General features: G+C 37.7%; 5 protein-coding genes and 1 long non-coding RNA gene across 8 annotated transcripts; 4 read left to right on the forward strand and 2 right to left on the reverse strand.

Moving 5' to 3' along the window:
• Positions 1 to 627: 627 nt before the first annotated feature.
• LOC145778710 (uncharacterized) lies at positions 628 to 6034 on the forward strand. The gene is made up of 6 exons (XM_082590264.1): positions 628 to 646; positions 1724 to 1902; positions 3771 to 3851; positions 4385 to 4557; positions 5027 to 5130; positions 5695 to 6034. Exons 2-6 carry the CDS (start codon positions 1777 to 1779, stop codon positions 5865 to 5867), a joined length of 657 nt encoding a protein of 218 aa, XP_082446390.1. The 5' UTR covers positions 628 to 646; positions 1724 to 1776; the 3' UTR covers positions 5868 to 6034.
• An 8543-nt stretch (positions 6035 to 14577) lies between these two features.
• On the reverse strand, positions 14578 to 23570 carry LOC145778159 (G-protein coupled receptor-associated protein LMBRD2-like). Of its 3 annotated transcripts, none has more exons than XM_082589587.1 (15): positions 23242 to 23570; positions 22283 to 22418; positions 21859 to 21985; positions 21522 to 21689; positions 21007 to 21217; positions 20240 to 20314; positions 19733 to 19842; positions 18737 to 18850; positions 18378 to 18451; positions 17715 to 17896; positions 17476 to 17609; positions 16810 to 16909; positions 16489 to 16681; positions 16220 to 16327; positions 14578 to 15978 (listed from the first exon to the last, which is right to left on the reverse strand). In XM_082589587.1, exons 1-15 carry the CDS (start codon positions 23413 to 23415, stop codon positions 15764 to 15766), a joined length of 2121 nt encoding a protein of 706 aa, XP_082445713.1. In that variant the 5' UTR covers positions 23416 to 23570; the 3' UTR covers positions 14578 to 15763. The 3 variants fall into 3 exon arrangements, with proteins under 3 accessions (XP_082445713.1, XP_082445715.1, XP_082445714.1); XM_082589589.1 differs by having other exon boundaries at positions 21859 to 21970; positions 23242 to 23569; XM_082589588.1 differs by having other exon boundaries at positions 21859 to 21973; positions 23242 to 23569.
• A 9888-nt stretch (positions 23571 to 33458) lies between these two features.
• Positions 33459 to 36652, reverse strand: LOC145778857 (uncharacterized). Its single transcript, XR_014290479.1, has 2 exons — positions 36489 to 36652; positions 33459 to 34167 (listed from the first exon to the last, which is right to left on the reverse strand). It is a non-coding gene; the product is annotated as an uncharacterized LOC145778857 (long non-coding RNA).
• Positions 36653 to 37684: 1032 nt separating this feature from the next.
• LOC145778612 (uncharacterized) lies at positions 37685 to 55065 on the forward strand. The gene is made up of 5 exons (XM_082590137.1): positions 37685 to 37965; positions 49836 to 50140; positions 52313 to 52429; positions 53028 to 53286; positions 53573 to 55065. Exons 1-5 carry the CDS (start codon positions 37710 to 37712, stop codon positions 54139 to 54141), a joined length of 1506 nt encoding a protein of 501 aa, XP_082446263.1. The 5' UTR covers positions 37685 to 37709; the 3' UTR covers positions 54142 to 55065.
• A 6107-nt stretch (positions 55066 to 61172) lies between these two features.
• On the forward strand, positions 61173 to 61736 carry LOC145778956 (zinc finger BED domain-containing protein 5-like). The gene has a single exon (XM_082590542.1). It carries the CDS (start codon positions 61173 to 61175, stop codon positions 61734 to 61736), a length of 564 nt encoding a protein of 187 aa, XP_082446668.1.
• A 4-nt stretch (positions 61737 to 61740) lies between these two features.
• LOC145778957 (protein FAM200A-like) lies at positions 61741 to 62583 on the forward strand. Its single transcript, XM_082590543.1, has one exon. The coding sequence runs from the start codon at positions 61741 to 61743 to the stop codon at positions 62581 to 62583; it is 843 nt and encodes a 280-aa protein (XP_082446669.1).
• The last annotated feature ends 9506 nt before the right edge of the window (positions 62584 to 72089 follow it).

Below are 72089 nucleotides of genomic sequence, written 5' to 3' on the forward strand. Positions count from 1 at the left end.
CTTGCAACCTTTCTTCTTTTCTAAATAAAATTCAATCGTAAAGCCATTGAATCCTTTCGAAAATACACTGCTGAGCAGATAAAATGCATTACAGCTTCCTCTAGTGACAAACGGGATAATAGCATAGAGACCAGTCACAACAACTGTACGTCAAGAGACTCAAGACATCAAGTGTAGTAAATACATTATCTTACCGTACTCTACTCTTTTTTCCATTAGCATGTGGGACAAAAATGATAGTATTAGCTACAATAAGCCTTATATCATCACACTAATGGAAAAAAAAGGTAAAAAAACGTTTATGCATTAGTTACGGTAGGTACCCAGACGGCAAAAACCGTCATTTTTACATAAATACGGTAAAAATGACGAATTTTGTTGTCTGGGTAATAGGTGGGTATACAGTACGGTAGGCTACATGTTAGTTTGTTTTTTTGTAGCAGAGGTTGCAAAAAAGGTAAAAGCGTGTATGAAACCGAAATAATTAATCAATCAAGTTCACTTTTCCATCCAGTACTGTAGATTCAGCGAAATTACTAGCCATGAATAAATTAATAACCAACAACTCCTACTGAAGGAAAAAGAGACCTAGCGAAAAGGCAACAGCACAAAGAGTCATCAAGTCGGCCACACCTTAATTGAGATAGTAAGTAATGAAATTTGGCGGAGTTGCAGTAAAAAGCAGAAAAAAAATTATCAACAAATAGGCCAGGTTATACCGTACTACGGTAGTTGGTCTATCGGTAGGTCTTATAGAAAATATTTTGATTGTAATATCAAAATTATTTTTACCAGTTCTAATGTAAATGTATTTTCTTTTTATTTTGTAGAACTAATAAAAGTCAGAAGTACCTACGTCTACGACGTCATAGATACATGTATTCCATGCTCTCTTTTTTATTATTACAACGCTTTTACTGCATATACCGTATACGTGATGGTTACTGTGCTTGCCTGACACCATAGATTAGTGAAACTGTCATGTCACACACAGCTCAGTGAAGGCTGGCACAGCAGTGAAGGCTGGCACAGCAGTTTGATTCACAGTCTAGTCCAGTGGTTGTTAAATTTTTTTCTTTCATTGCCCATTTACGCCAAGAAAAGATTTCTATGGCCCACTATTCCTTTTATGCAAACGTAGTTTTTCTTATCACCTGTACAACAACAACTGAACCTCACAGTACATGCACCTTGTGGTTACAGTTGTTCTCAATATTTATGCTGTATTTCTCCTTTGAAAGCCTCATGTATTTTCACTCCTCCCCATAATAATTCACAAAAATAAATAGTATATAATTTAATGGATCTGCAGAAGTTCAAGTAGGCTGCCACTTTGAGTTATGGCTTGATTATAATTACAAAGGAGTCTATCACATCATAAAGTGTTATAAAAATTCCTCTTGTTTATGAACTGCACTGTTGTAGTAGCTTAAAATCAACGTTCGTCGTCCGTATATGATGCAATAGAGGGCATTGATGTCATCACGTCACCAAACCAATTACTGTATTTCAATAATTAGAATAAAAATCACCACTCTGTAGCAAAAAGCAGGTGCAACCTATTCTGTCCCTTGAACACTTCATCTCCCAATTTCGTCCTTTGAAGAGCTGAAGATGCCGCAAACATTTTAGACATTTTTACATCAAAAGCTAAATTTATTTGATCAGTTTTGACAAGTATTATACAATAAAGCAGAGTTATAATAAAGATTTTATATTATAGGTTTTTTGATTGATTTTCATTTAGCATTTTGTGTTTATTGCTCTTTTTACAAAATGCCAAAAAAGAAAAGAAAATCTATATCTGAAGAAAGTAAATCTGCCAGTAAATTAACTGGGTTTCAGTTTCCTCAAGAAGCCATTCCTGATGATATACCAGCTCCCCCAACTCCTGGTCAAGCTGTAAGTTGTTCTGCTACCAAGGCTTTATGGTAATTACATATTACAGCAGTCATATTTATAAATGTTATTTTAACAAGAATGATAATATACGTCAATAATATGTTATATACAATAGTATGAATATATACTTTCAATTCTTCAAACGCTTATTGTATTTGAATTTGTAAGAAGTACATACTGTCAGCTCTTAAAACTGTCACACTAAGTTGTTTTTCATAATGTTTGTGCATTATTTTGTTGTTTTAGATATGAACATTGAACAGCTTTGTTTGATGCAAATAAATTATAATAGTAATAGTTTTCAAATTTTCTAAAATTTAAATGACATGTTTTTGGTCTTATTGAGATACTGCTGGTACATTCGCTTAGACCAGGGTTGGGGAACCTACAACCCGGGCTGGCTGGACCTGGCCCGTGTGCAGCTTTTGTGCGACCTGCAACAACATTCCAAAATGTTCCATGTATCTGGCTGGTAACCGCATTCAATATTGTTGTTTTTTCCTGGTCGGCCAGGTGCAACTTATGCTGTACCGGTATATCTCTTACAATTATCAACATGATTTGTTGGCTACAAAGAGAAATTAAACCAATCATCGATACTGATAGGCCTACAGACGTAGTGGTTAGTTCTATCAATGTGTTGTTGAAGGCAGTATTAAAATTCATATTGTTAATTTAGTGTGTGTGTGCGTTAGAACTGTGTGATAGAGTTGTTCTGAGTGGGCAGAAGATTAGAAAAATAAATTTGTAGACTCGCAAAATCTTTGCAGCAATAGTCTTTATAAAGATGGGCACAGAAGGTGAAAGAAATATTCAGGTTATGCAGTGTCAAAGCTGCAGCAGAAAACAAGTGTGTGAGGAGAGTTTATAAAGGAATGCTTGATGGCAGTTACAGAGCTCGTTTGTCTGAAGAAAAAGTTGTTATTATTGACTATCAGTTTTCCAAGAGCAGTTACAAGACAAATTGAAGATTTCTCTGTGAATGTGAGGGAGCTTAAAGACTGCTGAAAGGATATACTCAAGGAGCTAAAAAGACTATATGAAAATAGGTTTCATATTAAACAAACGAATTAAAATGCGTGATGTTAAGTTTGCCTATTCTTTTGTTTGATGAGTAGCCTATCATTGTGGCCCTCCTCCGCGTGATCACTACTTCATTTGGCCTGCACATGCAAAAAGGTTGCCCACCCCTGACTTGGACAATATTGGTGTTGTTTAGTTATATATTATTTATCATTTGTTGTACCATATAAGAAGTAGTTAGTTTTCTTGTTTCTTGGTCTCTACATTTATTCTCTCTTTAATCTACTGCAAAGGGTTCCACGATATTTCCAGAGTGATAATACATGAGGCAGTCATTTTGACATTAGCTGAAAGCATGTTGCATGAAAAAGTGTTTGTTGTAATTGGCCAGACTTGTCACATTTAAGAAATTTTATAGCTAACATATATATGACACATATTCTTGAAACACATATACTGTATATTCTTGAAAAGTAAAAATGGTAACATTATAGCATTGTTTAAATGTTGCTGGGAGCCTTGTTTTGCTGTCTGACTTCACCAATTGTCATTTTATTGAACACGTTTTTTATATTCATGTTGTCAAAGTGACTTTCATATTTTCAAAAATAGTTACAAACACCATCATCTAGTAGACCTACTTTGAGTAGTTAAAAGCGTGTGCTTCTGTGCTTGCATATTATTTTTTGTATTTGATTCATTGGAAACCATTGTATGGGCACATGTGATACAAATAGATAAAAATGCAGAATTGTAGATAGCTACCACAATTAGTTGTCTTTATATAATTTCATGCTTTTGCTAATACACTATTTTCTGGTTTATTGTTATTTTCCATTTTTTAGTTGCTGACTGTGTTACAAACCAACAAGGTCGATGAAAAGCAATTTCTCGGAATGAAGCTTCCCAGTAAAATATTTGAACAGGTAGGCTACATAGCTTCAAAGTTTGTTAAATGCTTGGAGTGGAATTTATTTGCTAGAAGATTTTACAGTACCTTGTAGGCCAGTGGTCGGGAACCCATGGCTAACGAGCCATATATGGCCCTTTTCATGACGGCATCTGGCTCGCAAAAAGTTTTATCTTAACTTTTCATTACAATTTAAAGCTGAAAATACTCTCAGAATGCACCAAATTAAATGTAATTTTCAAAATTTCCTAGGGGTGGCCACAAGCTGTTTTTCTCATTTTCAGTAAACACGAGACTCCCTTTTACTACTCACCAGCTACCACTTCATGTTAATTATATTATGTGTTGTATGGCTCTCACCCTCACGGAAATACCTTTCCAGAAATGTCGCTTTTATGGCTCTCTTACCTAAAAAGATTCCCATCCCCTGCTGTAGGCCTATTCGTTTCTGGACATAATGATCACGAGATGTGATCAACTTTCAGTTTGCACATGTGAGGTGTGTATTTTTATTTTTAAACTTGATTTTAATTTGTGTTTTCTTCTTAGCTGACACTGCAAGAAATCCGAGATCTTAAAGTTGTCTTTGATGCGTTTGATCTAGACAACTCCAACACAATTGATGTAAAAGAGCTGCACAGAGCAATGAAAATTTTGGGGTTTCGTGTTACAAGGAATGATGTGCGACAAATGATAGCTGATGTGGATACACACAACAGGGGGTGGGTAAATTTTGTTTATGAAAGCTACGTGCTTATTCTGTGTGCATTGTTTTTGTAGGATAAAAAGCAGAATATCCATTTTTTGTTAAACTGAGCTGCTATAAACCAAAGATGAAGTTGCAGGTTCAAGTGAATTTGGGTTTGAATTTTTTCGAACTTAAATGATGCCCGACCTGCAATTTTATGCTACGGGATCGCTTATCAACCATTGTCGGTTATATTTCATCTTGACGACTGTCCTGTTTTCCTCACTACTCTCTGCGGAAACGAAATTCAATAATGATATACAAACAATTCTCAAAAAAATAGTTTTATAATTTTGATAGCCTACCTGAAAGGTTAATTGAGATCTATTTTCTTTTGATTGCTGAGGCCGAAACCCGATCGGCAAGTGGAAGTCTACAACATTTCTGTTTTCTATACCGGAAACAAGGTGTATGCTAAAGCAGGAATCAACTTTCTTTTGCAGAGAAATTAGTTTCCCAGATTTCCTGGTGTTTATCATTGAAAAGCAAACTGACTCACGAGACATTTATGAAGAAATGCGTCATGGATTTAAAATGTTTGACATTGGTTAGTTAGTTATGAATAACTTTGCTGTTATCTCTTAGTCTCAGGTGACAATGTTTTTACCATTTGCAATATAGTTAACTTGTAACCAGGGTGTCCTAATAATTCGACAAATGTTGAGCGTAATTTTATCGCTTATGCTGTGTCCGACGGCTAGCAAATTATTCGCACATATCTTAGAGCCAATGTTTGATTTCCAGTGCAGTACGGTACCATAAATAAAACATATTTTAATAGTTGTCCTAAAATGTTCGAATTTCAGACTAATACTTTCCGAAATCTTTCAAGGTTACCTGACAGTCTATGGCTTCTAAATATTAAGGTCTTTCACATCACGCTTACTAATTGTAATACGTCTGTTACAAATAAACGCCATCTTCTCCAACCTTACCAGATGACGTTTGTCGTAAGAAGATACGGCGTGACTCCTTCGCTGCTGATCACTAGTGAGTAAGCAACCCTATGTAGAGCGTGATATTGGATTCCTTAGGGTAGCTGACTAGTGACCAACAGCAAAGGAGTCACACCATGTTTTCCAAGCTCCTCGTTAAAGGGAATATATTTCAGAGGATCAAGGTAAAATAACCGCTGCTGCCCTACGAAAGGTGTGCGGTGAATCTGGTGTCAAGTTCAGCGAGAAAGAAGTCAATGATATGATCGAGATTGCTGATCAAAATGGCGATGGAGCTATAGATGAGGAAGAGTTCTTAGCGATCATGTTGAAAACCAACTTATTTTGAACACTGTTAAACTACTTTTTCACAGTCTCAGCATGTGTGCAGTTTTGCAATCCGACACGTTTCATTCCTTACATTTTGTTTGTACTTTGTATGTTATATTTTTACCTCCATGATGATGCGTTATGTTTTGCTTAACCAAAAATACACAATAAAGGTGCTTTCTGGTAGCCTATGTCACTTTGCATGTCACGATGGTTGAACCCAACCGCACACGTCAACCGCAGCATAAGACAGCACAATTTTGCTATAAACGAAATTAGACCTCGAGAGTGTCTCAACTACAGCAGTTGCATCCGTTTAACCTGTAAAGAAAGAACTTATTTTTCATTAGAAAAACACTTTTCACTTATATTCCGTCCATGTGCAGTTGTGCACTCCTGTTAAAACAGGAAACTTAAAATTTCTCCGTGTGACATTTAACTTTGTTGTACTAGGCATCATATAGAGGCTATATTATAGCCTACAATTTTGGTAAAGAGGTCACTTTCTTCAACCACAGACATATACAACCAAGCAACCTGTTCCAGACGGTTGTTCGCCTGGTCAAACGTCATGTAGAAACCGTTCGGGTCTACTGAATATTACGTCATGGAAATTCCTAATACATGAGCCAAAATTGCACCATCGTCCGTAAGACTCGTGTCAAACCTGTTTAAACCTGTTTCAGTTGAAACTTGTTTGGACATGAAAAATTGCGTCACACGAACTGCTCTCGTGCCTTTGAGTTATCACAAATTTTTTCTGATTCATTCTCGAAGTTGTTTGTTGGAAGTCGGTCGCACATTTAACTGGTTTATTTGGTGCTTGCTAGCTGGACAAATTCTCCGTCTTTTATCCAAGTAATCTGTATCGTAGTGACAGTTTTTAGAGGTGCAAGGCGTTGCATTTCGATTTCGATAGCCGCGGGCTAATTTTACAGGAATACACTTTTGAAAAGACGTTTCGAAAGAGTGTTTATTTTTCGGTCACCTACATGCAGACGAACGGATTTGGGAATCTTATGTTACAATTTTCCCACGAAGAGATTATGGTTTACCGCTGTGACCATAAAAAATAAAAGACGAGTTCTTGTCAGTTGGTAGGTCAAGAAGAAATTAAAGCAAAAAATAAAAGAAGATTTTTGTTAGCTGGTAGGCCAAGAAGCACTTGAAGGCATAAAAATAAACGACGTGTTTGTTGTCAGCTAGTGCAGAAGAACTACTTAGAAGTACAAGAAATAATAAAAGAAGATTTGTTGGTTGGTAGTCTACACTCTTACAGAAGCAAAGAAAAGTAAAGACAATTCTTCTCAGTTTGGTACAGAAGAAAAATAACTTTGACATTCATTGGCAAGAAAGAAGATTAAAAGACAATCCATCTGTGCTTGTAGATTCAAGTGGAAGAACCCAAGCAAGTTTTGTGGACTTTAGGACTTCATACTCGTACAGCTACGGTATCGTGCATTTAAATTCTTTTTTGTATTTTTACGGTCTTGGCAGTTAAGTTTTTTATAACTACTGTAGCCTAATAATTTTGTTTGTTTGTGTAACTTAATTTTTTTAATTGTTAATTTAGCCCCAACATTTAATATGTCTACACTCGGTGGCGACAAGGACTCGACCGCCGTAGACTCGACTGAGTTTAAGCCTGATGATGTTCTTTGCGGTCGGGCAGGCCATTCTGGGGAGGGACCCAATAACGATGAGGCTAAGTCAGTTCGAGAGGTCCGGCATCTTAGACGGGATATTTTGACTCAAATTGGGAAACTTTCTGTAGCCCTAGGTTCTTTGAGTGATAAGCAGGAACTGTTAATTTTTAGATCTAAGTTATCTACTTTAGAAGAGGAATTACGGCATTTCCATGCTCTTTTGACTAAAATCTTTAACTCTGCAATCTTGGCAGAACTTCGTGATAGGGTAGATCCCGAATTTAACTCGTTAAAAAATAACTTTGAACAAAAAGAAAGTGAGTTCTCAGATATGTTGGATGCTGACATACATCCTGAGGATAGCGCCTCAAATGTAAGCACTAGGATGTCTAGGACTTCGTCTCGGATAGTGGCACAAGTTAACCTGCAGCTAAGACGAGAGGAGCTCCAGATCCAAGCTGAGGCCGAAGCAAGAGCTGCTGAGGCCATCGCGAGAGCTGAGGCCATTCGAGCTGAGGCTGCCGCGAGAGCTGAGGCCGAAGCGAGAGCTGCTGAGGCTGCCGCAAGAGCTGCTGAGGCCATTCGAGCTGAGGCTGCTGCGAGAGCTGAGGCCGAAGCGAGAGCAGCTGAGGCCGCCGCGAGAGCTGCTGAGTTCGCACTCAAAGACGCTCAGTTGAGGGCTGAACAACGTAAAGAGGTAGTTTTAGCTGAATATCGATCAGAGGTGGGCTCTCGGCGTAGCTCTAAGAAGGGCTCTTCTAGGCATTCCAGAAATGAACATCAATCGCAGTTTAATTTACATAACCTTTTCCAAACGCCCGTTCAACCTGTGAGTGGACCAGGGCAATCCACACGTTTTCCAGCTGTTTCAGGAGGTCTTGGGGCCGCGGCTAAGGGTCTTCCGAATGCTGTAGAGCCAAGGTCTGTGAATTACAACCGAACTCCTCCCCCAGAGCGTACATGTCACGGGGCCGCCATTAGCAGTAATGCTTTGCCCCCTTCAAAGTTTTCTGCGCCGCTAGTTGTGGATCGCCCAGCTACACGTAATTTGGGTGGTTGTGAGAGGCGTATCGCGTCTCCTGATTTTAACGTGTGTGAGGATCGTGATCGGGCTGTGCACGTGACTGAGCCTACTCAGCCCCTTAAGGGATATAGCTTGTCTTCTCCCGCTAAATCGAGTTCTCAACAGCAGGATTGCTTTTTTGAATACCAAAATAGTAGGACGTTTTTCGATAAGGCGGCCTTGATTGGTTACGATGGTAATAATATGCCATTTATCTTCTTTAAAAATCGTGTTACGGCCTTAATGGCAGCTTCGCCCTTTAAGGGGACTCGTTTGACTTTGTTACAAGCAGCTTGTGTTAGGACAGCTGCGCAAACGATTGCTAATTTGGTTTCTGACACCCCTGGCTTGTCAGAGGAAGACAGGATAGAAATGTCATTAGCTCGCTTGTCCCAGCGTTTTGGGGTTCGTGGAGGTCTTTTTGCAGAACCGGAAATTAGAAAGTATCGCTATGGTAGCAAATTGACTTCGACCTCTTCCAGTGATCTGAAAGAGTTTAAAGATGAATTGTCGCAGTGTTTGCTTTATGCGCAAGCTTATGGTCAGCGTGACAAATTGGAAGGACGTTTTGTTTTGGATTTGGCTAAGCGACTCCCGTTTGACGCTAAGCAGCGTTATCTTGACTTTTTAGGTGATCAGTATGGTGGCACTGATGAGCCTACTTTTCAGAGTTTGTTTGAATTTGTAGTACGGGAGGAAACGCGTAAGTCGACTGATTTTAGCATTATGCTAATGGGCGATTCTGGTGAGTCGCAGCAATTTAAAAAGTTTGGCAAAGGAAAATTGCCTTCATGTCCGGTTAGGCAGACGTCCGTAAAACCCCATGATGATGTGATGTCAGGGAGTTCGCAGTACTCGACTGTTGTTGGCGCACCGCGCGGTGGTGAAGCCAGACGTAAAAACCTACCGGCATGCATTTGTTGTTCGTCACGTGGTCAAGTTGAATATCATTTTTTGTCTAATTGTAAAGAATTTTTGCGCTTGACACCTAAAGATCGGAGAGATGTCATTGTGAAAGCTGGCAAATGCTTGAATTGTTTGCGCCAGCATATGGTTAGGGATTGCGTTCATGCAAATAACTGTCGTAAGTGTGGGCCTAACAACGATAGGAAACACTATTTTCTTCTGCATGATTTTTATGTGACGTCACGTGATTCTCTGGATTCGGTTGGGAAAGATGATGCTCGTGCCAGAGTTCCTGTGCGTAATGTTAAGATTGGAAATGTTAAAGCAGCCTTTAACCGCGTTACTGCTGCTCGTGTTTTGAATCCAATGACTGGCAAATCGAAGTTGGTGTATTGTCAGCATGATCCTGGTTCGCAGTTGACGTTTGTTTCGAGTGATTTGGTGTGTGAACTTGATCTTAAACCGTACGATAAAGCGTCGTTTAAAATGGATACCCTGGCTGGTCAGAAAGCTACTTGTGCTGACCTTGTCAAACTCAACATCCAGTCGTTAGAGACAGATGAACTGTTTTGTGATATAACCTCGGTGGTTAACCCAGCTTGGGCTGATGATGTTAACACTTTACCGCATAAACAAGATTTAAATGGTTTCCGTCATTTTCATGACGTGAATATGTTTCATTTGAATGATTGTAGTACTGTAGATGTACTGATTGGCAACGACAACGCTTATTTGATGTGTGCAACAAAAGAGCGTGTTGGTGAAAATCGTAGTGAACCACATGCTTTGCTCACTCCTCTCGGCTGGTTGGCTTGTGGTGGTAAGTCACCCTTAGATGAAAGCGTTGCTAAAGTGTGCAGAGTGCAGACGTCTTCAGAGTCGGATGTCATCTCTGGCTTTCAGCGTAAAATTGAGTCTCGTGATATGGAAATAGCAGACCTGAATAAAGTCATTCAGGATTTGACGTTGCAAAATGAAACCTGTGAATTGTCTCGCAATGATAATTTGGCTAGAGAACTTGTCGAACCGAATATTGAGTTGAAAGATGGTCGATTTGAGATACCTGTTCCGTTGAAGGAAGATATTGATCTACCTAACAATTTTGTGTTGGCGTCAGATAGAGCTGCTGCTTTAAGAAAGAAAGCTTTAAAACAACCTGAACTTCGTGATTTCCTTACTGACACCATGAAAGATCTTAAATCAAATGGCTATATTGAGCGTACTGGTGAAGCAGGAAATGTCAAGGGATTTGAATGGTATTTACCATACTTTGTTACGTCACAATTAAAAAAGCGCATTGTTTACGATGGCAAGTCTGAATTTCGAGGAACTTGTGTTAATGATGTAATGTTTTCGGGTCCTGACTTGTTAAACCCTCTGGTAGATGTCTTGGCTAGATTTCGGCTTGGTAGATTTGGTCTCATGGCTGATGTGACTAAATGCTTCTTTCAAATAAAGTTACCTGAGTCGCAAAGGGATTTGTTTCGTATATTGTGGTTTGAAGATGATGACCTTGAAAATGGTAGGATGGTACCATTTCGTTTTTGTGTACACCCTTGGGGAATAAAGAGTAGCCCGTATATCGCTTGCTTGGCTATAAAGAAAATGATCGAGCAGAATCCCAGCAGTGCTGGTGAATTGACTCTCTGCAATATTGCAAATAATATGTACATGGATGATTTTATATTTTCGGCTGATAGCTTAGAGGAAGCTCAGCAAATCACTCATGAATCAATTGCTTTGTTTGATAGCCGTGGGTTTAAACTTGGTAAGTGGAGTGCTAACAAGGAGGCTATGATTGTCTTGTCAAATTTGGATAATGAGATGCTTTCACCTTTGATTCGTGACATTGACTTTCAGACTGAAAATATGACTTTGCCATCAGCGAAGACATTGGGTTGTGTGTGGCAAACCGAGTCTGACGAGATGCGTATCGCATGTTCCTTAAAGCCCTTAGCTAAACACACGCGCCGAAGTATGCTCAGTCAGCTTGGACAAAATTTTGATCCGCTAGGCTTTGGAGCGCCATTTTTTCTAAAAGCACGCCTTATACTTCAGCAATTGGCGATAGACAAGTTTGATTGGGACACCGAGGTCCCTGATAGCTTTGTTAAAGAGTGGGAGTCGTGGCTTCGCTCTTTGGACCTGCTTAAGGATTTTTCGTTACCGAGATGGTATTTTGCAAACTCTGGTGTGTGTAGTCCGAATGATGTTGTGTCATATCAATTGCATGGGTTTAGTGATGCTTCGAATCAAGCTTTCTCTTCTGTTGTTTACTTACGTAGACTGGTTAACGGAGTTCCGAGTGTGTCTTTCGTTCTGGGTAAATCTACCATTGTTGTAAAAAATCAGTTTTCTTGGCCGATAGCTAGGAAAGAGCTTGTTGCCGCTTTGAATACAGCAAGACTCGTGAAGCAGGCCTACGAGGCATTGAAGATGCCCGACTGCCTTAAGTATTTTTGGTGTGATTCTCGTACTGTGTTGCAGTGGGTTAAAAACCCTGATTTACGTTTGAATAAGTTTATTACGCGTCGAGTTGAGCATATTTTATTGTTGTCTGGAGCCCAGGATTGGCGTTTTTGCCCTACCAATATGAACCCAGCTGATGTTGGCACAAGGCCAAATCTTATTACAAAGAAAGAATTTCGAGAGTTGTGGTTAAATGGTTCTAGTCTTCTCTACCAGTGTGAGGAAATTCCATCTGTAGAAAATGCCACTCCAGTACCTGTCCATAGCCTATATCTTCGTGACGAAGAGGAGTCGCTTGACGTTGGACAGGGTGGTCTTCACAGATTGATCGAGGCCGCACCTTCTTTGTATGTTATGAAAAAGAGAATCGCTTATTTGGTTGCTTTTGTTGAATTTTTGTGCTGTAAAACGAGAAAGCGTAGCTTTGTGAAGCCAAAACTGGATGCATCTTATCTTAACAGTGCTTCAGAGTTGGCTGTGAAGTTTGTTCAGAAGAGCGTGTATGGCGATGTGGTACATTTAATGACCAAACGATCGCCGGATGCCCTTGAGGAAGTGATAAAGCGAGGTAGTGTTGGCGCTTCGCAACGTGAGAAGGAACTCTTGAAAGAATTGCGTTCACTTAAAAAGTACAGACCTTGTGTAGATGACGCTGGTGTAATCCGCATTGAAGGGCGCTTAAGTAATTCTCCCCAGATCTCTCTTGAAGCAAAGCATCCGATTGTTTTGCCTTCGAAGCACCCCTTCACTAGGCTTGTTGTACTGTCGCATCATAATGGAAATGCGCACTGTGGAGTACAGCACACTTTGTTGTCTACGCGACAGAAGTTTTGGATCGCAAATGGTAATGCCTCCGTCAAGAGGTATCTTAATGACTGTGGTGTATGCGCGATTGAGAAAGCTCGACCTATAAGGCAGCTCATGTCTGATTTACCTTTGTCTCGCACAGCTGCGCATAGGAAACCCTTTTTTGATTGCGGCTTAGACTATCTTGGACCTTTAACCTTTGTTGAAGGTAGAAGTCACAAAAAAGCTTGGGGACTCTTGTTCACATGTATGGCATCTCGCGCTATTCATGTTGAGCTGGTTACGTCATTGTCGCTGGTTACGTCATTGTCGCTGAGTGATTTTTTACTTGCCTTTACACGGTTTACAGATTTACGTGGGCAGGTTAATGCTATCTATTCCGACAATGGAAGCACCTTTCAGGCAGCATCTAAGAAGTTACCCGAGTTAATAGAATCAGCTGAATTTCACAATGCCCTGAGACAGAGAGAGATAAACTGGGAATTTATACCTCCGTATGCTCCGGCGCAAGGTGGCGCCTGGGAGGCAATGGTTAAACAATTTAAAATCGCATTTTTTCACATTTTGGACTTTCAAGTCGTAAGCCCAATTTTATTGAACTGCTTACGTACACAGGCAGTGCCGTTCGGATCGTGAACGAACGCCCTTTGGTACCTTTGAGTGACGACCCTAGGGATTTTACTGTCATCACCCCGGCCTCACTTTTGACCCCATACTTAGACCCATACTGTGCTGTTGGGCAACCACATGATCGTGACCAATTAAGAAGGGATTATCGGTTCAATTTGTCACTTTCTCAGCAGTTTTGGAGTAAATGGATCAATTTTTACTTGCCAGGTCTTCAGGGCCGGAAAAAATGGCTAAAAATGGCCGAGAATTTGGAGCCTGGTCAACTTGTAGTGGTAGGTTCTCTCCAGGACATTGGTAAACGTGGGAAGTATCAACTTGGGAGGGTGCATGAGGTAGTTCCACAAATTAGGAAAGGGAAGCCTGTGGTTCGTAGAGCTAAAGTTGCCGTCTGCAACTATGATGAGAGTACGGGGAAAGTGAAAGTAGACTGTGTGTTGAGGGATATTTCGTGCCTCGCCCCCGTAAAGAACACCTAAGTGTTAGGGTTTGAGCCTGGTTTTGTCTGCGGTGGCCGACACTTGTCTGAGCCCAGAACAGTCGGTTATTATCGCAACCATGGTATATAGCGTCATTTTTTGCGTGTACCTAATACCTATGGTACCAATTTCATGTATCGTCGTGTTTATTCTTATTGCTGTTCATTCTTTGCATGCCCTTTGTATTTGCGTATTAACTTAAACGTGAGTGATTCAAACAATTTGTGTATCATGTGTTTTTATTCATTGGCTCACAATTGTCGTCAATTCTTTTTTAGTTATGCCATGTCAGACTGTCATAACTAGGGTTCGCTATGTTCCAGACGGTTGTTCGCCTGGTCAAACGTCATGTAGAAACCGTTCGGGTCTACTGAATATTACGTCATGGAAATTCCTAATACATGAGCCAAAATTGCACCATCGTCCGTAAGACTCGTGTCAAACCTGTTTAAACCTGTTTCAGTTGAAACTTGTTTGGACATGAAAAATTGCGTCACACGAACTGCTCTCGTGCCTTTGAGTTATCACAAATTTTTTCTGATTCATTCTCGAAGTTGTTTGTTGGAAGTCGGTCGCACATTTAACTGGTTTATTTGGTGCTTGCTAGCTGGACAAATTCTCCGTCTTTTATCCAAGTAATCTGTATCGCAGTGACAGTTTTTAGAGGTGCAAGGCGTTGCATTTCGATAGCCGCGGGCTAATTTTACAGGAATACACTTTTGAAAAGACGTTTCGAAAGAGTGTTTATTTTTCGGTCACCTACATGCAGACAAACGGATTTGGGAATCTTATGTTACAATTTTCCCACGAAGAGATTATGGTTTACCGCTGTGACCACAACCACACGGCATTTAACATAATCCATTAAAAAGCGGTAATCCATTAATTGATAAGCAGTTATTTTTGTTACTTGATAAGGGCTAACGTGTGTATGGCCGAAAACGTTTGTAGCTTATAGTTTATGTTTAATTTTAATGGATTATGTTAAATGCCGTGTGGTTGCTTGGTTGTACAATGTACATATTATAGCCTATTACCAAATAACACTGCGTGTAACAATATTTTATATCAGCAAACTATAAATCGTTTTCATGCAGCCCCAATCGTGAAGCTACACATATCGTGCAGCAGAAGTTGTACATGAAAAAAAGTTCAGCTTCAGAAGTGATTCAAAGCAATAGGATTTGCTTCTGAAACTGACCAGCACAGCACACTGTACAATATAAATCAATATGCACATTTCCATTGCTTTTAATAAAACACGGAGCTAGATACTGAATAATCTTTAATTTCAAACATTCACTACGGGTACTATATTTCATAAGTCGCATGCAACAACTAAACAAGACGCAGAACCCAGACAACAAAATCCGTCATTCTAACATAGATTCAATGTCTGCAGACGAACCGATTTTGTTGTCTTGGTATAGTCTTCACGGCAAACCAAGGTCAGCTACGGTTGAAACTTTTACAGCAAAGCAACACTCGGCTTTCGATGGAGCAGCTAGGTAGAAAGGAATCGCGTCGACTGTATTACAGAAACTGGCGTTAACAATTACGACACTTAACAACATTCTTCGGAAAACGTAATAAAACTCAATCTCAATGCGCTAGAGAATATTTCAAAAAATCCATTGTCGGAGTAGGCTCCGGATACTTTTTCTTGAAGGACTATACTTTTTTCTGAAAAATTATAAAATCCCGGCGATGTTTTTTCCGACATTCGGTCTAGTCGGGATTTGTAAGTTAACCATATGTACAGTAACTTATTGCTGCATCCAAACATTGGATTGCAGTCAGGTGTGCTGACGCCTGACAGCGCAGATTTTGTTTCAGAATGGTCGAGACGGGCATGCTATCTTTAGTGGACGATATGTACTATTTTGCAAATAACAGACATTGGCATGAAATCAAAAGCCTATACATCATTGAATATGTTCTTTGGGGGACGAGTAGACTTGTTGGAGTATGGTGTGTCGTGTAACGGCGTCTTCCACGGAGAAGATTTTTCCCAAAGAGTATCCGTTTCATCATCATCATCCGCAACGGAGCTGTAGTCAGTTGAGCCAACATCAGCAAGAAGCTTAACCTTGTCTGATTTCAACTTGTCATACCGAGCCAAGGAACCAGAAGCTGCGGAGAAATAGTTTTGACCAAAAGTCAATGAACTGTTCTCGCATTTTCACTGTTATAATAATTTTGCAAACGGCACATGACCTCGTGGAATGGCAAAAGACTTACTTTTAAAACAGGAGACAGAACCGTGTAACAACCATTTATTCATTACAAAAACTACAAATACTGAAATGGTTCACAAACTAATAACGCTGACATGCAGTAGTTTTAAGAGCATGAGCCTACACGAAGCTCTCACCTCTTCCCGCCTTTTTCGTTTTACCTCTCACGCTTTCATTTTGTCCAAACTCGTTTCGCCATTCTGCTCGCTGAGTAGCTTTTTGTTCTCGCAGCAAGCGACGCTTTTCTGAAACAAGAATCGAAACATTAGGCTATTATTACAACTTGTTTCCGTCACTGAAGATTTCAAGTGAATGGCAAACTACAGTAGAGGGAATCAGATGTGAATTACAGTTGCTAAAAGAACGGATTACATCAATTTGTCAATTGCGATGACATCAAACTCACCTCTGTTAACCAATTGTCGTCCTTCGTCAACCAAGTCACTCGTCAAATCATCGGCTGCGTCAACAAACCTTTGGAACCCAATGGCACTCAGACAGCGCTGACCCAAGCTGAAGTATGTCGCTGTGCACAACACACAGACGAGAATAGGAAAATAACCATTGAAACTGTCAGAAATAACAAGATGGCCCATGATCTGAAACAAATGAAATTATCTATCGGTTAAGCTTGAATTGGTTGTACCCCAGACAGCAAATCAACCGTTTTTTACATTGACTCAACGTTTGCAGATGTGTACTAATGATTCTAATCAGCAAAAATTACCTTCGTATATGAAGTTTCCACACCGGCCGTTTCAGTGCTATCGAGATGAATCATTCCAAGAAAATTCAAACACAATGGAGTGGTGAGACGACATAGCATGCTGAAATAATATGAGATTATTCTTCTACCAGACTCTACGTTTTGCTAACTAAAGTCCAGACACCACAAAGACGGATGGATCAAGCAGGTCAGGCTACTAACGAAAAAATATATCAAGCTCAGCTTTGCTTTAAAATTTACACGAATACAAATCATATGATATCGAACTCATTAAATCCACAATAACGTGTGTATAACGCAATACGCTCAATAAAAATATGCAAGAAACTTAATACATGGGTCTGGTAGCTTCTTACTAGAGAAAATGCAGCATACTGTACTAATAAACTATACTAAACTTAGTTTGGCGTCACTATTAGCAATCAAACGTTTTTAACCGTTCTTGCTGATTGATCTATTAAAACAATAGCAGTAGTATAAACGTCCATCCTTATGAAAGGAAGTGTGTTAACAGTATTATCTTCGATCAGAGGCCACGCTCTGGCCCAGAAGCCTTCAAATCATGATTTAAAACAAATCTTCCACCCTCAGTGACGAGATAGAGAGAACATTTGATTGCGCAAAAGTATTCGTTGAAGCAATCACTTCACACCTGCTGCTACTCACATTCCAACAAATAGTAAACTTGATTCGTCCGTTTGATGGTGACCCGCGATGTAGTAGTAGTTAAAGAACTTGATGCGGAATACAGTGTAGTAGGCGCAAACACACATGTAGGTTATGATCAAGCAACTGGCAAGCTGAAACAAATATACAATATGATCGCATTGTCTGCTTAAATTGGAGAAAAATGGAATAAATTTGAATTAGCTTTAAAAATATGAAGCCTGAATAGAGGTACTTACTTCAACATAAAAGTACTCGTGATGGGACACGGCTAAGTTAATAAATATAGCGAACAGAGATAGCACAGGAGATTTGTTGAAGAACGTGCATTCGGACCAAATCACCATGAGAGAAGTCACGGCGAGGCAGACTGCAACCACCTTCCGAAGTTTGGGCTGAATGGTACAAAACCATAACCAAGCTGGAAATGAAGCATCTTGCAATTAAAAGAGTGATGATCATATCAAACAGAAGTTGCTCTGTTTATGTCGCTTCAACTTCTAGCGACGTTGAAACGACAAGCATAAAAACATCATGGTATTCTTGTTATTCCGAACCAAACGAAAGAAGGGTTGTCAAGTCTTTTTTCTAACCGACCTTTCGTTCAAAAAGTTTATAAAACATAACGGATTTTAAACAGAGAAGCTGTACGGACGTACGTGGAATTATTACACCATTTGAGGGCAAGCGCTTCATCCTCTCACTCAGCAACAAATTAAATGCACAAGGTTTACGTTTCAATGCGTAGCTTGCTTTCAATGACATGGTAAAACTTTAGTTAACTTTGTATACGTTGCATTTGAGTCTGACCATGTGAAAACGAAAAAATAAGACGCTGCCAAAAATTTCCACAATCAAAGGAACAAAACATTGCTACACATGACCAAGATAAAAAACCTTACATAATGATGGAGTGCAAATCCACTTTAAACAAGAACGGGAATTTCCCTTCTGTGGATACTCTTCTTTCCATTTCCTGCAAAATGCACACTAATTGGATTGCTTTGCGAATTTCTATTCATCAAACTTGTGCTGAATAATCAGTTTGGATTATTACCGATGCTTGCATCGAGAAAGTACTTCAACCTTACTTCAAAGTACTGTACTTCAACCCTGGTTATAAATAATTGACAGAGCCTTTGAACCAATTTTACATCTGATTCAAGTTTCATCAAAACACTCATGGTACAAAGCATTTAGAGCTGGAGAAAATAGGGTAGTTATCAGAAAGTAGATTCGAGTGCACACAAATATATTGCACCTGTCAATCGCCTGCGAATTTTTTTCAATGTTTTCCAATTGGAGAGACTTTTCCATTAAGATGTCCCATTGAACGCTGGTTCGTTGTTGCGTGTGAACCGCACTGATGACATTTCTGTAACACAACAGACCTTTGCCGCATTGAAGTTAAAATACAATAATCACATGTTGAATCATCATCATCATCATAATCCATCGTCGGTTTGTTCCCCACTAGTGGGGGTGGCCGATTGTTTCCGCGCAGCAATTGTTTTAATCCCTTTTCTCCATTTCACCCTGTCCCTTGTATCTTCCTCCTTCAGTCCGACTTTTTTAAACTCATCCTTCACTTGTTGTTTCCACGTTCTTCTTGGACGACCGCGTTTCCTCTTCCCATCCACCTTTAGATCTAGTGCCTTTCTAAGAAAACTTCCTTCCTCCCTCCTTATTAGAATGACTGACAGAATCAGAATGACTGATCAGAATGAATGACAGAACTATGTCATTCGCACAAAATCTCAGCTGCTAGTGCTCAAGTGTATCAAAGCGTTTTTTTCTAAACATCAGCTTTTCTTTATTCGACATGTAATGTACTCTGTAATGGAGAAAACAAACGTAATCAAATCAATCACAACCAAATTGATCTGGCTAGTTCTTGTTCGCTTGAGATGCAGAGTCAGTTGTGTAGCCCTGTTTCGTTTTATGTACAATAAACTAAGTGCGTAAGATTTTACATCTATGTACACATTGTACAGTGCCAGTGACGTACGCAGGGGGGAGGCATTGGGCCATGGATTTAGTATTTGCTTAATCTATAGCGACGTTGTTAACTGCTTGGACACTTGGACAGTGCTATCCAAAACATGTTAAATAACGTACTCTACTTCGTTAAAAATTACTGAAACATTTCTTTAAAACGAGGGCATAGCCCAATGCTTCCTCCCCCCTGTACAGTGCACACAGCATGATACAAAAAAAATGAAAGAACAATATTACTATAACATCTATGTGTCATCACCTATGCAACCTAACAAGAACGTGGTTGTCAGGGGCAACATTGCTTTGACGATCATATTCTTCATAATCATCCAACCCTGCACCAACGGAACTTCGAAAATCCGGCGGACTCTGCAAACATGGACATTGCGGTTTAACAGCCTAATCCTAACCATCAAAATACGTCTTTCTTGCATTCATTCAATGTTTGCAGTAAGTTTTTGAGAGGTAGGATTAAATCAAAGCTACAACACACTTTTTCAATCCTTTTCTGAAAATTTATAAACAAATCAATAAAAACAAATTTTCTTCTGCCCTACGGGTCCTCTTGTTTCTCTCTTTCGAGTTTCTTTGATACTTCATAAATTATGCAACAAACATTTCAAGGCAACGATAACAATAGTATACCGTAATAATATAACGCACTAAAACAACGTAACATCTAGTAAATTAATTTTAAAATACGTTTTTGTAGATATACACGATTACACGTGACAAGCTGTATTTTAAGAAACGTACATTGGCATACCTTTGAAATAATGGTATCGACATGTTTACGTTGAGGATGGTTGTATCGCACGACACTGGCAACCCGCCTAATTTCCTATTGAAAGGAAGCAATATGTTGAAAATGTTAAAATCAGTTTACAAACACACCAGCTCGCAAAATGAGTCCTTTTTAGATTGTTTCAAAGTTTGCGAACGCACGGCACTTCGATAGCTGGGAAAGCACTTATCTAACCTCGTAATACAAATATCATTGAGTAGCCAAACAAAAAATTTAACTATAACTGAAAATTGTTTGCATCTGCGGATTACACTTGGGTCTCTAAATGACAACTTTGTATCAAAAACCGTCAGGAATTTAACACATACGTTGAAAAAAACGTCCACGCACACATTGCACAACAACTTGATTGATAGGTAGGGGCATATTATGGTTTGACACCAAAAAATTGCAACAAAAGGTTTTTCAACTGATTTGATTAGTATTGGGTGTCAGTATATTAACATATTCAAAATCTTAAGGGATCCAAATTCCGGTAAGTGGTTATTTTCAAGATGGCAGCCAAACCATTAAAATAACGGTAATAGTCACAGTCAGTTATGGTCACTTTGTAACACAGCAAGGAAAACTGTCGTATATTCAAGCATTTCTGATAAATATGACACATCCAATAGCACCTAAATGACCGGTCGCCACAGTGTGCACACCAATTTGGCAGGCCCCTAACTGTCTGCGCCTAAAAGACGTGGACCCTCCAAAATGAATAACAACTGCAAGCATCAGCGTACCTCCAAGACATCTTCCAAGTTCTCACAAGCTTCCTGTTTCTCTGTGCTCAATTTTGCTAGTTTGAAATATGTCTGGGCTAAAGAATGTTTGACATCAGCAGCATGCCACACACCCCGAGGGATTTCCACCAACCCATATCCCAATAAAAGAACGAGTAGAAACAGACCCCAGGTGTTGGCAGCAGTGATCACAATAACTTTTAGTTGAGCCCTATGATTATTAAATTGCTGCTTTAACAAAACATCAAAGATTAAAAAGATAAATAAAAAACCACAAGTATATATACAACTGAAAAATTACATGTTTGTCTTACTAAACCATTTTGTCATCAGAAAGCATGAGATGCGTAAAACTAAATATGTTACTTACTTACTGATAAATTTGATAAAACTCTTTAAATTTACACCTTCAATATAACATACATATATATCAGCTGAATAGCGTATGAGCAATTATGGAAATTGCAAGAAATGAACTCAAAAATGTGAATCTGAAGACAAACAAGTTTACTTACATGTTTACGGTTATCGTTGGAGAAACCACTGCATACACTAAAAGAGCGACAAATATAAATAAATATGATCCATAATAGATTGCATTTTCTACAACAGCTCTCTTGACTTTTCCGAGTGAAGTAAAGTCACCGGCACAAGCGTATGATTGCATGAATGGCAGAATAAGCCTTAAAAGAATCAAGTTGCATTGGTTACCTTTGGATTTATTCCAAGCAAGCCAATATTTAAAATGATCAAAAATCAGACATACAAACCAGAATTGCTTGACTACGTCAATAAAAAGAATTTCACCGCATGCAAGATGACTAGAACAGATTACATTATACACTAACATACCAGGTCAAGAACTGTGAAGTCCAATACACGATTTGCCATAAGACAGGTAACGTACTTCCTGTGATAAAACTCCATGGCTTTTGGCAAGTTTTGTCATCAATGGATGAGTCAGCTACTAAAAATGATACTGTATAATAGAACATCAGTTGACACAATTTCAATGTATTATGTGACATCCATGGTGTGTTTACTCTATTGATTGAAGGTGAGAATTCATTTTTAACCTGGGCAAAATTGATTTTTTAAAACTTGTGTTTTAGTGCATATTATACTTATTATTTAATTTAGTGACTTTGATTTTTTTGTGTGATGCTATCGCCTTCACGAGTGTTGGGGGGTCTTAATAATGATGTTGCAACAAGCACTAGCACAGTAGTGCTTTTCATCTTTTATGATATTAAATACATAATAAATAATATCTTACCATGATTTAATGCACCGTTTCCCTCCAGTAGGCCTACCCAAGATGCATTGGATATTGTAATTGTAGGGTCATGAGAATTATGTTGGGAACTACTTGGAACGTCTGATTCATACAGCAAACATTGGCGATAGAAAGTCTAATAAAAACACAAAAAATGGTAAAGTAATATCACAAAACAAAGCAGCCATTGGAAATGATTTCTGTTTCTTTAGTATCCTAAATACTCAATCATCAATAGCAAAATTAACAAAATAATCCAAATATAAAAGCCAGTAATGATCGCCAGTGGTTAAGAGTTGAAGATTTATAATTAGTTAATATATTCATTTATATAATGGCTAAATTTTTCCTTATTCCAACCTAGTCCCTTAGAAATTCACCCATAATTATTGTGAGCAACCTGTTAAAGCACCGTACCACAATCTCACAATTTAGAAAGAAAATAGAATTATTGACATGCTAAAGTGACGAGAATGGCCCGTTTCGGTGAGTCCGATCCCTTAACGGGGGATTTTTTCAATTTTTTTTTTAAATTATTGGGTACCGCAGCCTAATTATCATTGCCATTTTAGGGTTAAGGGGTTGGGGTTAGAGGTTAGGAACTCACCGAATCAGAGTCACCGAATCGGACTCACCGAATAGGCGAATAGTAGCAGACCCTAAAGTGACAACACAGTTCAGAAGTACAACAAAACATCAATCAAATTTATGTTACAAACTGGCATGACAAATTGTAATGTATATATATAACTGTTTTGATGCAAGCTGAAATTACTAATACAGATACTAAAAAGACAAAAAAAAAGAAATGACACAAATTAACTGTGCTCCAATGCAAATGGTTTACAACTTCTTGATACGTATATTGTTTACAATTATGTGAAGAAATGTTGAAAGAAAATTAAAGTTGTATCGATAGCTTATGGAAAAATTAAAAAAAATATCAATCAGCTACTTACAGAAGAAACATCAAGTGGCAGCACAAAAACAATCAATAAGCTGAAATACCAAGCAGTTAATGTTGCTATAGTAACAATGGGATGCTGCTTCAATGTCTGTCCATAATGATGAAGGAGAAATGTCGCAATGCATAAAACCACAATCAGCTCAAAAACAAGTGGTCCAACACTCATACCATTTCAATCAATTACTCCTGCCTTATTATAACAAAGATTAGCTTAAATACTACCAAGTGAATTAATCTGTTACAATAAGTATAATATATGATAATGTTATTTTTGATATCCCAATCCAAATCTGCAATCCACCAAAATCGTTCTGGGCAGTTGTTGTGTCTATGTAAAAAGTTTTCCACAAGTGTCATTTCAATCTCAAAAACGCTTTAACGTTCGTGTTTTACTGCTTCTACCATTTTCTCAAATCTCAACCCATGCTATGATATGGCAAGTATTATTTTAGCTTTGAAGTAAAGACAAAGAAATAAAACAGAGTAACCTTAGCGGGTTTAACATACTTTTTTACACACAAAAAATATAACATAATTAAAATAAACTCAAACAATTCAATTCAAATTTTCATTGCTGGCTCGAACATGTAGAGAACGATAAAGTAAACACACAGATTTTACACCAACAAAAGGAAAAGATGACAAAACCAAAAGGTTTAAAATATGTATCAATAAAACAGTGTTTGAAATACATAATCTTAAAAATGCACAGCCACCAAACCTAGAAAAGAAAGCGAAAAAATAAAACTTTTATTTTGTCGATTGTAAAATAGACCTACGATAAACACTTGAAAGAGCAACAAGGGCAATTTAACACAAAAAAAAAAAAATTTAAAAAGTGACAAGTTTCCCAAAGTTTTTACTTTGAGAGTCTCCCATTCAAAAACTTGGTTGTGATGTCATAAATCACTCCAAAAAAAAAAAAAGTAAAAACTATATAAAAATAAACATATAATTAAATATATATAAATATATAATATACTGTATACTGCTTCTGTTCAAATAGACTTTGTTCAATCAATTTCACTTTCATTTGAAGGTTTTACAAACGTTACAAGTGAAATAATTTTCTGGTGATTTAAATACAATTATATTTTTACCAAAAAGGTAGTGATAAGAATGCAAAAAAAATTGCAGTCAAAAGCAAATTAAGGAGAAACATTATAGTTGCAACAATTTTTATAAAACATTAAAGCTACAAAAGTAAAGTAGTTTTGATGATACGAATTTTAGTACAAAAAATAAAAAAAGGTCTGGCAGCACTTACTTCTAAAAATATAGTTATGTAGCGATCCATTATTTCATCATGTAAGTTTTTCTGCCTTTTACTATAGTGAACTAGTTTAACCTAAATTCATTTCCTAGTGTTTTGTAATTTTCCATGTAAACTGTTCACATCGTAAATCCCTTGCAAACTTTTGAAGAGGAAATTGTAATTTTTCCTTTATATTTTCTTGAGTTTAGCTTAGCTCCAGGTCCTAAATTTGCTCAAATCCAGTTTTTAAACTTGGACCTAGAGAGCAACAATCTTGCTTCCGACATCCAAAAAGTGCGCAAAAAAAAGGGAAAAACGTTTTCGACAGGTACGTGTGTCCTCATCAGGAATTAAATCTGCAATACACATGAAGTGAAAAATTGTTGTAGTGCAAAGTCAAATTTATCTTACGATTTTGGGTTTATTTTAATTATGTTATATTTGTTGTGTGTAAAAAAGTAGGCAGTGGCTATTTGACCGGCGCCGGTCTTTGAATCTGAAACACTATTTGACCGGTCATGACGTCACAAAACAGTCACTTTTTTCTTTTTCTCTTTCAAAGCAAAAGACGAGAAGCGCATATAAGTTCTAAATCCAACCAATTCATTCAACTCGTTACGTGGCACGTGCGATACGTCGCCGCCTCCGACTCTAGAAGGACTGAGTTCGATACTACCCGGAAGCGTCCTTTTTCTTATTTATTTTTTTTTTAACTAAATTTTGACACGAAGTGCATTTTTGTAGTCAGTTTTTAATTATTTTTTATGTCTTTTCAAATGTGAGAAATAAAGTTAGAGTTTTTTTAATTTGCTGGAATTTGAGAATTTCTCTGGGTAATTTTCCGATTGTGGCCGTGCTAACTACTGATACGGTATATAGCCTACATAATTTTTCAATTCAGACACGTTTTAAACTTTTCAAGGTTTTGCCACCTTTTCCTGTTCATTAACGTGCTGGTAGGTCTATATCGATTTTTGTAGTTAGTATCTTTTTCGTCCCGGACGCGTTAATGACGAAAAATAAAATGATTGATTGATGTGACCGTGTTTGCTGAACGAAGCAATACATTTTTGCTCTCAACAAGTTAGTTATATACAATGCTTCTTTTAAAACAATGGTAATGGTATGTAAATGTAATGCAACTCAAATTAAAAATTGACTACAAAAATGCACTTTGGGTCAAAATTTAGTTAAAAAAAAAGAGCGCTTCTGGGTAGTATCGAACTCAGTCCCTCTAGAGTAGGAAGCGGCGACGTACCACATGCGCCACGTTACGAGTTGAATAAAATGGTTGGATTCAGAACTTATATGCGCGCTTCTCATCTTTTGCTTTGAAAGAGAAAAAGAAAAAAAGTGACTGGACAATGACGTAATGACGGTCAAATAGTGTTTCAGATTCAAAGACCGGCGCCGGTCAAATAGCCACTGCCAAAAAAGTATGTTAAACCCGCTAAAGTTACTCTGTTTTATTTCTCTATGGTTCAACAAAGCAAACTCTCTACCAAAGCTTTATCAAGTAAAGATAAGTCCACAAAAAATTATATTATAAAAATAAATAAACTATTAAAGTAGGCTAGCCTAGGTCAGTGGTTTATGACACCAGTGTGCTGTGACATGCTAAGGTACCTTCTAGAATAATCTGGGGTGCGCAAATTATTTTTCAAATTCATTTTTGATCTGTCTTCAAGTGATTATTGTTGCTGATAAAAAAATTCATGCACAATTGTTTTTGGACCACTGTCATTCTAGCACAGAGGTGACGAACCTGCGGGCCGCATGCGGCCCGTCAAAGAATTTTGTGCGGCCCGCAAACAATTTGACAATCGCTCATGCATTAAAGCCAAAAGACATCTCAAAGCTGTTTTATGCCTTCACTGGTACACCTTTCCTTTGCTATTTTCTTGCCCTAAAGTCCAGTGGTTCCCAAACGGAGGAGAATTCCCCACTAGGGGGGAAATTTTCAGGGGGAATTTGGTTTTAGGATTGTAAACCTTTTAAGCCTAGTAGGTTGGCCTAGATTAGAGCGTTAAAGAGGAAATTATTATTAGATTAACTCCCAATTATTTAAGTGCACTGACAATCTGACATGGATGCAATCCATCACGTAGGCCTACTCCTTTTTCATTTAAATACTGGATGGCTTTCATGAGGAAACGTAACCAAACGAGTGTTTGAGCTCATAGACAACCACCGTCATTCTGGCAGAATAATTTTTCCGCTTTCCGCCTAAAAAAGTTATCCGTGAATAAGTGCGAGGTATAAAATGAGACCAGACATACATTCGAAAAATCTTAAATAAAACTATAATCCGCAACACATGCCACTTAAATTTTACATGCATCGGATTTAGTATTAAATTACCTTTCCAGGGATGTGCACCAATAGGTCGGCATTTGGAAGGAACTCCCAGCAGAACGCTTCAAAGATGGAGCATATATTTACGATAAACATTAAAATAATACAATTTTTGCATAATTGACACCTCTTCAAACATCTTGAAATAAAACTTTAATCCGCAACACGTGCCACTTAAATTTTGCATGCATCGGATTCAGTATTAAATTACCTTTCAAGGGATGTGCACCAATAGGTGGGCATTTAGAAGGAACTCCCAGCAGAACGCTTCAAAGATGGAGGATATATTTACGATAAACATTAAAATAATATGATTTTTGCATAATTGACACCACTTCAAACATCTTGAAATAAAACTATAATCCGCAACACGTGCCACTTAAATTTTGCATGCATCGGATTCAGTATTAAATTACCTTTCAAGGGATGTGAACCAATAGGTGGGCATTTGGAAGGAACTCGCAGCAGAACGCTCCAAATATGGAGCATATATTTACGATAAACATTAAAATAATACGATTTTTGTATAATAGACACTACTCCAAACATCTTCGAATAAAACTATAATCCGCAACACGTGCCACTTAAACTGTACATGCATCGGATTCAGTATTAAATTACCTTTCCAGGGATGTGCACCAATAGGTCGGCATTTGGAAGGAACTCCCAGCAGAACGCTTCAAAGATGGAGGATATATTTGCGATAAACATTAAAATAATACGATTTTTGCATAATAGACACCACTCCAAACATCTTCCAATAAAACTATAATCCGCAACACGTGCCACTTAAATTTTGCATGCATCGGATTCAGTATTAAATTACCTTTCCAGGGATGTGCACCAATAGGTCGGCATTTGGAAGAAACTCCCAGCAGAACGCTTCAAAGATGGAGCATATATTTATGATAAACATTAAAATAATACGATTTTTGTATAATAGACACTACTCCAAACATCTTCAAATAAAACTATAATCCGCAACACGTGCCACTTAAATTGTACATGCATCGGATTCAGTATTAAATTACCTTTCCAGGGATGTGCACCAATAGGTCGGTATTTGGAAGGAACTCCCAGCAGAACGCTTCAAAGATGCAGAAGGATATATTTGCGATTAACATTAAAATAATACGATTTTTGCATAATAGACACTACTCCAAACATCTTCCAATCAAACTATAATCCGCAACACGTGCCACTTAAATTTTACATGCATCGGATTTAGTATTAAATTACCTTTCAAGGGATGTGCACCAATAGGTGGGCATTTGGAAGGAACTCCCAGCAGAACGCTCCAAAATGGAGGATATATTTATGATAAACATTAAAATAATACGATTTTTGCATAATAGACACCTCTTCAAATATCTTCGAATAGAACTATAATCCACAACACGTGCCACTTAAATTTTGCATGCATCGGATTCAGTATTAAATTATTTTTCCAGGGATGTGAACCAATAGGTAGGCATTTGGAAGGAACTCCCAGCAGAACGCTCCAAAGATGCAGGATATATTTACGATAAACATTAAAATAATACGATTTTTGCATAATTGACACCTCTTCAAACATCTTGAAATAAAACTTTAATTCGCAACACGTGCCATTAAAATTTTGCATGCATCGGATTCAGTATTAAATCACCTTTCCAGGGATGTGCACCAATAGGTGGGCATTTGGAAGGAACTCGCAGCAGAACGCTTCAAAAATGGAAGATATATTTACGATAAACATTAAAATAATATGATTTTTGCATAATTGACACCTTTTCAAACATCTTCGAATGGAACTTTAATCCGCAACACGTGCCGCTTAAGGTTTGCATGCATCGGATTCAGTATTAAATTACCTTTCCAGGGATGTGCACCAATAGGTGGGCATTTGGAAGGAACTTGCAGCAGAACGCTTTAAAGATGGAGGATATATTTACGATAAACATTTAAATAATAATATTTTTTTTGCATAATAGACACCACTTCAAACATCTTAAAATAGAACTATAATCCGCAACACGTGCCACGTAAATTTTTACATGCATCGGATTTAGTATTAAATTACCTTTCAAGGGATGTGCACCAATAGGTGGGCATTTGGAAGGAACTTGCAGCAGAACGCTCCAAATATGGAGGATATATTTACGATAAACAATAAAGTAATACGATTTTTGCATAATGGACACCTCTTCAAACATCTTGAAATAAAACTTTAATCCGCAACACGTCCCACTAAAATTTTGCATGCATCGGATTCAGTATTAAATTACCTTTCCAGGGATGTGCACCAATAGGTCGGCATTTGGAAGGAACTCCCAGCAGAACGCTTCAAAAATGGAAGATATATTTACGATAAACATTAAAATAATATGATTTTTGCATAATTGACACCTTTTCAAACATCTTCGAATGGAACTTTAATCCGCAACACGTGCCGCTTAAGGTTTGCATGCATCGGATTCAGTATTAAATTACCTTTCCAGGAATGTGCACCAATAGGTGGGCATTTGGAAGGAACTTGCAGCAGAACGCTTTAAAGATGGAGGATATATTTACGATAAACATTTAAATAATAATATTTTTTTTGCATAATAGACACCACTTCAAACATCTTAAAATAGAACTATAATCCGCAACACGTGCCACGTAAATTTTTACATGCATCGGATTTAGTATTAAATTACCTTTCAAGGGATGTGCACCAATAGGTGGGCATTTGGAAGGAACTCGCAGCAGAACGCTCCAAAGATGGAGGATATATTTACGATAAACATTAAAATAATACGATTTTTGCATAATAGACACCCTTTCAAACATCTTGAAATAAAACTTTAATCCGCAACACGTGCCACTTAAATTTTGCATGCATCGGATTTAGTATTAAATTACCTTTCAAGGGATGTGCACCAATAGGTGGGCATTTGGAAGGAACTTGCAGTAGAACGCTCCAAATATGGAGGATATATTTACGATAAACATTAAAATAATACGATTTTTGCATAATAGACACCACTTCAAACATCTTGAAATGGAACTTTATTCCACAACACGTGCCACGGTAACTTTACATGCATCGGATTCAGTATTAAATTACCTTTCAAGGGATGTGCACCAATAGGTGGGCATTTGGAAGGAACTCCCAGCAGAACGCTCCAAAGATGGAGGATATATTTACGATAAACATTAAAATAATACGATTTTTGCATAATTGACACCTCTTCAAACATCTTGAAATAAAACTTTGATCCGCAACACGTGCCACTTAAATTTTGCATGCATCGGATTCAGTATTAAATTACCTTGCCTCATAATAGGGGACTTTAACAGCCACAACATTGCCTGAGGATACAGCAGCAGCAATAAAGATGGAGAACTGGTCGAACTGTGGGCCTCCAACAATAATCTCTCCTTGCTCTACTCGCCGAAAGACAAACCAACCTTCCACAGTGCTGTTGGAAGAAAGGCTATAATCCCGACCTTGCATTTGTTAGCTCAAAATATATCAACTCCTTTAAAAGAACAATCCTCGAACCCGTACCCAAGTCCCAACACCACCCAGTATGTATCAACATAAACCCAGTAATTCAGCCCCGAATCTCCAAACCACTGCCACGGTTCAATTTCCGCAAAGCTAACTGGGACAACTTTACACAAGTATTTGATGCAGAAATCGACAATATACCCCCCAAACACCAATCATACGCTGTTTTTCAAAAACTGGTTTGGAAGGTCTCAAAACATATCATACCAAGAGGAAGCCGCAAAGAATACATACCTGGTCTCACAACTGAAAGCAAAGAAGTGTATGAAGAATACCTGAACTAATAGGCTACAACCAGGATCCTTTCAGCCAAGAAGCTCTGCGCCTTGGCGAAACAGTCCTCAACAAACTCGATAAAGAAAGAAAAACGCGCTGGAGAGAAATGATAGAGTCAACTGACCTTCGCCACAATAGCAAGAAAGCATGGGCTACCATAAAAAAATTAATTTCTGATAACCAACTGCAAAACAACCTCGCAGCAGTCACACCAAACCAAGTCGCCCACCAACTGCTCCTTAATGGAAAGACCAAAGCCAAGCACCGATACCACAAACCCACCAGGCACAAAAACGATACTTTACTAGACAGGGAAACCAAAACCAACGATCAACTTTTCACACCAGCAGACCTCCAGGTAGCTTTCAAACACTTGAAAAGTGGTAAAGCAACTGGCCTAGATGGAATCACTACTGAACAGATCCTCCATTTTGGTACGAAAGCTAAATTCTGGCTCTTAAAATTCTTCAACGATTGTCTGGCCAGTGCAACAATCCCAAAGATCTGGAGAAAAGCAAAAGTAGTAGCTCTTTTCAAACCCCAAAAAGATCCTTCTTCACCAAAGAATTATCACTTTTATGCATCCTCATGAAAGTATACGAACGCCTCATACTAAGTAGGATCTTAACGCAAGTAGACAACCAACTCATACATGACCACATTGACCAGGCAGGTCTTCGACCAGGGCTCTCTTGCTGCGGTCAAGTTTTAAACCTAACTCAATATAATATAGAGTTTGTTTGTTTGTTATATCTTTACCCTGCATTGCGAGAAAGCGGACTTGAGCGCTATGCATCAGTGTACGCCTTCCGACATACACCTGACCAACGCTGCAGCCGACGACAATGTCTGTTTCCGGTTGTCTACTCTACTTATGACTTAAATTTTGTACCACCCATTACTCGAAATCGATCACTGGGTAGAGGCAATTATCGTAAAGTTTCTTGCCCAGAGAAACAATGCGGGTGGCTGGAGTCGAACATGCAGGCTCTTGACTGTGAGCCCAACGCGCTAACCACTCGGATTCGAACAGAAACTGGCCACTGGAACCGTCTTCGTAGACCTATCTGCCGCTTATGATACCATCAACCATAGGGCCTTGCTTCTTAAACTGGATCAAGTCATCAAGAACCCCACAATCAACCAAGCTATTCAATCACTTCTTACAAATAGACGATTTTTGTTGAGATGACTGGTCGCAAAAGCCGCTGGAGAACGCAACGTAATGGCTTGCCGCAAGGCTCTGTGCTTGCACCTATCTTATTTAACATATACACCAACGATCAACCAAAACCCCCCAACGTACGTCGTTTCATTTATGCCGACGACCTCTGCCTAGCTACCCAATCAAAAAACTTCTCAGTGATAGAAAAGACTTTAACAGGAGCACTCTCCGAGTATTCCACCTACTACAAGTACTGGAGCTTAAATGCAAGCCAGGGATATCTAGAGCAACTGGATATCCAGTTGTTCTAGATATCCCTAATGTAAACCCTTCCAAAACCCAAGTAACATGCTTTCACTTGAACAATCATAAGGCTAGCCAAAAACTTATCATCAATTGGGAAAAGACTGCATTACCATCAGGGATATCAAGGCTCCCAGCGATTGCCTTATTCTCATGACACTACCAGGGCGGTAGTTTGTAGTGCTTTAAACTTGTGGTTCTTTTTAAAATCGTAGAAAGTTTTGTAGTGCAGCTGGTACAATGAGCTACAGAAGACAGTTAGCAAATGTTACGTAGAGTATATTTAAAGAATAGCTTAGCCTACTTGTTTACAAAGACAGTTAAAAAGTTACCAGAAAGCTGTTTTTTATAACAAAGCTTTTGCAGGAGGCTAGATGTAAAGCAAGTATATGGGTAGTTGAATTAACAAGCAACCACGACTCCACGAGCATGCTGTGAATATCCAGGGTTGATGTTAATAGCGCAATGCAAGTTATCATAACAAGATTTATTAAACTACTATCGGTGCCAATTATCATTTTACGATAAACACAGATTATTTACGATAAACAAAAGCCCTTCTATTGTCAGACGTAATAAAAGCCTTCGTATCCCCTTCTTTAGATATCCCTGATGACAATACACCCTCTTTCCTGTATATCTTGGCATAACACTGGACATGATCCTATCCTATAAGACACACCTACTGAAACTCAAGAAAAAATTATCTGCTCGCAAAAACCTTTTGCAAAAGCTGGAAAACTCAAACTGGGGAGCAGATGAGCACACACTGAAGCAAACAGCACTGGCTCTTTGTTATTCGACCGCTGAATACCGCGCTCCAGTATGGGCTAGGTCAAGCCACACTAAAGTAATTGATTCCGAATTAAACCAAGCATGCAGAATCATAACTAGCACACTCCGTCCAACACCAATCTTCGACCTCTATAACTTAGCAACTATAGCTCCACCTCAAATCCGAAGAGAAGTCGCTACAAAAAAGGAAGGAGTAAAACAAATATCCGACCAACGCCACCCTCTCTATGAACACAAACGTATTCCAACAAGACTCAAGTCACGCAAGAGCTTCATCAAAGTCGGCCCATTGGAACACGCAAGCGCGGCAGCTGCACGATTAGAAATGTGGACCTCTGAGCCCGATAGGACACAACATCCTGCCATCCCAAGTCCTTCCGAAAGTCTTCAACAAACTCCCACCCTTGAGAGAAGAGAGTGGTGCTGCCTAAATAGAGCCCGCTGCGGAGTCGGGAGAAACAAAAGCAACCTTTTCCGATGGAAGATGACTCCTGACCCTACGTGTGATTGCGGCCTAGACAATTCAATTCAATTCAATTTTATTTTTCTTTGTCAGAATGCAAAAGAAATGATATTGAGAAAAAGAAATACAGTAACAAAACTAACAAAAGGAAAAGGTGGCAAAACCTTAATGGTTTAAGACGTGCGTGAAAGGATCTAATATTGCGGTATATGCATCAATAAATATAGTCAAGCACGGCCACCAAACCTGATACTTTAAAATAAGTTGATGAATTAGTTAAGAATCAGTCGCCTCCTCGTTCCTGGAACAACTGGAGCGCCAATTCTTAAAGCAACGAGAACACGACTGAACCCAACATCACAAAAACAAACTAATATACACAGTTACACACACATATTGAAATTACATAACGGACTATCAAAACAAGGACTATTTACAGATTTCATACAGAAATAAAGTGTTCGCAGCAACGACATTAAGTAGCCTATATATTGTAGAACAAATACATAATATGGCAGCTCATTATCAAGATAAAATAGTTAAAAAAGCTTTGTTTTTTAAATTAATTTCCTGCGCATGTAAGAGCATAACAAGCATGATGATATAGCAGCGTGTTTTTGGTATTTCTAATAAGAGTTGAATCATCTTTGATAGCGTCAGTGAGGGATGGAGTGTTTTTGGTATCGCTAATGAGAGGTGGAGACTCTTTGGTAGCGCCGATGAAGGATGTAGTGTCTGAGTTGTTTCATGCATCTTTTCCAAACCAACCTAAATAATAATCTTACGAAAAGTCAAGCGATCCTCTGAACGAACATAATAGCTTATAATAATCAGGGGAGTAGTTAGATGCAAGCTGGTAGTAACTTAGTGATATATTCTTATCTGGCAAATATTAAATTATGCAATACGGTATAGTAGCTTATTCATGGAAGAGTAAAGATAGTAATCATCATCCTTATCCGGTCGGGTGTAATATATAAGATATACGTATAGTAAGATATGTTAATGTATAATATAGTAATATATGATATGTAGGATAAATTTACAAAAGTGGCATTTGGAAAGGCATGCTATACCAGGATATGGTGCAACAATCAATAATACAGTCAGATAATTAAAGAGTTACAGCATAGGTTGTTAGAGGTTAATTTTCAAAACGCAAGTGCTTTTTCAGGTTATTGCAAAATATTGAAAAGGTTTCAATTTCAGTGATGGTTTTCGGGAGATGGTTCCACACTTTAACTCCACTAAACTGAATGGATTGTTGAGTCAAGCTTTTGGAGAAGTAGGGGAGGAAAAAGTGATTGTTGCTTCTGGTTGATATTGAGTGCAAATTGTTATTAAGTTGAAATAGAGAATTAAAGCATTGGGGTAAGTGATTGTGTTTGAGTTTGAACATAAATTTTGCAGTTTCTATTGTGTATAGTTCGTCAATTGTGAAGAAATTATGGGATTCAGAGTGATTTGATTCATGTTTTGCAATCATTTTTATAAATTTGTCGCAAATCTTTTGAAGCTTTTTTAAAACAGTTACATGACCATGCTTCCATACACTTATGCAATACCGGAGATTGCTTTCAATTAAGGAATGGTAAAGGCAAATCAAATTGTTGGTGTTTAGGTAGGGCTTAACCTTGCAGATAACTCCAAAGTTTTTGCGAAGTTTTTGCAGTAAAGATAGCATGTGGGGTTTCCATGACAAGTCTTCGCTCAGCAAAATGCCCAGAAAACTAATAGTGTTGACACGTTCAATGGGTTGATTGCATATAGATAGTGTGTAAGAGAGGTTTGAAAGTTTATTTGTATTATTGAATAACATGTATTTTGTTTTTTTTACATTTAGTGATAACTTATTTGCTGCTAACCAATTTGTTACTCCTGTCATTTCCTCATTTGCCATTTCGAAAAGTTTATCATAATTTTTACTGCAAAAGAATAAATTGGTATCGTCAGCAAACATTATAGATTCAGAGTGTACTAAACATCTCGAAAAATCATTAACATAGATTAAAAATAATAGTGGTCCAAGGATCGATCCTTGTGGTACTCCATAACATATTTCTCTTTTTGCAGACATTGAGTGAGATACTTCTACAACTTGAAATCTGTTTTGTAAGTAACTTCTGAACCAGTCATGGGCTATACCCCTAATACCAAAATAGTAAAGTTTGTTTAGCAGAATGTGGTGATCGATAGTATCAAATGCTTTGGACAGGTCCAAAAATATACCTAGTGTTGTTTCTTTTCTTTCAATTGCATTTGAAATTTTATCAACAAGATGTAATGCTGCATGACTTGTTGAGTGATTTTGTCTGAAACCAAACTGCTGACCATAGAAGAAGTTATTGCCTTCTAGAAAATTGTATATTCTATTGTACATTATTTTCTCAAGTACTTTTGAAATTGATGGTAATAAACTGATAGGTCGATAATTACTGCAGTCTTCTGCTTTCCCTTTTTTAAATACAGGTATTACTTTAGATGTTTTGAATGATGATATGAATTTGCCATTGGTTAAGGATAGGTTAAATATATGTGCAAGTGCAGTAAGTATATTGTCTGGGGAAGCTTTTATAATTTTTGTTGGTATTTCATCAATGCCACAACTTAGTTTGGATTGAAAGGAAGAGAGAATTTGCTTAATTTCAAGAGTGGTGGTGGGCTGTAAAAAAATTGATTTACTAATAGGATTGGAAAGGTATTCTGAAAATTGTGAAGTTTTGTTTGGGATTTTATCAACTAGCTTTGAGGCAATTGAAGAAAAATATTCATTAAAGTAGTCAGCTTTATCTTTGTTGTGAGTTAAGATTTTATCTCCAGCAGCCAGACGGGACCATTTGTTGCACTTGCTTCTCCCTAATAGCTGATTTAAAACACTCCAGGTGCTTTTAAGATCATTTTTGTGTTTTAACAGAGCAATTTTGAAATGATTTTTCTTTTTGAGTTTCAGTGATCTAACATAAAAGTTTCTCAGACATTTCTCAGACATAAAAGTTCAATCAGACGATGAAGCGCATCCTCACCAACTGCCACCTTAGCCCTTCATGTGATGACAACGACCTCAAAAACATCACAAACAATGCTCTTACCTGGCTCCAACACTGGCGTGGCAAGCTATGAATGAACCGGTCCGAAAACATGGAACGAATTTCCTTCTTCAATTAGAAAGACTGATACAAAGTAACTTTTTATTCACAAACTAAAACAACATTTAAGCAAAACGGACACGCAATAAAAAGACAACGTCGAAAGGCTTTCCTGCATTCTTGTGAAGATTTTAGTGGAAATCCGAAATTATTTACAAAAGATTAGGCTTACCTAACAATAATATCGATTGCTTGGGCTGTACTTTTATGTTTGTTGATATTAACAACAAACGCAACACTTCATAATCAACACGACACGTCGTAAAAGGAGATGAGAGCTTCATTAACGCCATTAGGACATCATCATCTACCAGCTCATCCATTCCATCATCCACCAGGACAAGAAACAATAACTGGATATCAAACCTCAATCGTCTTAGGCTACTGTGTGATGTGCAGTCTGACCATAGAAAGAACTCAACACCTGCTCTCCTGGGCCACATCGAAACGGGCTTTTGCCTGAGAATGGGTTTCTTGTATGTCCGGTTTTCTTTCTCCATCCTATTATTCTTATTATGACTGCTCATCCACATCAATATTGGAACTGGCAAATTCAATCCACAACACTTTTCATTAGGCTGTCATTCATTACTACATGTGTGCTTCTCTCTATTTTTGTTTAATTTTTTGCTATTTGTTTTTTGGGTTTTGTGGCCGTGCTAACTGCTAACCACTGATATATAGCTTTCTTTGCCCTACTACATAATTTTTCATTCAGGCACGTTTTAAACCTTTCAAGGTTTTGCCACCTTTTCCCGTTCATTAACGTGCTGGTAGGTTTATATCGATTTTTGTAGTTAGTATCTTTTTCGTCCCAGACGCGTTAATGACAAAAAATAAAATGATTGATTGATGAATTACAAAACAGGTTTCACGTTTGGCACTTCATTATTCCCAGAAAATGGCGCTCGTTTATGTATCACATGATCAAAATGTGGTGGTCATGTGATTTTGTTTAGCCAATGAAAAGCTTGAAAAATTCATAAACGTCAGAACTTTTTTCATCTTTATTCAGTTCACGAATTTCGTTTTTACGATCGGTTGGTTACGTTTTTGCATCTGCAGAAATCAAACATTTTAAGCTAAAAAACCTAATCTTTATTGTCGAATAAGTGACCCCAACATTTTCTCTGGTATTTGGGGCTAGCAGTCAGTGAGTTGGAGATGTGCAGTAGAATAATTCCACATTTGAATCGAAGAAAATTTTTGAAATTGAACAAGATCAAACGCACTGCTGTAAAAAGCAAAAGATTAAAAAAGAAAGCCGTTAACAAATTAAGAGTTACTCAACCCAAAGTTTGTGTTTGGGAAGAGCCTAAGCTCATGAGTAAGCTTGAGAAAAATAGCAGAAAAGTGTCTAGAAAAATTAGCACTGACATCGATGATAGCTATACTCAAGATATTAAGCATAGTCTTCATGGTAACTTTGCATTAACATCTTGTTTGTGCTTTCCTAATTACAATCCTAGCTTATCTTATTGTGTCACTAGCTCGGTGGTTCCCAAACTATACAAAACGTTTAAAAAAAGTTGGCTATTTGATCGGCTCTGGTCTTTTAGTCTGAAACATTACTTGACTGGTCATGACGTCTTTTTTTCTTTCAAAGCAAAAGAAGAGAAAAAACAGTGCCTATATAAGTTCTTAGGTGAAACAATTTGTAAAGGCTTCAGATAGTAATAACTATATTTGATTGGATGCAACCCAGTTCGTACCCTGAACAGTTCATACCTTGAAAAGATCGAGAAAAAAAATTAAAAATAGCCGAAGTCGCTGATTGCAGTTTCCACTAACCCTAACCCTCGCTCAACACAGTTTCCGCAAACATTTTTCTGCGTTTTTTGCTAACCCTAACCATAGACTAATCTATGCTCTAACCTAACCTTTGCTGATCGCAGTTTCCGCAAACATTTTTCCGCAGTTACCGCTAACCGCAGTTTCCGCTAACCCTAACTCTCTAACCATAGAGTAATCTATGCTCTAACCCTTGCTGACCGCAGTTTCCGCAAACATTTTTCCGCAGTTTCAGCGGGTGCAACCTAGTTCGTACCTTGAACCATTCGTACAGTCAGTTCGTACCCTGAAAAGATCGAGAGAAAAAATTAAAAAAAGCCGAAGTCGCTGATCGCAGTTTAATAGCACAAAGCCGAAGTCGCTGATCGGAGTTTCCCCAAACAATTGGAAACAAATAACAAACTCGAGGGTTAGGGTTAGCGGAAACTGCAGTTAGCGGAAACTGCAAAACTGCGGGAAAATGTTTGCAGAAACTGTGATCAGCGAGGGGTAAAGCATAGATTACTTTATGGTTAGAGTTAGGGTAAGTGGAAACTGCGGAAAAATGTTTGCGGAACTGCGATCAGCGAGGGTTAGAACATAGATTACTCTATGGTTAGAATAAAGGTTAGCGGAAACTGCGGAAAAATGTTTGCGGAAACTGCTATCAGCGAGGGTTAGAGCATAGAATACTCTATGGTTAGAATTAGGGTAAGGGTAAACGGAAACTGTGGTTAGCGGAAACTGCGGAAAAAATTTTGCGGAAACTGCGTAGGGACTAAAACTGCGATCAGCGAAGGTTAGGGTTAAAACATAGATTACTCTATGGTTAGGGTTAGCAGAAACTGCGGAAAAATGGTTGCGGAAACTGCAATCAGCGGACTTCAGCTTTGAGCTATTTTTTTCTTAATCTTTTCAGGAGGAAAATTTTAAAATGATTGCGGAAACTGCGATCAGCGACTTCGGCTGTTTTTAATTTTTTCTCTCGATCTTTTGAAGGTACGAACTGACGGTCCGAACTGTTCATGGTGCGAACGGGCGTCTTTAAATGTCGCAAACCTAGCAAACCTCGCAAACCTATCAAACCTCGCAAACCTAGCAAACGTAGCAAACCTAGCAAACCTCGCAAACCACAAAGTTGCCAGATGGTATTTTATTAATTGTATTTTTTTTAATTTCTTGGCGTTTTATTTGTCTGGTGCCTGTTTTTTAAAACCCTTTTAAATATGTTATTTGTTTAGTATTGATGTGCTATTATCATCTATAAAATGATATCAAAATCTCTGCTTTGTTGTTTATGGTTAGTTTTGATATAAATACGTTTAAAGCAATGCTTTTGCGATCAACATTTGTGAGATGTTGAAAGTTAATATTAACGCAATATTTGGTAGTCAGACATTCGGGAATCAGTATTCCCTCCCTGAAACCATGGTGAGTTCACTAATCACTGGTTCTCTAAAAACCGAGCTGCAGACGATAAATAAAACTTAACTTTTGCAGGCAACCGTAGTTCCTGCCCTTGGCTACGCCGTGTGACACACAACGAACAACGAAGAAGTTCCTAATGACAAGTTTTTGTGTGTGTTTAGAAAGTAAGGGATATTTTGTGAACGAAACCGGTTTTTCCAAAAGTCTTTGTTATTTCAAGTGTGTTTAAAATACCTATATGCTTTGACTCCTTTTTGGGCTACTTGCAAAAATATTGGTTTGTTTTTGGGATTGGTTTGAAACGTGTTTTTGGCTGGGTAATTTTTTAGAATCTGGCAACTCTGCAAGGCTTGCTTCTTTAAATGTAGCAAACCTCGCAAACCCGACAAGGTTTTACTATCTAGGCTATGACTTTGAGGAAGGTTTGTGCATTTGTCAATTGATAGTAATGAGGTTTTCTCAGCGGGTGTCTTTAAATGTCGCGAACTCCGAATTCCTCGTAAAGCTTGAGAAGGTTTCTGCATTTGAAAGCTTACCCCAGTAGGTTTTCATAGTCTCTCAAAAGAAGATACATTTAGATTAGCAGCAAGTAATGGTAAGGTTGTCTGTAGTCTAGGCCTATCTATTTTATGCAAACTATAAACAGTTGAAAACCTCATCGGCCATCAATTGTAGAAACCTTTCTCAAGATTTGCAAGGTTTGCTAGGTTTGCTACATTTAAAGAAGCAAGCCTTGCAGAGTTGCCAGATACTAAAAATTACCCAGCCAAAAACACGTTTCAAACCAATCCCAAAAACAAGCCAATTTTTTTTTGCAAGTAGCCCAAAAAGGAGCCAAAGCATATAGGTATTTTAAACACACTTGAAATAACAAAGAATTTTGGAAAAACCGGTTTCGTTCACAAAATATCCCTTACTTTCTAAACACACACAAAAACTTGTCATTAGGAACTTCTTCGTTGTTCGTTGTGTGTCACACGGCGTAGCCAAGGGCAGGAACTACGGTTGCCTGCAAAAGTTAAGTTTTATTTATCGTCTGCAGCTCGGTTTTTAGAGAACCAGTGATTAGTGAACTCACCCAACCATGGTTTAAGGGAGGGAATACTGATTCCCGAATGTCTGACTACCAAATATTGCGTTAATATTAACTTTCAACATCTCACAAATGTTGATCGCAAAGGCATTGCTTTAAACGTATTTATATCAAAACTAACCATAAACAACAAAGCAGATATTTTGATATCTTTTTATAGATGATAATAGCACATCAATACTAAACAAATAACATATTTAAAAGGGTTTTAAAAAACAGGCACCAGACAAATAAAACGCCAAGAAATTAAAAAAATACAATTAATAAAATACCATCTGGCAACTTTGTGGTTTGCGAGGTTTGCTGCGTTTGCTAGGTTTGCTACGTTTGTGAGGTTTGCTAGGTTTGCTACGTTTGCTAGGTTTGCGAGGTTTGCGACATTTAAAGACGCCCGTGCGAACTAGGTTGCATCCGTTTCCGCTAACCTTTACCCTAACTCTAACCATAGAGTAATCTATGCTCTAACCCTCGCTGATCGCAGTTTCCGCAAACATTTTTCTGCAGTTTTGTAGTTTCCGTTAACCGCAGTTTTCGCTTACCCTAACGCGGCCCTAACTCTAACAATCGAGTAATCGGATGCAACCTAGTTCGTACCCTGAACAGTTCGTACCCTGAAAAGATCGAGAGAAAACATTGAAAAAAGCGGAAGTCGCTGATCGCAGTTTCCGCAAACATTTCAAAATTTTCCTCCTGAAAAGATCGAAGGAAAGATAGCACAAAGTCGCTGATCGCAGTTTCCGCTAACCGTAACCCTATCCTAACGCTAACCCTCGCTCATCGCAGTTTCCGCAAACATTGTTTCGCAATTTCCGCTAACTGCAGTTTCCGCTAACCTTTACCTTAACCATAGAATAATCTATGCTCTAACCCTCGCTGATCGCAGTTTCTGCAAACATTTTTTCGTAGTTTTGCAGTTTCCGTTAACTGCAGTTCCCGGTAACCTTTACCCTAAACATAGAGTAATCTATGCTCTAACCCTCGCTGATCGCAGTTTCCGCAAATATTTTTCCGCAGTTTCCGCTAACCCTAACCCTCGAGTTTGTTTGCGGAAGCTCCGATCAGCGAGTTCGGCTTTATGCTATTAAACTGCGATCAGCGACTTCGGCTTTTTTTAATTTTTTTCACTGGATCTTTTCAGGGTACGAACTGTTCAGGGTACGAACTAGGTTGCACCCGAGTAATCTATGCTCTTTAACCCTAACCATCGCAGTTTCCGCTAACCTTTACCCTAACCATAGAGTAATCTATGCTCTAACCCTCGCTGATCGCAGTTTCCGCAGTTTCATTTTTCCGCAGTTTCCGCTAACCCTAACCCTTGAGTTTGTTTGCGGAAACTCCAAACAGCAACTTCGGGTTTGTGCTATTAAACTGCGATCAGCGACTTCAGCTTTTTTTAATTTTTTCTCTCGATCTTTTCAGGGTACGAACTGTTCAGGGTACGAACTAGGTTGCACCCTATTTGATTTAATTCGCTCTGCTTTGTCTTTTTGCTTAGTATTGAGCACTTTTTGTAGTTTTAATAGTTTTCATTGTTTTTAAGTTAATTCAATAGTTTTATTCAACTGAATCAGTTGCCCATACGATGTTTATCTGGCTGGTATCCCCAAGGGTATGAGTTTGATACTACGCGGAAGTGTTTTATTTGAAACTAAATTTCTTGTTAATAAACACTGCCTAAAAGTAAAATCATTTTTTTAAAGAAGTATTGTAACTTTTTACAACCACCAAACTAACATGTTGAGAGTAAAAATGTAATGCGTTGTTCGGCAAACACGGTCACAAGTCACAACCTCTTATGACAAACGGAAACTTCCCCAGAGAAATTCTCAAATTCCAGCAAAAATGACCACAAAAATGCAGCAGCCGTGTGCGACCGCGAGGTCAGTCGGGCGACGCCGACGCCAATTCCAACTACGAGCTAACGATCGAGTCATTTCGGGTCAAAATTTAGTTTTAAAAAAAAACGCCTCCGGGTAGTATCAAACTCATTCCCTCAGGGACACCAGCCCGAGAAGTATCACACATGCCACTGATCCAGTTGAATAAAATTGTTGAATTTCGAACTTATATAGGCACTTTTCTTCTCTTGTCTTTTGCTTTGAAAGAGAAAATGAAAGAAAAAATATGACATGACCAGTCAAATAGTGTTTTAGATTAAAAGACCGGAGCCGGTCAAATAGCCACTGCCTTTAAAAAATTAAAAAATAGTAGCCCTGATTTTTATTCAAGAAAATATGGTATGATGAATACAGGCTTTACCTTTATTATGACAAGACAAACATAATCCTGACAATGCATGAATTCTGTAAAGCTATCCTAGCTGTAACTATTGTAAATACATCATATACGTGTATGTTACTACAGCCAATGGCAGACAATTTAAATATTAATCATTTCCTGATAGCAAAGTGTCCGAATTTAAATTTTTGTTTTATATATAATACCAGTACAAACTTTTATATTTATATGCATTAGTGTTATATACAAATTTATATACTGTATATTTATTTAGTTAGAGTTTCGGTAGAGAGTTTGTCTTGTTGAACCATAGGCATATGAAGCCGAGTAACGTGATCAAGTTTAACATCTTCAAGTATATTAACCAGGGATGCGCAATTCAGAATAATTCACTATTCCAGAATTATTCCGGAATACTAAACCGAATCCAGAATCGAATCCAGAATACTGAATCCTATTAGCTTCCAGGCTCCAGCAACACAAAAAGTAAAAAATTTCAGACACAAAAGCTACACAATCAAAGTAAATGTTTTGTTGCAATGCAACACATTAAGGCATTCTAAACGACTCCCAGCCAAATGGGAGCAGTGTTGCCAGATGATGGAAGCCGCTTGGCAACAAAAAGTAACTAAAATTTTACCAGATATTTAAAACACCCTAAACAGGCCCGTAACCAGCCGGGGGCCAGGGGGGCATCACCTCCCGCCCCTGAAAAAAAATTCGCCCCCCCTGGCAAAATCCCAACATTCTCGAGCAACAGCTACAATTATAATGATTTTGCCCAAAAAAATTTTTCGGCCCCCCTTGCTCTGCGGTCTGGCTATGGCCCTGACCCTAAATAAAGCAATTTCGCTTAAATACAAATAGTTTTTAAGACATAAGACACTGCCATCATTCATATGCAAACCTCTTGCAAAACGTTTTCTATACGAGCAGGGATTATAGCCTATTGCTAAAAAGTTAAAAAAAATTGAAAAAACTTTCTTGAAAAAAATTGAGTAGGGAAAATTTCACCAGATTTCACCAAAAAGTTATCTGGTTCCAATGTCAAAAAGCTTGGCAATAAAGACCTGTAAATTTCACCAGAATTTTTTAATTTGATATTCTATTTCCCCATCTGGCAACGCTGAACGGAAGCGCAGCTTAGTTTCCGTCAAGCCGCGGTCGAAAAGAATCGCTCGAAAGATGCTGATGTGGCAGGTATGCTGAGGTGTTTCAGAGCCAACTCCTTTAGCAGGGGGCATCTGCTCAATGTTGTTACGCCCACCGGTCAAACTATCGCAGAGTCGCATACGCACGTGGATTGAAAAAAGCATTGCACGATTGTGCATGTGTACAAAGCGTGAAGAAAATTGCACGCTTAGTTTCTTTGATTGCTCATGCGAGCGAGTGATGTAGAGTTGAATGCGCCGTGCGCGCACAACGCGTGCCCAATGTTTTCGAACGTTTGCGTGGGTAAACCACATTTTTTTCAGTTCACTGTCTCCAGCTGACAGCTTGCACAAGACTTATGCATATCTTTAAAACCGACCGAATCTTATTACCCGGTTTTATTGCCGTTTTGGATTCGGATAGTTTAGGATCCGAATCCTTCTGGATTCGGTATTCTGAATTGCCCATCCCTAATATTAACATATAGAAACACAAAACTACGCAACAAATTAAGTGTCGAACGTTTTCGACATCACAAGATGTCCTCTTCAGGAATAATATACATATAACTTAACTACATCTGAATAAAATACAATGGTTAACTAAATCTATAAACAGGAAAAGACAAAAACTGCACAGTACTTCTGACTAGCTCAAACTCAACGATAGGTTAAGTATTAGTTTTTTTGCACGTTGCCTTTCTACCATATCATGTGATCTGTGGGTCATTCCATGTCAAGCCACCCAAAATAATTTCAAATGTAACCCATGGTGGCTGATTTAGTTGAAATTTGGTATACTGGAAGACCAATTAATTCTGATTTCAATAAAGTTAGTTTGAAGAAAATCGGTCGAGTGGAAGTCGAGTTATGCCAATTTAAAATATATGCGTTTCGTGGTCATTCAAGCATATCAAAATCGATTAAATCACAGTCAAATTTTGTAATAGCTGTCACTTGCACAATTGATTATGTACAATAGTCAAGTTTGAAACACATACTCATTAGGTATCAATAATTCATTTATGGTAAAAAAAAATCAATTGTCATTTCTGTTGAGGTCATGAGGGGTCATCACATACGATATACTATCGAAGTCACTCAAGCATGACGCATACTTGAAATGATAATAACTTTAAAAGGACAAATCGAAAAAAGTTGTGTAATATCTCATTTGAAAGCTCTGAAACAGGTCAATTACTTAGTAAAATATTGTTTTGTATATTACACATTGAGGGTCTCAATTCAGCGCTTTAAAAATCGAAAAAAATATGCCCAAATAAGGGCAAATTCAGTAGAAATAAGACCCTTCGTAATAATTTAATTCGACCATGTCCCTCACAATATGAAAAGTTACAGGAATAAATGTATTTCAATGACTTACTGGCAATACTTTGCTCTCAATTCCATTATACATACTTCTTAACCCTTTATAACATAAACCAGTAGAGTCCGACTAGACCATGGAAATTTTGCGAACTTGAAGAATTTTGATGGAGTATCCTACTGTAAGTAGCACAAATCCTAAATTGTGTAGCCTCCAGCAAGCAGACAAAGCAACAAATGTGAATGAATAAAGCATGAGAAAAGGGAATGTTTTCAAGAGTTCAACAGTGACAAATTTAATTATGATTTGAATGCTTTGCCCATTCTTCTAGAATCTTTGTGAATGAGCCGAGTGACAAGTTGTACTGTACACGTATGGATATCAAGTTTGGTACATCAGTGACACATAAGATGTGATCAAAAGGAACCCAAGAGTTGTATTTCCTTTCTCAACGGAAAGAGGTCGATGGACCATGTGGATGCATGAAATCTATGCTTGCATCCTCATTATCTTGGTCTGTTGTGCTAACCATCCAGATGTACCAATTATGATCGTAAACCACACAAACAAACTTCCCTTCATTCAATTAGTTTGAGATTGTTGCGCTTCTTTACGTGCAGATTAACCACTAGTGAATATTCTCAATCACAGCTCACGCGCTTTATCCCAATCTTTATGACGATCCTTGCAGTGGGTTGAAATAATGGAGCCCCCATGTTCCTTTGATTGTGCTTGCAATTGCAAATCTTTCCTTCAATTGCTCTCTTGTGTCAGCAAGGACATCTGTATATATTATCTAAAAACGAATGCTGGGAATATTTTTTTGGCAATGTTCTAACATTTTATGTGTGTCAGTAATTTAATTTCGAACTCTCCATTTTAAACTCTCCATTGCTGTCGATCTTTTAACAGTTCCGTCAATGACATCGTATGGAGATTTACTGTGACTTATGGCAAAAAATGACCACGAAGCATCAATCCCACAGTCATTCCTGTGGAGGCAAAGATTGTGAAAGGATTTGCAATTTTTATATTGGGCTGCACACCCGTGACCAGTGAAATACTCAACTGTTTGGACATTAGGAATTTTCATTTTTAGGTATTCAATGATTTGCTTTTGGGTTTGGAATACCATTGGAACATCATGCTGCATATCCTCAGATAAAAACGGAGACTGAGATGACATAACCAGGTGCAGTCTATGATTGCATTCCGTACATGAAGCAGTTACTTGCCAAGACGCCGCTTAATAATCTTGTTCTAGCTTGTAAAATTTACCTTGAGAATGATTTCATCATAGCTGGATTCAAAGCTCTTGCAAATTTTACATACCGAGTGACAATGCCCTTTTTTATCTGTGTGGAACGAGCAAACCACGATTTGTTAATTGACATCCTTCCTCAGCCCTGCAGTGACCTTGCTGAAAAAAGACACACACCCTCCAGGACTACCATATGGACTGTGGACACATGTGAAAATGGAAGACAATGCTCCACAAAGCGATCAATCATCTTCTTCCTGGAGATATGTGCACCCAGGCTAGAAAAGGAGTAGAACTGCAGTACAAGCTTGAGTATTGGGATGTTGATCTTAATGCTGCTCTAGCAACTCCTCTCCATACACTGGTATCAGACCAACGGAAAACCTGCCGAAAACAACTTGAATGAAGAGAGGTACTTGGCCAAGTTTGGTTATCTTTCTTCACAATCGGCCAAACACTCAAACAGGATGTTCAAGGTAAAGTTAAGAGGATCAAAGATGACCTTATGCTGTCAGAAAGACAAATCAATGAAGTTGAGCGGTCAATCACTACTATTCTCAAACAACTAGATTAAATGGAGGTGATCTGGAGCAACAAGCAGAAACAGAAGAAAAAGCAAAGGTTGAAAGAGAATTTGCAAAAGAAAGTGAGAGCCAGTGAGTTTATTGACCAACTTCTTGTGAAATGTAAAAAAAAACATGGGGGCCTTTTACATCTGTTCATGAAGTAAAAACTCTTGTTTCTAAAAAGCCACCTGAGCTAAAGACATTCTTAAGGCAAGAAATCCAATGTCAGAGAGTCACCCACCAACATGATGCAGATGTCCCCAGAGATCTTTACCAGGTCAACAAGGTATCCCAAGAGGAGATGATTAAGAATCTCAATGCACTCCCTGGAGATGATTTCCAAGTTGAGGAAGCAGTGGTCTTCCCTTGTGAAGAGGAAATAGTGCAAACACTTACAGGAGCTAAAGAGACAGAGGGTCAGGATAAGGAACTGTTCCAGCCAAACCAGTCATTTGCCGTCATATGGGATGTGGGAGAAAACAAAAGATGGTACGTTGGTCGTTGGGTTTTACCTCGACGATAATGGGGATGCAACATTTCAAGTAGATCATCTGATGCGTGCTGCCACAGAAGATGAAACTTGGCAGCGACCACCTGGCACTGATGACATTCAGGGCACTATAAAGCAACAGATTGTCCCTGTGACAGTTTCAGGAACTTGGATCTTTTCTCGGAGAAAACCATGTTACATTTTTAACAATGCCCTGGGCCTGGAGATTGAAAGTGTGTTTAAAGAAATAACTCAACAAAGGTGAAATAAACAACAAATTTTGTAAAAATTAGTATTAAGTCAACCTCCAATTGTCAGTGAATTTTCTGATATGCACTAACATATTGCCTGACCCCACAAACATAGGGTTGGGCACCAGAACCAGTGAAAACAACCCCAAAATAAGGAAGTTATGGCCAAAAATGTGATTTTTCATAGAAAATAGCGGCCATTTTGGATTTTTGCTCTGCACACTTTTTTCTTGGATACAAGATCAAAACTTTTGTCATTTTATGTTGAGATAGGTTAAATAGAATAGAAAAAAAACTGTCCCTGCAGTGAAAAATAACAAAAAAGTATTTTTGACCCATGTACAGTATAGATCACTTCTAATATAGGAGTGGCTATCAGTTCAATTTATCAGTATTTTAGTATTTTTACCAATCACATTATACACTCCATATCATCAAATATACAAAACAAGTTTTTCACAGCTAAATCTCCTGGTTCAGGGCTTTCCAACAACACCAAATTTAAGTTCATAGGTGCTGTCCCTTTTGAGTTACAACCTTTTGAAAATACCGTTACGCATGAGTGATTTTAGTGCATCCAGCTATAAATTCCCCTATACTTACTGCCACCATGTGGATAAAAACAAATTAGGTGCACATTTGGAGTCACAACAACAAATACATCAATCTTACATAGTTGCAACTTATTTCATTAAGTAGAATGTATATACCAAGCATTTAAAAATACACTAAAATTAAAGAGCGTCTCGTCACGGATGAACGGTCACAAAAACAATCAATTTTGAAATGACTGTAACTTCTGTTCTGCTTGACCAATTTCATTCCAACAAGCGTTTTTGGATTCAGAATAGAACATTCTACCTGCTTGTAAACTTTATATTGAAAAATGAGATGGTGGGTTACATGGCCTGGTGGATTGACGTGTAATGCCCCCTGTGTAACACCGTTTGATGCAGTTACCTTAATTCTCGTGGAGCCTATCGTTGAGTTTGAGCTAGTCAGAAGTACTGTGCAGTTTTTGTCTTTTTCTGTTTAGATTTAGTTAACCATTGTATTTTATTCAGATGTAGTTAAGTTATATGTATATTATTCCTGAATAGGACATCTTGTGATGTCGAAAACGTTCGATACTTACCGTAGTTTGTTGCGTAGTTTTGTGTTTCTATATGTAATAAACTTGAAGATGTTGAACTTGATCACGTTATTTATTTAGTTATATACAAAAACATAAACACATTGGATTGCTTTAATTTGGCACAAAAAATCCGATTAACAAATTACTGTAAGTGGACTTTCAAAGTGTTTGATAACTTTTGCAAAAAGCATCTGTAGGGTACCGGACTGGTATTACTGTACTGTTTTTGATATTTTACATGATTGCATAAGCAAAATGTCAACTTTCTTCTACTCTTAATTTATCAAGTACCGTAAGCAAGTTGGCATATATTCCTTCAATTTTCTTGGCTCTGCCACTTCAACTGTTTTCTGAACATTGAAGTCTCCATAGTATCGCATTACAAACATTTTGTAGTTTATCCATTTGCCTGCTCAAGTGGCTTTGGTTCATGGTAGTTATAACCATTACCCTGACTGCAAAACAGCATAGCATTAACGTACAAAATTCAAAATTACTTTCAATGCCAAATTAAACAATACCAACGGTGTTTTTAATTCTGGCAAATGATTAATCCTCCATTTTGTTCTTGTTGTTGCAGAAGCAAGAGAACGGATTGAATCAATACTTTTGACTCGTCTGCATGATTTGCTATCTCCAAGTTTGTCAAAAAATGCAACCCGCCGACTGCTTAAGAATACTGCTTTGGAAATTGCTGCCAATTTTGGTGTACCAAGAAAGAAGTTTAAGGGGACAAATAAGTGGCTAGATACCTTTTTAAAACACAATGAACTGCTAGGGTATTCTGTTAGTGATAATTTTGTACATGCTGATGTCAAAGAAAAACAAAGAAATGTTGCTTCAACGAATGCAAAGTTGGATGATTCAGTGGAATTAGATGTCTTGGTAAGTTTAGACTACTGCTGAGATATCATTCGTGCTAAAAGGGATTATCGTCCAAGAATTGATTAGCCAAAGTATGTTTGACTTTAGACAAGTTGCTTTGTACGTACAGTAGTCTAATGCATGAAATGTAATTAAAATATTCTTTTTGGTTTAGTTATTTTGAAGCAAGCGTTGCTATGATTATGGATTTAATTTACAGTGAACATGGTTTTATGACAGTTTGTGACATATTGCGATTAACTGTATCCATTGATTGACACAATCCTGGTATCCTACACAGCAAAACAGAACATTCATCTTACACAAAAATCGTAAAAGCAGACTGCTAGACATTTTAATCATTTATGTAATGTTCTACAATCTACAGTTTGTAGGTATTGGAGGCGTTTATGGTGATGTTACAGTTGGTTGGTTTTAAATCTTTATCCTCAGACTGACAAAGCCTTGATGGGTTATTTCTGGTAGCTTCGCGTACTTGTAGAGGCTTTTAATGCAGGGCTGGTTACCAGGCCTCGAAATTCGTTTTTGTTGACGGCGGACAAACGTGTCCAGTCTGAGCAGCTATCTCGGCGGACAAATTAAGTAACACGGCGGACACACCAGTTTTAGCTCGATCGTCACGCTTAATCACTTTATCTTGATAATTCTTCACCATTTGAGAACTATAGCTACGGTTGAGAAGTCTTTTTAAAATTTCAGCGCAGTCACTTTGAAAGGCTTTCATCAGACCAACGACGTGCGCTTGAAGAGTCAAAGCACCGCGTAGCTGCTTAATACGCCGCATAACTAATTAACTTCCACCGAACGAGGTCGTGTGGCTTCTTGCGTCACAATGCTCTGGACACGAGTAGAAAAACTTCTACACTAACGCTACTATTTTCTGTTGTGCAAAGTTTCACTAGGCTTTTTTCTTTGGGTTTATTTTTGCGAGTCATATGAGCGAAAGTGAATTTTCCCTGGGCCTTTTCTTTCTTACTGTAATACCAAAACTAAACAAATTTTGCTGCATCTTGCTGTAATAGCCTACTCGTATAATCTAATTTTGTAACCAACCTTGCCTTATCAATATTACTCGGAGATCAAGGCCAGACATTGTGATGTAAAACTTGAACTAAGTTGCGCGTGATTAGTGTGAAAGTACCGGTACTCCCATCGGTTCTTAGCGAATAATTCACCTTTGTTACGCTGATTCAATGTCACCAATCGTTGAAGCAACGTAAAAATCAAAAGTTTTCCTGCTTAAATGAAAGCTAAAGGATACAGTATTAACATTTTCTAGACTGCGCGCTGCGCGGGAAATTATATATTCGCAACAATTGTTCGTGCTATGCAATGACGATTTCTACGGCTATTTCTCGGCGGACAAATATGACCGATCTAGATGGTACTTCCCGCGGACATCACATGCTGTGACGGCGGACATGTCCGCCGTGAATTTCAAGGCCTGGGTTACCGAAATTGACAGAGTGAAGTTTTCCGATTGTTGCCCAGAAATTATTCCATCCAATGGAGAGCAGTCCTTAGAATGCGTTGCTCAAGCGCACACCCGAAGAGGCGAACCATTACCACTTAGTTTTGAAGCTTCTTCGTCCACAAAGTCGTGTGCTGCTAGCTAAGTGAGCTATCAAGGCAAACTGGCAGTACTAAAGTGTTGCTAAGCAAAATGAGAATATGCGTTATGTGACTTCAATACAAAAAAGGAATACCTCCCTGAAGTTCAATAACACACGTCTTTTGAATGTCTGGCTGAGTGCAAACAAAAAAGGTTATTGCGTGCTTATTCTAGCGTATCTACAAAGTAATGTAATTTTATCGCTTTTTTGATGAACAAAGAATTGAGCCCTAATACGAAACCTAGAATGTTAAAAGTTTTGCAATAACAAAACAACCCGATATAATGGTTAATACCTGTGCACTGTGTGCAGTATCTCAAGGCTCGTTTGGGAAATATGCCGTTAAATGATATAACTCTACAAATCAATCAAGAATTCCTATTCGATTTGTGCCGTTAACTGTTGAATTTTCAGAAGTGAATAGGAATTGTTTGGGGTTATGCTATGCTATAAAGCGATTTATGTCTTTTACTGATATGCGATTAACCGATTTTGACTGTATTCATGGTGTATATATGTATAATTATTATAATAAAATATCAACTTTTCTTATATTTAGAAACCTGATGAAGAAATTCCTGATCTTGATGACTTGTTTACCTCAAAAGTTTACAATGTATCTCAGGTTGAAGAAAATACTTGCAAAGCAAAAAAGCAATGTAAAAATGCATTGCAGGTATTATAGCTTGTTTTACTCTTTTAATGTACCAATAATGTTAATAACAATGGAAAACAAACTTGATAGGCTTATGACATTATGGTAATTTAGGTAGCCTATTGATGATTGGTGACAACTGGGCCACGAACCAATGCTGGACTGCCAGGCATTGTAATTGAATGATGTAAAAATGATTACCGTATTTAAAGATAGTTTAGACTGGAATTTTGATAAACATGTATATGTAATTGTACAGTAGTGTCTGCTTATTAAGCCCACCATGGACCTGGACGATTGTGGGCTTGCCGGTGGGCCTGTTAATTGTGAGCTTAATAAGTTGGGGCTAATGTAATAGTGCCTCATTTTTCAATTTTTTTATATGCTCAGTCTGTGAAATGCAGAAAAAAGTTTTGTATTTACTTTAAGTTTAATTTATTTATATTTTGTAACATTCATTAATACTGTTAGTCCTATTGCTCTTAAATTGGAAGAAATGTATTGAATTGAATGTATAGTCCTATTGAATTGGAAGAAATGTACGAAAAATTCACAGAAAGATTTATGGACATTGTTAAGTATGGAACAGAAACACAAATTCATGAAAAATATTTTTCAGAGCAAGAGCAAAGCTGATGCACAATCGAGTTTATACATATCCAGTGAAAATAATATTACTGAAGATGAAATTCTGTCTGAAAAAGACTCTTACCAATGGATTGGTCCATCGGTTTTACCCAAACGCTGTCTTTTGGAAAGAATTGGATTCACTTTGAGAAGATTTGAAGACAGTTCCAGTGATTGCAATGCTACTTTTGCAGCACATAAAGTCTGCAGTGTCTACGATGAACTGTTTCTCGTATCCCAGGCATTGAATGGTATGTTTTTACCATTTGTTTAGTATTATTACCACAGCGTTTAGAATAATCATGATTACAAGCGGATGTCAAAAGTTTCATACAGTATACGGTATACTTATTACTTGTCTCAATGCTGATCTCTCATTCAGCATTTTTTTAAATTGTCTCTATGCAACAGTTAAATTGCATTGTATTTCTACCTGTTGCATGCATGCAATATTAATAACTTCCCACAACCGATTGCTGATGCATGTTTGTTTTGTTGAAGTGATGAAGTCTGAGTAGAATTTTATATTTCTTGCAGTGTCAAAAGTTGACAAAAACCCGTCTTCAATAATGTTCTCTTCTGATGATTCCGATTCCGGTTACCGCAGTCGCAGTGAAAGCAAAAACGATGAGAGACAGAGTGGAATGTGTCCGATCGTCTCTGAGACAACTTTGAATTCTGACTGTCAACACGCCTCAAACCTTGCCAAGACTTCGAAAGAACTTTCAACTTCTGTCTTAGAAGGGCGTTGCAACAATTCAAATACGAGTAATTCTTCATCCTTGTTTCATTCAGTCCTTGACAACACATCAGACCCTTTGTTTTTCTCAAATAATCATTCTACTTTTGTTAGTGATGAAAAGATGGACTATTCCGAAAATCAATTTGATCAATGGTTAAACCTTTTTGATGACCAAGATCCCCCCGAATTGCAAAATGTTGAAAGCGTAACTATCCCAGCAAACGTTTACCAAAATGAACTCGATATCACCGATGTTGTAGATTTCACAACAGGCTTGTTTGAGCAAACGAATGTTTTAAATGAATCAGTTTCAACTTTTAACCTTGAAAACGACGACGAGTTAATTAAAGCATTGTATTCTTGAAACTTTCAATCTTGATAAATTTTGTTGATTGCCTGGCACGTTCGTTTGCCAATAAAAGTAACGTTGTTTTGCGAATGTATACTTGATAGATCGGAAAGGTTTACTTTATTTGAAATTATCTTTGATACTGTGATATTGTAAGTTATTGTATTTCGTGCGTTATTCTGAGTATTGTGCAGGGCTGTGGAGTCCATCCTTGGGGATTTTGACATCCAGAGTCGCCAACAAAAGAGACTCCGGTTTGATACAAAACAAAGTTTTTTTTTGGCATTTTTTAAAATCTTGTTCCTTGGTATTACGCTCTAAAATTTTACCAGAAAATAGAAGTGTTTGTTAGTTTTTGTGAAGGTCATTGTTTCAATTCCGATCACAGCTTGAGTGAAATTAAATAAAATAAAATTAATTGCAGTCGACCGATTATAAATGGAGGAGTCGTAGATTATTCGCCCGACTCCACAGCCCTGGTATTGTGCTGTCTAAGCCACTTATCAAAGCCAATTGTGACATTGTTCGTGAGAAATATAAATTCATTTTTTTCGTGTTTTCTAAACTAAACTCCAGTTTGTATTTCGATGGCATCAGGAACGATGTACATATCAAGAGGTCAGGTTTTTTAAAAACATGTATGATGTTTTTTTACTTAATCCCTCAAGTTTCTTGTGAACCTTTTTCTTCGCCACTCCAAGGATCGAGACCACCCTTGAACCGTGATGGCGGCTCGCATGTTTGCTCACTGATCGAGCAGCCACCGAGTTGATTCCTTATCTAGTTCACCCACAGCATAATTATAATAGATGGTGTGGCCTGCGGTTTGTTTCTTGCCACACATCATGGAGCTATCGTTCATTTGTGAATGTTGGAGCGGAATAGTCCTATGCCAATACGCAAGTGGTTGAGCCATACCCAGTATGAAGGCGATGTGAAAATTAAAAAAAATCGAATTATCACACAGGGTGACTTGCTATGTATAGTATTTCTGTAAAATTCACGCTAAAATATTCAGTAACCTTAAACATGTAATCCATTTTGTTCTTGGCATTTATTGCCAGCACAGAGTTGCCAGGTACAAATTTTTTTTAATTGTAAAAATTTCCAACTTCAACAACTCCATATGACGCGACTGCTAGTTGCCCTGTTCTGCTGATGCAGCTGAACCCAGTGTAGCAGTCCAAAAGTTACAAGGGTTGCCAAATATTTCATTTAAATTTTATTTAATTTTGTTTTGAAAAATAATTACAGTTTTAACTTCTCAAAAAGTCAGATTAACAACTAAGTATTTTGTAATGTTAACTGAAAAGCTTGCATTAGTTTGAGAGCAATGAATTCATTACACTTTAAGTTAAAACAATTTTCGCTTTTCTATCGATTGCGAAAACGCCGGGCACCCCTGGTAACTTTCGGACTGACAGGAACTTCCAGACTGCAACGCCGCAGAAGCACTCCAAAAGTTACTGCTATTGTAAGTGGGTGTGCTTTTTCGAAATTCGTTTGGGAAAAAACTTTGTAAATGGACTGAAAATTTTGCAGTTAAAACTGTTTTTTAACTGCAGTTTAAATTTCACTTGGTCAGTAGATTAAACCCTCTGCAAGTAGGCTATGCGAAAGATGAATCCTAAGGATAAACATTCTCACCACGAAACCATTATTCTTGACTTTAAGTTTCGTGCCACGTGTTTTCGATGGGAGTCCAACGGAAATTCATTGGAATCTCAAAGTGCTCAACACTTTCGTAAAAGTTAAAGCCTTCCCCACGTGCGAGACTGATACTCACTGAAAGTTGATGGAGTTTTGACTACCGGTTGGCCTACATGTTGCCTACGTTACTTTATATTTCTTCAAAACGGCAGTTATGAAAAACCAGACCAAAAATAGGCTCAGTGCTTCATTCACTAGAAAACTTTGGTTTTAACTTTCATGAAATAAGCTAAATAAAATAGTCAAAGACTATGTTCGTCAATTACAACTCGAGACCAGCGGCTAACGTCAGCCTTCAAATGCAAACTTTGCACGATGTATTAAGGCCTGTGGCCCATTAAATGCCACCGATTCACGCATAGCCACGATTCAAACTTTAAAATGTTTGGAGCGATGATCAATTAAATTATTTGTTTCAACAGCGCCATATAGCCTACAACGAGTCAATAAAACACTCATAACACTACATAGTGAATCGTAGGTTGCATCATAGCACAATCAGGAAGACAGCAATAGACTAAGTGGTCATCTAGTCAATTACCTCCCCATGTAAATTTATTTCCTAACGCATGTAAGGCACGGACATAACTTCAAATGGTATAATACAAACAAACCAGGTTAAAATGATAGCCTACGTAAATTGTTAGGTTACAAATTAAAATTTTATTTCAATTTCCAATACAGCAACAACTTCTGGTACAAAACTCATCTTTTAACTTTCATCTTATTTTTGCTTCATTCCCAATTTAGCTTACGTTTCTGCTGGAAACCATGTTGTTAAGATGCAATGGTGGATAAGTCTTCATTCAAGTTCAATATGTTTTCAATGTTAAAATCATTTATACAAATCTGCTGCAAGGGTCAAATCTGACAACCCTGTTTTGGTAACTTCTGGACTGGCACTGGCAGTAACTTTCAGACCGCGTATACGCAGTCCAGAAGTTACGGTAACTTTCAGACCGCAGTAACTCCTGGACCGTTACACCGGGAGACAACTTTCCAAAAGGTACCATTAAAAAACCCCCTTTGAAGTTTGTTTGGTAATTACAGAAGAAAAAAGAGCAATAGCCGTGGTGGGAATCAAACCCACGTCAATGAAATGACTAGCCTATCACCGCCCTAACCCTCTGCGCCAAGTCAGCCGATGGAAAACGGATAACTTAATTTAACTATGATGTGCGTATTTTGTTTCTCAAAGGGGATTTTTTAATGGTAGCCTACCTTTTGGAAAGTTGCGCCCGGGAAGCAAAGGCAGAGCTCCATGAATTTTTGCATTTTTTTGAAAAGATGTAGTGTTTGATGGTTTAGTTGCGATAGTATCTCCGCAACCTTTTGAACAGAGCTTGTGGTTTTTCCACTTACAACATCGCTGAGCAAGGTAAGTTCCGTTTTTAGGCGATCTTTTCTGATGGCATAGGGTAAGCTGATCTCGGTATCAGATCTTTTCTCACCGTTTGCATAGCTTTAAAAGGGCCTTTTCTCTTTTAGCTGCTGTAATCAGATTCAGATCAGCCTAGTCGAATCTTCGATCAAGCTCAGCGTGCCTACATTGCGGAAAGGCTACCGTGTTTGGCAGTTCGATCGTGGGTATATAGCCTAAACAAAAAGAGAGCCAGAAGCGATTGCCTTAATCCTGGTCTACACTACAAAGCCCGAAAAGCGCAAACGCCTGCATTGTCCAGCCTCGGCTGACTAAAAACAGTCAACACTGGCAAATTTGATCTTGCGACCGTGTGCATTCAAGCGCTAACAACATCACTTTCTGCTTGGTTACGTCATCTGGCTGGAAATTCGCCTTCAATTGATTCAAACTTATCAATCAAACGCATCCATCACTGTACTGACACAGTATAATAGGTCAACTAAAAATAATCTAGAATAGTATTGTAGACTTAGAGCTATCCTATAACTTGTACAGTTGAACAATGCAATCAATGCAAGGCTAGCAGGTAGGCCAACCCAAGTTTGACCAAAAGCCTGGTGAAGTGCTATACCTGAACCTGACCAACAGCTAAAGATAGTTTGAATCTGCCTAAGAGGTAGGACCACCATACTAGCTGGAAGGCCAACTTTAATCATACCAAAAACCTAGTGAAGTGCCACCCCAAACTAACAGCTAAGTAGGCCTAAGCACTTAGGCCCTAAGTGCTATGTAAGACTTTTTTAAACCTAACCTTTTAATTTTTATCTACACGCACCAACTAACCTATTAACTGAAACAGAGTACCATCTTTCCAGAAAACTGAATCTGCCTTTCCACCAAAGTCCCACAAAATGCCAAGACCTGAGCTCAAACTAAATTTTGCGCCAGAACCTTGGTCAAGCGAATCTCTCCAGAGCGTAAAAAAGCTCGCGATGACCAGACATTTTCAGGCCGACGGCGGCGCTGTTGCCGAGAGAAGGTTTGTGTTAAATAAACAATCTTTATCCTCGGACTGAGAAAGTCTCACTATTTGTCAACCGTATGCTTCAATACGGCTTAAAAAAAACAAAAAACAATGCGCCACGCTCAGCTCAAAATATTTTGTAGTGTAGACCAGGCTTTACGGTACTTAGTTTACCACTTTCGGTGATAAAGCTAAAGCTTTTGTTGTTGCCTGAACGAGCTCCATGATCACGTGCCTTTTCTGGAGCAGTTTGCAGGTGAGGCTTTCTGCCATTCAAGACTCTTTGGTTGTTATAACATATTCAAATATTTATTTATAGTTGTCATAATGGCGCTCTACTCAATACTACTCCCATTTAGTAGGCCTACCACCTTTGCTACATTACACCTGTTTGTTCAGTGTGGTGGTTGGTAGATTGTTTTTTCCAAATTTCAGGAAACAAGACAACATTTAATTCAGGTAGGATGAACCGCACCTACAAACAAGTTAATAATTTGCACGGTAGGTATCTTAAAAGTAGTAGGCTATATCACATTAGGACGTCTATATTTCGCCCCGTTAGCTCAGTAGTTATACGCGCTCGACTCAAAATGACCCGGCGCTGGTTCGAGTTCGACTTTATCGGTGTGCATTTCAGGATTGTTCTCTATTCAGCCGCACTTGGTGTATAAAATAATTCTGCGCCAATCACATTTCTACAACAACCGGCCCTGCGTCAAAAGTGTCTACAAGAATGTGAAATTATCAGAAATAACCTGTCAAAGGCTTTGCCATTCCAAGGATAAAAAACCAATCAAGCAAAACAACGCACGGGAAGAAGTTATTCAAAGTATGACACAGGGTTCCCCTAATGAAACCAGAGAACAGAAAGCAATTTCATAAATTAAAAACTTTCAATTAATTGAATGATGTCAATCATATTTTTTCGATGCCAAAAGTTTATAACCAAGCGTGTTGAAAATCCAAAAGAGGGCTGTTGTTGCTTGCTTCCAGAGTTCTTTGTGTTGTTACAGTGTCAGTAAGTCATTGTGTGAGCTCCTTTCAGAACAAAGATGACTTCACTAGCGGCAACACGATTCTTTAGCGAAAAGTTTTAAGGAGGTTGTATCTGGTAAATATTTTTTCTTTGTGCATTGCAGAGTGCACACAACCATATACTTCGTACTTGTGTGACGAAATGAGAACAGAACACAGTGAGCCTTCGACCGCACTGCAGACTGCAGTATATAACTTTGAAAATATTATTTTGTAAATTTATTTATTATTATTTAGTTGCATCAAACAAGAATGTCCATATTTAAATCACACAACAAAAGAAAAATGCAAAATAAAAGGCACAGGGTACAGTAGTATATCGTATTTACTTGATTGTAAGCCGTGGCTTATAAAGTTTTTTTTTCCATCATGTTTGCGGCTTAAATTCAAGGGCGGCTTACAATCAAAGGCGGCTTACATTTTTTCTTTTTTTTTTTGCCTTTTTCCTTGTCGACTTTGCCATAGATGTTTTGCCGTACTGCGTTGTCTGATGCCTACAATTGTGAAGTTGTGACGTGCATTTTAAATTGTCACATGCATTTATGACGTGCATTCGAAAGAAAAAAAGGAGTTGTCACTTGTCAGTTTTATTTATGGTACTTAATGAACATAGCCTAACGGTAAATTTGGAGAGTAGGCTACTGCGGTTTCAGCTTTGCGTGGAAACAATATTTGCGACTTGCATTCAAGGGCGCCTTACATTAAATTTTTAACACTATTACATGCGGCTTACAATCAAGGGCAGCTTACAATCAAGCGCGGTTTACAATCAAGTAAATACGGTACACGCAGCTGTGGCGCAAAAATATTTCAAAAACAATTACGAGCCCATTTTGTTCATACAACTAACCAGTAAGATTTAACGTTAGCAGACGATGATTGTTGATATGTTTGTGCCATGGCAGCCATCAAGGCTAACAGCATGCATAGTTTTATTGTAATGAAGACAGTAGTTCGATTTCACGATAGCAGTCAGACTTCATCAGCAGTGCCGTGTTAAGCCCTTTATGAGCCCCAGGACCAAAATAATTTTGTGCCCCTTCCTGGCAAGAAAATCTATGATACCACAGTTTGTATTTTCACTGCATTGATATGGAAAGGTGGATCACTTCCATAGACTTTTTAACCTGTTTGAAAAACAGGCTAGGCTAGACTAAGTGATAAGCTAAGGCTAAGTGATAGAAGACACAAGTCTATTATGTCATAGCTACGCCTTTGCACGGAATAAAAGGCAAACGCACTAGAGATTTTTAATCAAAAAATACTGGCAATGATCATGAACATTCAGGTCAATGTCATTCAACCTATACCTGATATCACACAGTATAAGTTATAGCATTAAAATTTGGCGTAACTTAGCCTACTCATTAATGTGATTTAAGCTTTTTTCTAAAATCGTACAAGAATTGACAAATTAGGAAAATTTTAATTTGGTTAGTTACAGTTGAAAGCGATTTTTCCCTAAAACTACAGTTATTCGAAATTTTACTAACCTATCATTTTTAAATACGTAGACCAGTGTTTCTCAACCCCGAGTCCGCGGACTCAAATGAGTCCGCGGAAGGGCCTGGATGAGTCCGCGAGCACAGTTGCTTTTGCTAGTAGTCAGTTCATATTGTATTACAAATAAAACGTAAAGCTCACAGCTCTTTAAAGGACACGAAACTTCTTCGGCACCTAGAATCAAACCATGGAAATTTTGTTAACAAATCTCTTGAAGTATTTAAAGAAAAAGGGCATCAGGTGAAGCGAAGTCGCATTGATCGCCCAACTGCTTGGGGAGGAATAGTATATTCTCACAGTCATGCAGTGCGTGCTTCTTTTGCGGTTGCATGGAAAATCGCTTGTGCAAAAGCACCTCACACAGCTGGAGAAAATTTGATTAAACCAGCATCTGTTGAAATGGCCAGGATAATGTGTAGTGATGCTGTTGCTAACAAACTGGAAATCGTTCCTTTGTCAAACGACACCATGAAGCGGCGTATCGAAGAAATCTCAAGAAATGTTCTCCAACAAACAATCGCTGCCATAAGATGCTGTGAAAGATTTAGTTTGCAACTGGATGAGACAACCGATATCGGAAGTGATGCACAGCTCATGGTGTTTGTGCGATATTTTGACACAAATGATTTTGTTGAGCAGTTTCTGTTTTGCCGTCCACTTGCTAAAAATACCACAGGAGAAGAAATATTCAAGAAAGTGGATTACTTCTTTGAAGAACATCAGCTTGAGTGGTCTAATTGCGTGTCTGTTTGTGCTGATGGTGCTCCAGCCATGATGGGAAGTAAGAAAGGCTTCATGAGTTTTGTGAAAAAGAAAAACAATAACATTTCGGTTGTTCATTGTCTTCTCCACAGAGAAAATTTGGCAACAAAGAAAATACAAGAAAATCTTGCCATAGTTTTCAAAGAGGTTGTATCTGTGGTAAATTATATTAAATCTCGCCCTTTGAACACTCGCATTTCGTGCTTTGTGTGACGAAATGGGAGCGGAACTCAGTGGGTTTCTGTTCCATTCAACTGTTCGTTGGTTGTCACGAGGAAAGGTGCTTGAGAGAGTGGCTACTCTTAAAGAGGAAACCCATGCTTTTTTAAAAGAGCAAAATCATGAACTTGCTGATCGCTTTAGTGATGATGAATGGATTGCGAAGTTTCTATTTTTGGCCGATGTTTTCAGCCATGTAAACCAACTGAATAGTTCTATGCAAGGAAAAGAGAAACTATTTTTTGATGTTTTGGAAAGTATTGATGCATTCAAACGTAAAATAAAGCTGTGGATGCATCGAATGAAAAGTGGGAGGTTAGCTGCTTTCCCAGGATTGAACTTATTTGTGGAAGAGAAAGATATCAATTTGGGCGTCATTCTTCCCATCTTTCTTGAGCACCTCAACACATTTCTTTCTGAATTGGATCGTTATATTCCTTCCAACGATTATTGCAGGATCTTTAATTGGGTTCGGAATCCTTTTCAGGTGTCAGCGCTAGAACTTCATTCAGATATGGACTGCATTGCTGAACAGTTGCTTGAATTGCAAAGCCGACAGATGTGGAAAGACAAGTTTAAAAAGGCTTCTTTGACTCAATTTTGGGCAAATGTGCAGTCGATGGAGCCTAGTCTTTCAGATCTTTGCAAGCAAGCTGCAACAGCTGTTTTGCCATTTCCAACCACATACCTGTGTGAATCCGGCTTTTCAACTCTGACGATGATCAAAACGAAGTATCGCAATAGACTTCAACCGGAAGATGACATCAGATGTGCACTGACAATCATAATTCCGGAATTCGATAAACTTGTCAAGCAAGTTCAAGGACAAGGCTCTCATTGAGTATGTGTTGAGTGAAAAACAGTGCTTGCTTTTTTCGTTGATACCGTATTAAACTCTCTTGGATAGAAATCAAAAAACCTATTTTTCGTTAATATATAGCTTGAGTCCGCGGATATATAGGCGAGCTTGAGAATAGTCCGTGGGTCAAAAAGGTTGAGAACCACTGACGTAGACGTTACAGAGCTAAACATTTTGGAGTCGCCACGAAAATTGGCTTTCAGAACATACATTCTAAAACTAACTAGCCTACTAACATTGTACCAAACCACAAACAATGAATAAAGAGCCGAAAGACCATTGACTGGAAAAACATTAAAATAAACCACACCCTTACCGTCACCGATTGAAATAAACACAATAAGTACAAGAAAATATCCTACTAAAGAAAACTGAGAGCAAAGAACATGCATGTTAAAACTAACTACTAACATTTTTCCGAACCACAAACATTGGCTGAAGAACCGAAAGACGATTTACGGAAAAAATATTGACTAACAAACACACCCCTAAAAATAGGCTACTACCAAACAAAAATAATACTGAGAGCAAAGAGCATGCATGCTGAAACTAACTAGGCTACAAACATTGCATTGAACTACAAACACTGACTAAAGAACCAAAAGACTATTGACAGAAAAAACATTGCCTGATAACCACAACCCTAAAACCACCGATTGAAAAGAATACTAGAGATATGAGAGCAAAAAACATGCATGATAAAACTAACTAGGCTACAAACATTGTAGCCGACTGAACCACAAAGATTAACTGAACAGCCGAAAGACCATTTACTGAAAAAACATAAACTGATGACAGCCATACCCCAAAAACTACCGATCGAAATGATTACCGGTACCAGAAAAAACTGAAAGCAAAGAACATGCATGATAAAACCAACGACTAACACTGCACCTCTGTGCTTGCTAACATTACTAACACATAACTGCTCCATTCTAATCAGTATAGTTTACTACAAGTAAATTGTAATATACTGTATCAAACAATTTACAAAAAACCTTGACCGAACCACGCTCCTATCAGCATGAAAGCTTAAAGCCTACGGTAAACATGTTGTTACTGAAACCCACAAGTCTATTATCTGTTGGCCCCTTGAAATGGAGGACCCGGCCCCGGAGTTCCCTCCTTGACACAGCACTGCTCATTAAGGAGGCAACAGTAGAGTTTGATGACAATTTGCTTCTGTCAACAAAAGAAAAAACATTTTTCCGTGCTAAAGTATCAAATGTTATTATGTCACACAAGACTTGACACAATTTGGGTAGAGAGGTAACTTTTTTAAACCATAAACAGACGTAACCCAGCAACAACACTACATTTAACATAATAAAAACAAAAAACAATAAGCTGACGTTTTCGGCTAATCATACAGCTCTTTTCAAGCCTATAAGAAAAATATTTTTAAAAGAAAAGACTTGATGTTCACGGACACTATATAGTGTTCTAGAAAATTGTGAAAAATTCTAAATGCGTTATTGAAGGCAACACGCATGTTACGTTGATGATAATTTTCCCACAATGACAAGCGTGCAATGAGGTACGATATGAACGAAAGAGCACATTTTTAATTTCTCTGGAGCACTATTAAAAGTTTGATTTTAGTTTTTTGGCAAAACAGTAGATTGATCGCACTCGTCGGTTTATATCCTTGTCATCACAAGTAGCCTCCTGTAACATGACAGCAAATTCTCTCTTTCTAACAAACTTGACACTTTGCAGCATTGTGCTACCACTACAACATTCAGATTACCAGACTTTCGCTGCATTCTTGCCACCCTCATGCGGCACACAGGTTGGAAAGTTCTGGTCTATAACATGTGTCAGATATCAGTGGCAAAGTAATAATAATTGGAGTAATAATAATGTGGTTACATGCACACGTCGTTAATATTGTTTAACAATAAAGCAAGTAGGCTATTCCTCCATAATTATAAAGCGACATTATTATCTGCATAAAACTATGTTGATGTAATCAGCTGAATGAATGATATGCAAATCATGAAATTGAAAACGAAGTAGCCTATAGGCCTACCTCGCACGAGTTGGAAAGGCAACCCAGAGTGAAAAATGAATCTGAGTGTTTCCGTATCAATGTACATTCAAAATTAATTAGAGAAAGATCAGAATAAGAGTACAAATAAAAGAAATCATTCATAACAAAATATGATTCCGGAATTATAATGAGAATATTCTAATCTTGAATAAATTAGTCTTTTCCATATCTCCAATTAATAGATTTGTTTTAATCATTTGCAAAGTCATAGACATGAGTTGCTCCGTCATTCACAAGTGCTTGTTCTACAGAAAAATTCTCTTCTTCAAACGAAGGAGGTGATGGAAATTCTACTTCATTTTCCTCTACAATAGCAAAAGAGGTCTCAGCTGGTTTTCGGATTGCAATTTCCTCATAATTAGTTTTGTCGTCTTTACGCTTTAAAAAAAGCTGATCATAATCATCTTCCAGCACTTCGTTGTTCAGAGCAATTTTTTCTTTTTCCATTTCTTCGCTACTGTTTGTTACCATTTGTGAAGAGATTTTAACCGACATGTAGGAACCAGATCTGACACTCATTTTTTTTTTTGAAGAAGCGTTTTTCACACTTTTTTCAGTTGAAATATTTTTGGATATTTTTGTTTCCTTGGTATTAGTTTGCAAAACGCTCGATTCTCCAATTTCTTGTTCTTTGTTTGAAATTTTTTCTTCCTGTTGAAGAGTGTCATCGCTGTTCGAAGTGCCTGCAGATTTACTTGGATTCTTTTTCAGTTCTGACACGTTTTCGTCTATTTTTGTTTTAGTTTGCTCATTTGTCAGTTCACCTTCCGCAGTAGATGAAGCTGGTTGTTGTTTATTTAACTTTTCTACGTTTGTGATTTCGCATTGGTTACTGTTACTCTGAATCAACAATTTCTTTTGGAGTCGATGTTTTGCTAATATTAACCAGACAATAACTATCGATAAAACGAGAAAAATAAACAGGATTCCACAAAAAAGGCCCACGCATCCGCCAAAACTATTCACTGCAAAACCAAAAGCTTCAAAGCATGCATTCATTGGCACTGATGATGGAGTAGTTTGATTTGTAGAATTTCCCATCGATTTTGACAGTATTGATGTTGTGTCAGTTTCGTGTGCAAAATTTTCCAAAGCTTACTCTTACTTTTATAACACTATAACTTCTGGCAACGAAGTCTACAACATGTTGTTTTAAAGACTATGTGAACACACACATAACTCAGCAGTGGCCTAGTTATAATAAACCAGTGAGATTTAACTTTTACAACGCTTTTTTTTAATTGTCTAATGATAAAGCCAAAATCAAATGGTAGGCCTAACCTAACAACGTTTATTGTAGACGAATGAACCGGCTTTGTTAAATAATAGTTTGCACAACTTGTCAAATTTTAAGACTGAGGGTCTATTATACTGAATATGTTAGTAATAGCTACAACAGGCCATATCCTAGAAATTTACAAGTCATATTTCTTTTATTACTGGTTGTGCCAGCTGCCAGGTAGTTATTATTAGTAGCGGTAGCGCGAACACCTTATGAAATTTTTCATTGCAAACATGTCACACATGTGGTCAACTGCTTACTTAATACGTGTTAGATTAGCGGTTGCTTCCCTTTTGAACTACATAAACCACTAAAAATATAATGGCGATCCACTAATACGAAAAAAAAGGAGTATATATATATAATAAAATAATATTCAGCATGACCATATTCAGAAAACGATTTTATTATCTTCCACCATGTTCACCAGAAATAGACATCTAATTCGATTCGACAGTTGCACTTCACAATTTCTCTTCCAATCCAATATCAACATGGCTTGTTTAATTAATAATTGTTTTAACACTAGTGAAGGTTTGGGCTAACCATGGGCTATCACCTGTTTTAGCCTACATTTGACCTGTTTTTTTCGACTTTTTTTTAATCCTCAAAAAGTATAATATTTACATGAAACAGATCCAAAACAAAAAAGAAGACAGAGTCTACCTTTCCCAAGAAAATTCTGCGTACGCTACTGGTTGTGTCCCAGTAGTTTGTAACATATAGAATGAACTTGTATACGACTATATTCAGTAATCACAATAAGCGTTACAAGCAGTTTTTCTCATTTACGCTACATGTCCTCTTCTGTGAGTTTTGTCTATAACGACTCTTTTGACTGCAACACATTTTTCATGTTTTTCTCTATAAGCAAGCTGGATTAGGCTATCTAAGCAACCAGTTAAATTATTGTTTTAAAAAAAAAAGATACATTTAGAGGTCGTATTAAAATAAATTCCGTTTCAATTTGACAGTTACATAAATAAAACTTTTTTCTAAAACTTCAATGGAACAATGCCAGCAGACTGTTGATTTTCCTCCACAAAATACTGAGAGTTTCAGTATTAGTTTAAAGCGTAGGCATACCAATGTAAGAAGACAACACACTGTAAAAGGAAGTGGCTCTCAACGTTTTAATCGTGGGTTGTGTGCAATGTGTAGTTGCCCACTAAGTAGGATATTTAGTTAGCATCCAGTCTATTTTGTCATGACAAAGCAGTAGCCTGTCATGTACTTTTGATATTTTAGAAGTAGGCTACATGCCTATGTTCAATAATGTTTTCTTAATGTAAGCTGAGACAGTGTAAAAGATATGTTTGGCGGTGACATGACGACACAAGAATATGCAGCCTACTGATTTCGAATGGGCTGACTAATGGTTGCTTTTTAAAGTTAAAGAAGTTTCATGATTTGCGATTATATTTTCAGAATCAAAATCCAAATAAAAACCTGCGATTTCAAAAGAAAGCATGTTTTTTCCAATCCTTTCTTCTTCTTCTTCTTCCCCTTCTTCCCCTTCTTCTTCTTCTTCTTCTTCTTCTTCTTCTTCTTCTTCTTCTTCTTCTTCTTCTTCTTCTTCTATTTTTGAGACTTATAGAGAGCAGCCAATCTTGATTGAATGATTGAATCTTTATTCTCGGACTGGGAAAGCTTCTTGAAAAGCTTAATCCTGGCAGTTTCGCATACTTGTAGAGGCTTTGAATCACTGACGCAGGCCCGGTCACTGAGATTGACAGTGAAGTTTCCGATTGTTGAAGTCTTGTTGCCAGGGAATTATTCCATCCTTTAGATGCCGCTGAATGGAGAGCAGTCCTTAACGTGCGTTGCTCAAACGCACACCCCGAGAGCCGAACCAGCGCCGCTTGATCTTGAAGCTTCTTCGTTCCAGAAGTCACGCGCCAAACAACTAAGCTATCGGGCGGACGGTTTCTTTGGTTTCATCATCCAACCAAGGCACACAGACCTTTTGCTCCATTTGATGGATGGAACATGGTGCAATCTTTGATATGGTTAGCGGTCTCTAAATTTTGACCACATTAGTAAAAAAGAAGAAGATATCATTACGCTACCCATATTAGTGTACGATTGAGTGGAAAAGTCCAACTAATTGTTTAAAATCGCTTGCGGCGGGCTTTTTCTCTTGCAAACAAATCAATAATTTCTTCAAAGTCTGTAGAAACAAGTAAAGATGAGTTAATCCTCAAAAATGTGAGATCATTCATGGTTTACATACTTTAAGCATCAAGGCAAGTACACAAAATAGCCTGCAACTTTTCCATCAACCTAACATTGACTAAAAACATTTTTTCTAGGCTCCTTTAAATTTACTAACAGTGAAACAAACCGAACAAAGATTAATAAAAATTGCACAGACAAACCTTATAGTCCTCCATACTAAGCGAGACAGAAAAATAAAACAAGCGCTAAGCAGCACATATTGTTGAAAACCAATCAAACGTGAAGTAGCCTACTCTAGGGGCGATGACTTGCCATACATGACTTGCCGCACTGTTTATAAATGTGTGTGATGTGATAACATATTTATTAATTCCTATATATCTGTTGTGAATTATTATATTCACGTACAGTATTGTCATTTATCAATGTAATATATTCGTATATTTTGCCGCCCCCAATAATTTGCCGCTCTAGGCAACTGCCTACTCTGCCTACTGCTAAATCCGGCCCTGTCAAAACATCTTAGCCTAAATATCTAAAAACGTTTCAAATTTTCATGAATTTTTCTGCCGTTATGTTTTTAATACGTTACAAAATTCCTACTAGCCTTTATTAAGCAGAGGCGGAAACATGCTCTTCAAATTTGGGTAGCCTTGTAAAAGGTTACAAATTGATTATTTTAATTCTGCAGCAGTTTTTGTGCTTTTGCATTCAGTATATTACTAAATTATAGTGGTCAGTGGCGTAGCCAAAGGGTGGGGGAAGGTTGGGGGTTTCAACCCCCCTTTTGAGAAAAACTAAATGGAGAAAACTGAATCACTCTTTGAATTTTACTAAGCAGATCTGCCGTGTATAAACGCCCTTGCTATTATATCTGAACTGCGTATATGTGGTATCGATGTCTTTTCAATTCTTCCCAAACCAGCTTGCCAAAAAGTGCTGTAAGTGCATTGCCATTTTGCCCGCAGTCAACGTTTCCAAACATTAATATTTTACTCCGCATTCTGGCTACTCTTCCAGTTAGCCTACCACTTGCACCAATGAAAGATCTTTTTCTGCTCTTCGAAGACTTAAACTTATTTAAGAAATTCAACCTCTGAAAACCGATTAAATGGTTTGGCTTTGGTTAATCTGTATAGAAAATTGGTCCCAACTGTTGAGGATGTCATTAACAAGATGTGTGAAAAGGTTCGTCGACTTCCTTTTTCCCTTTAGTTTCATCAGTATCAATGATTTTTTGCATTCTTATTGCTTGTGTTGATGAATTTTTCATAGCTGTTAGCTGTAAGCATGATTCTACTAATTCGACATGTTAAAGCAATTCTGGTGCTTTATCTTTTAAAATGAGTAAGAACTTGTGTGTTATATTATGCTTTAAAATTCGAATGACCTTTCATAATCCATATAGCAGGGTGTGACCGCTCTACAACTGTTCAGTATCCATGGTATCCAGCTAACTCGTGCAGTCGATGGAAACACCGCAATATCTACAGCTGTGAAAAATTGCACTAACCTTTTATAACCTATACCCGATTCCAGTGATTCGTTATACAAAACTTGAATATATCAGAAATAAAGTAATTTCTTTGTCTCAAAGCTTTTTGTCTGACACTCATCATTAAGATGTATGACGTCTACGACGTTACATTTTTTAAACTTCGGGTTAACTTTAAAACATAAAAGTTAGTGACTTACCGGAATAAGATCGTTTTTTGGATCAACTAAGAAGAAAATTGATGAATAATAAAACTGTAATAATCTCGCAAAAAAAAGCAATCAACCTATGTCTCTAAAAAAGAGTTTGCCTAATTTTAAACGAAACTGCATTAAAAGAGCTAGTTTTGCCAATACCAAACATTCAAATATCTCAGTCAGGAATTAGCAACAAGAAAACATAAAGACTTCAGCTTTATTTTCGAAAAATGCCGAAGAAAACATGATCTTATTCTTTTGCTATGCCACCGGACAGCACCATGTTACAGGAATATTCATACCCACATTTTTGTTGAAAATGCTCTCAGAATGCACCAACTTCAAAGTAATTTTTCAAAATTTTTTGGGGGAGGCCCCCCAGATCCCCCGCCGATAAGTGTCGTCTTCGGCAGTCAAAACCTCTCCCTTTCACAATTCCTGGCTACGCTACTGATAATGGTACGTTCGTCTGACTTTACACCGCAAATTGAAAATAGCACGTTGCGTATTGCAGTGCTGATAAAAAAACGCATTTCATTTTCACATGCTTTTTCTTGAAGGGGCGGCAACATCTGAATCCGCCCCTGGCGGCACATTCCCTAGCTACGCCACTGACGACATCCAAAGTGGCTCTCTGTGACCTTTGTGCATTTGCAGTTTGTGTGTTATTTCGTTGTTTTGTTTTGGATATGGACAGCTTTGTCTGATGCAAATTAATATTATATTATTCATGCTGTGATTTGAAGCACTTACGTGATGGAAGGTTTACAGTAAAGAAAATCACACTAAGTAAAGTTGGTCAAGCTTCATTTGAAACTGGGTCTCCTTAAAAGCGAAAAAAATGCTATTTATACTTGGGAAAAAATTGCTCGCTTTATCCCTTTCTGTGCCCCTGCTCCTAACACAAAGTATCGAAGAGGTTAAAAGAAATAGTTTAAGTTGGATTTGAAATTGCTGATTGAAGATGAAATTGCTTGGATTTTAAATTTAAAAAAAATATGAAAAGGCAAGACTGCGTTTCGCTTCACATTTTTTTTTAATATCGTTGTTGTGAACAACCATACGAACTGTTGTCACATGCCAGTCTGTGTATATTCGCATATCAAGCGATATTCATCAAAAATAACAGTTACTAAATATAACAAAATGTGATAAATTTATTTGAACAATTTAAATTGTAGATAAGTGTAAACTCTTTCACTATAACATTGAGGAACGTGACTCGGAAGAACAAATCACCTAACAAAAAAATGAAGATGGAAGGTGGAGATAGAAGAGTGGTTACATCTTGTTGCGTTTTAACATACAAGCCAAACTATAGCAAGTTTTCTCGTAAATACTGTAGTTAAGAAAATTAAATTGTTTGAAAAGCGTTACCCAAAATGCCATTTAAACTGTTCTGGCGTAGCCAACGCTACTGGTTTATTTTGCATTCGACAATTTTTGTTACAAGCACCTTTTACAGCATCTTATTTCAAACAAAAAATAGGCTGTCTCCAAAAATTTCATTTTGTTGATTAATCTCATTTTTGTGCTGTTCATTTCTACAAAGTTTCTCGGTAACAAATAAATATTTGAAACTAGATATCAAACAACAAGATGCGTAAAACCAAACAAATTAATGACATGTGTTGTAAATGCGATTAAGTGCAACTTAAATGAACTGTCCTGCTCTATAAATTGCAACAGGTTTTTGGTTAAGTTGTGGAAATTGCTTACACGATAGATGCTTGTAATTTATTATGACAAGATTAAAAAAAATGCGATGTGGTAAGTTGTTTTGAAGATCAACAGATTAGAGGTTGAATTTACATATCGCATTTTGACAGTACAAATAAATGTATCGCATTACGAACCACATAAATTCATTGACTTTGATAATGATTAAAATAGTTTTAATAAAACTATTAAAGCAAACTTCCTAGTATAGCCACAAAACAAAATGGTATCACAGGCTATTTGTGTATCTTTGAACATAACAGCAAATACAGGAAAAAATATATTATTATTTTTTACAAGTTTATTTTGACATTTTGAAATAAACGTGACAGTTTAACATTGATCAACTAACTGTTGAAAAATAGTCACTTCTAAACAGCAAGCAGAAAGCGCTCTACTTATTCCTTAGTAAGCAATCTGTGTAATACTAATACGAAGGCACACTTGATTGTCGTATATTAATTACTTGACTTCAAAAAAGCAAAAAAAATCTTCACTAAAATCATATCCAAACAATTGTTTGTTAAATTCACACAACAGTAGTTGGAAGATATTTGTCCAAAC

Source organism: Aplidium turbinatum, chromosome 10 (genome assembly GCF_918807975.1).
Source record: "Aplidium turbinatum chromosome 10, kaAplTurb1.1, whole genome shotgun sequence".
Classification (NCBI taxonomy): Eukaryota; Metazoa; Chordata; class Ascidiacea; order Aplousobranchia; family Polyclinidae; genus Aplidium; species Aplidium turbinatum.

Coding starts and splice junctions, on each gene's coding strand:
- LOC145778159 (XM_082589587.1), bottom strand. CDS start 23,415: ATGAGTGTTGGACCACTTGTTTTTGAGCTGATTGTGGTTTTATGCATT. Junction 21,218..21,521: donor CCAACGATAACCGTAAACAT/GTAAGTAAACTT, acceptor TAATAATCATAG/GGCTCAACTAAAAGTTATTG. Junction 17,610..17,714: donor ACGAGTACTTTTATGTTGAA/GTAAGTACCTCT, acceptor TATTTGTTTCAG/CTTGCCAGTTGCTTGATCAT.
- LOC145778957 (XM_082590543.1), top strand. CDS start 61,741: ATGGGAGCGGAACTCAGTGGGTTTCTGTTCCATTCAACTGTTCGTTGG.
- LOC145778612 (XM_082590137.1), top strand. CDS start 37,710: ATGTGCAGTAGAATAATTCCACATTTGAATCGAAGAAAATTTTTGAAA. Junction 37,966..49,835: donor TATTAAGCATAGTCTTCATG/GTAACTTTGCAT, acceptor TTGTTGTTGCAG/AAGCAAGAGAACGGATTGAA. Junction 53,287..53,572: donor CGTATCCCAGGCATTGAATG/GTATGTTTTTAC, acceptor TATTTCTTGCAG/TGTCAAAAGTTGACAAAAAC.
- LOC145778956 (XM_082590542.1), top strand. CDS start 61,173: ATGTGTAGTGATGCTGTTGCTAACAAACTGGAAATCGTTCCTTTGTCA.
- LOC145778710 (XM_082590264.1), top strand. CDS start 1,777: ATGCCAAAAAAGAAAAGAAAATCTATATCTGAAGAAAGTAAATCTGCC. Junction 1,903..3,770: donor CCCCAACTCCTGGTCAAGCT/GTAAGTTGTTCT, acceptor TCCATTTTTTAG/TTGCTGACTGTGTTACAAAC. Junction 4,558..5,026: donor GTGGATACACACAACAGGGG/GTGGGTAAATTT, acceptor TTTCTTTTGCAG/AGAAATTAGTTTCCCAGATT.